We start from the raw sequence: 70,937 nt of genomic DNA, 5'->3' as shown, positions 1-70,937 counted from the left end.
GTTTTTGCCCCGGTGCATTTTACATAAACATAAAGTCTGAATTTTGTTTTAGCTGTGAGTCATGGCATTGCAAAAATTATTGTCCAGCTTTCAGATATGGACAATTACGCTTCCTGTACTTCCAAAGGTCATTTTTCACAATTTCAGGTTGTCATGTTAGATTCTGAAAAAACTGTCAGGAGAGGCATATGATATTTTTAATTTGGTCTGGAGAAATATAGATATGAAGTATATGCTGACCTTTTCGAGCTCGATCGATGCTGATGACAGCTATACTGTATTTTAAATTCAGGCCTTGTTTAGTTTCCAAAATTTTTCTCCAAAAACATCACATCGAATTTTTGAACACCTAAATAAAGCATTAAATATAGATGAATCAAAAAACTAATTGTACAGTTATGAAAGAAATCTTGAAACGAATCTTTTGAGCCTAATTAGCCCATGATTAGTCATAAGTGCTATAGTAACCAACATGTGCTAATGATGGATTAATTAGGCTCAAAAGATTCGTCTCGCGGTTTTCAGGCTAGCTATGAAATTCGTTTTTTCATTCGTGTCCGAAAACCCCTTCCGACATCCGATCAAACATTTGACATGACACTTTTCCTAAAAATTTTCTCAATCTAAACACCACCTCACTTTAGTTGGACATGAGCTCTCTGGTGTCCACATGCATAGTCCGTACTCACTGCTTATGCAATTCTTTGATGGGACATTTGGTTCTGATAAAAGTAGGACATGTTCTGTTGTTCGCCATCTAGAGTTATTTTATATCTTGTTCTAGACCCTGCTTTAATTTATTCTAATATGATACACAAGTCTGGCCAAGTCTCACATGTTCACTGCTAAACTTAATTTGGTTATAATATTAATAAAATTGCTAGTTTCAATGTGAATCTGTACCTTGTGCTTTGCACGCTGCTAAGTCAGGTCTACTTTAAGATTAATATTCAAAGTCATGAAAATTGTGGAACCATCATTGTCTGTTTCATCATCTTACCAGATGTTCTTTTTTCAGTTTCATTTTTCTGTCTCTTGAAAACTATGGAGTGAGGAAATTAGAAGCTGTATTTGCAATTCTAATTGCTACTATGGCTGTTTCCTTTGCATGGATGTTCACTGATACTAAACCCAACATGAAGGGCCTGATAATAGGTAAGGACCCTACTGATCAGCAGTATTTTTGTACTGCAAGTTGCCCCACACTCTGATCCATTTATCACATGCAATTTCATCTACAGGTATTTTGGTCCCAAAATTAAGCTCTAGGACAATAAGACAAGCAGTTGGAGTTGTTGGATGTGTTATCATGCCACACAATGTGTTTCTCCATTCAGCACTTGTGCAGTCGAGAAAAATAGACCCAAACAAAGAACACCAAGTCCGTGAAGCGTTGAGATACTATTCAATAGAGTCAACCATGGCCTTGGCTGTGTCCTTCATGATAAATCTCTTTGTAACAACTGTTTTTGCAAAAGGATTTTATGGCACAAAAGAAGCTGGCAGTATTGGCCTTGAAAATGCTGGACAGTATCTACAAGAGAAGTTTGGTGGAGGGTTTTTCCCTATCCTCTACATTTGGGGGATCGGGCTATTAGCTGCTGGCCAGAGCAGTACAATAACAGGAACATATGCTGGACAGTTTATAATGGGTGGGTTTCTGAATTTGAAGCTGAAAAAATGGATCAGGTCAATGATCACCCGAAGCTTTGCAATTGTGCCAACGATAATTGTTGCACTGTTCTTTGATGCGTCAGACTCTGCACTGGATGTTCTAAACGAGTGGCTAAATGTGCTTCAATCAATTCAGATCCCTTTTGCACTGATTCCATTGATAACTCTGGTTTCCAAGGAGGAAGTTATGGGAGTTTTCAAAATAGGTAGAAACACTCAAGTAAGTCATTGTCCTCAGGCGCAATTCCTGTCCTGCTTTTTAGTAACTATCATGCACCTTTTGTTTCATGTAATGACCATATTTTCCATCGACAACATCATCCAGCCATAAATGCGGTAGTCAATTAAGCTGGTTTTCTGTTACGGAAATTACAGATTGTAGATGTGTTTCTGCCTGTTCATGATTGCACAGTTTGCTGCTAGATGCCACTGCATGCCTTGAGGAAAAAGCCATCCACTCTATTAGGATTGAATTAAACACCTGTAGTGAATCATGAATGCTGCATAGGACATATCCCAAATTCCCACCTGTTTTTATCTGCATGTTTATGAAATAGTTAACTACTTAGTTATAAGCAGTGGTTGTATTCTTGTATTGATGCTGTAGACTGTTGTGACATTCTTGGACTTGACTTTCCTGAAAGCTTAGGGGGTGATTGTTCCAAACAATATAATTTGTGAATAAAACTTTTATATACGTATTCTTAGCGATCTAAAAGTCAAGCCTGAAAAACAAACTTCGGTTAAAGTATCCCAAAATCAACTTCAAATTTAAGGTTGAAAATTCAAATTTTGACTTATAAACATAACCGAAAAGATGAGGGTGTTAAAGTCGATGGTGTTCTCACTTGGTTCTGTCAAATTTATGCAGGCTGTGACCTGGACAGTGGCGACACTATTGATCACAATCAATGGCTATCTCCTGCTGGATTTCTTCTCCTCAGAAATAAGAGGCCTGTTGTCTGGTTCAATTCTCTGCCTGGCAGTACTTGCTTATGCTTCCTTTGTACTGTATCTCATCCTGCGAGGTACTGAGCTGTCCAACCAGATTATCACGACTATACGCAAGAGTTTTTCATGACAAAGAAATACCAAATTTTGCTCTTTTACACAACATCATAACGTCTCAAACGTATAGAGAATATGATCTCTGGAGGATTGGAAGATCTCATATCCCTCACTGTACAGTGACTTTGAAAGGGTTTAGCTGTTGAGAAGAAGTGCAGCTGATGTAGCCTTCATTTCATTTGTTGTAACACCCTGACCTCGTCGTCCTGAAGCAAAGAAAATACAAGAGAATATAATGAGCTGCTGATCAATGCCGTCGATGGCAAATTTGTTCTCTGTTCTTTTTTTCATTGTTTTTTTTTGGTTACATTCTTTTTTGTCAATGAACCAAAGCACAGTACCATGAGTAGAACAAAACACATTTTCTTGGATTTGCACATCAAAATTGGAATTAACCAACTCTACCTGCACACGGTGAATTCGCGATCATCCAAAACCTTGCTAATTTCGTTGTACTACTTTCTTTCCGAATCCGTCTGTCGTGGCCTGAGAAGTCTATTGGCCTGGCCTACCATATAACTTGTGCAGATGGGCCTAAACCAAGTACTCCCTCACTTCATATTAACCCTATTAGAAACCACTTAGATTTGTTCTAAGTCAAACATCTTTAAATTTAACCATTTTTTTATAAAAATAAGTACTAATATTCATACCATGAAACTAGTTTTAATTAAATCCAGTATTAAATATGTTTTTATAATATAATTATTTTGGGTTGAGAAATTAATATATTGATTGAATTACAATACCGATGCACGAACTTGCATGGTGTATGCAATTTAGAGCATGAACTTGTAAATCGCTTATTTAGGCGTACAAATTCATCTACTAGATGCAAATCAAAAACAAAATAACATGCCACGACTGATTTCACTAAATTGAACACTGATTAGGATCTCAGATAGGCTCGTATGTTAAGATAATGCTATATACATGTATACCTATCCAATCAAATATAGAGTAGGACATTTTATGTATAGTAAAGAATATATAAAATACAGAGCGATTAACAAATAGATAAAAAACAACGAAAAATAAAATAACTATAAAACTTATATAATTAAGAATGCTTACACATATGACCTTTCAGATAATATGCTTACACATACGATCTCTTCTTTTGGGCCACTCGCACCATTCGTAGACGGGATCGTCGAATTCCTCCACGGATCGCGGCCCAATACTTTGGAATCCGGCCCGTTTTAGTTCATGTCGCGGATCAAAATGAGCCCAGCCCAAACAACTGAGGTGGGAATGCACGCGGCCCAGTTTAATAGATCGCTGAGATTCTGATTCCGATTCCGATTCCGATTCCGATTCCGATTCCGCTTCCGCTTCCGGCATCGATTGGCTTGCGTTGGCGCTTAATTACGTTGACTCGTTGACAGGCTACTTGGAATTCTATCGTACGTTACGTTACGGCTTGCCAGTTTATTATTATTATTTTTGTATGAGCAGGGACGAAGCTAGAGCGAAATAGAGGGGAGTGCCACTGATTTATTCTGCAGTGCTAACGGTGTCTGAATTTGGATCGGAGTTATTAATATATGGTGAAAATTAATAAACTTTGGCTAATTTTTTTTTCAAGGGGTCCCAGGAACCCCTTTGTACATGCAGCTTCGCCGATGTGAATGAGAACACACTACAGGCGCTCACAACGAACGCACATACTTTCCTAAGAATGCACACACGTAAACCCTCCTATGAGCATCTCCGAAGACTGGCTGCACATTCCCATAAGAACGCATGCACGCAAACCCCTCATGGGCACCTCCGAAGACTGACTGGCAAATCCTAGAGAACCACGAAGTCGCAACGGACGTCTCGATGTCGACGAGCATGTCGTTTTTCACTAAAAGCACAAAGCCGTTAGAGTACTCAGGTGTTACTAAGTTCCATCCCTGAGTGCAGATGATCAATCGAGTGAAGCTCATATTACCTGCGTCCTATAATAACCGTACACGTCAGTAGTTAAATTTAAACTTAGTATGTACGTCGACGTTATCATCGATCGACCAAAGCCTATTAAAGCTATGTCATGTCACCATGCGAATGCATATCATGAGTTCATGCTCGACGATCGACGACATCGATATCCTTTCAGCGACTTTCAGGGACATGATCGATCAAGATCCAGTTGGAGAGATGTACATGCTAGCTGCTTAGGGCGCGTACAAATTAAGGCGTTTATTAGTTAACTGTCTTGATCACGTTGTAAGTAAATCTGGTGACGTGGCGAAAAGAGAGGAGGAGAAAGAAAATATGTCGTCATATATAGCAACGACTTAGAGTCGATTTTTAAAATTTATTAAAGAAAACTTTGTTACATGTGGATATATAAAAAGAAAACTAACGTAATAAAAATATTTTATTGTATTAATGAAGAAATCCACCTGACTCTATCTTTACACGTGTCATTATGAAATAGACTCTTTTTACTGATATATTTAAGAACATGCCCTTATAATATACAGTACGATGTAGTACAATCTGATAGTACAATCACTGCACTGTTAGAGATCTCTCTCTCACTCTCTTTTCTTTTTCTTCTCTTTCTGAAACTTAAGCTTGCTTCCACTCCAAGCGTGTGTTCCATGCAACGTAGTAACATGCATGCATCCAAAGTCACTACTTCTTGATCCATCATCGAGAGGATCGAAAAGCCAGCGATTGAGATTTGTACCACATGTGTTTTTTACTTTTTTTTCTTTGAAAAAGTTCGAGTTATATGCATAAACTTTACCAACAATAATTAATTAGCTGAGCCTCAATATGTTTATCTATAGCTACCATATAGCGTTTCTCCATTTGCGTTCTGCTTTTTTTTTAACAAAAAGTTAAACGTGTAAAAATAAAGTTATGGTTGCTATAGAGTAAATTTCATAAAACTACGTATACTTTAATTACCACAAAACCATATATTTAAGATGATGTATCACTAAACTGGAAATTTAGTACTGAACTTAATTATCATACAACTACACATTTAGTATTGAAATTATCTCGAAACTATATATTTTAGAGTTTAAACCCCTATCTGTTGGAGCTGTAAAGATTATAGTTTTGTGATAGACTTAACACTAAATATGTAATTCTATGATAATTTTGATATTAAATCTGTAGTTTTGTGATACTCAATACAAAATATGTAGTTTTATAATAAAATTGGTACTAAATATGTATTTTGTGATCTAACGGCTTAAATCAACCCATAGTTTTATGATAGTTTGGCGATAATATCCGTAGTTTTGTGAAATTTACTTGTTGATATACGGTCTACTTCATATATTGAAATTAATTATAGTTAAGATTTACAAAATATATGCGTTATCAAGCTGCCATATATATCGTCGATTTGCAAGCATATATAGCTTACTATAAATATATATCCCTTGTTAAATATACTGAAATATAGAATAATAAACCATAAATTAATTGCAAACACCAAACAAGATAGCTGCAATAGCTATGTATGTATATATATATATTGTACTTGGCCATACACGCGAACACCCATACGTACGTTCACGCACGCATGATATAAATTAATGGCCAACAGTACCCAAGTAGATACCGTAGGTGATTAAGGTACGATCCACATGGATATATACCTGCATATTATATGTACGCAGGCACTACGTACGTACAGCTCAGCTACCTTTCACACATTAGTGCTAATTACTTTCTCCGTCCCATAATAGCTAGCAGGCACAACTACGAGACTGACATAAGGATCAAGAAAAAAAAGTTATGATCAACTTCTCTCGTTTAGATTGGCTACGTGCATATATAAATATATATATATATATATGCATGTAATGTGATTGGATACTTTTTATGGTGGAGAATTTAAAATAAATCAAATTTAGAGAAAAGATCGATATATATGGACTAGTTAATGCATGCTTACATGTATATCTTATATTATGTAACAGAGAAAATAATAATCATACCTTATATTATAGGATGAAGGAAGTAATTAATAAAGCTCACATATATGGTCATCAACTTAGCTACACAACCCTAACATATTTTTTGATTATGCTTATAAGATAAAATTTTAAATTTTAACTTTAATTTTGTAGTAGATTTTGAGTCTTTATTATAGTTCATTTTTCAGTCGTAATTTTTATATCACTAAAGAATATGTATATAAAAGTTTTATTTGTAAATTATCTTTTATTTATAAACATGTTGTTTGTTTTTATCCAAATAAATAGTCGTCGATCATAGCTAGTAACTAATAAAAAAGAGAGAGATCAATTAAACTAGCCCTACATCTTGTTTGTTGACACATATAGCAGCACATGATCTACTAGTGGTACGTACACCAGCACTGTTGATCGATCTAAATATGCATGCGTCATATTAATTGGTTTGATTGATTGATTCACGCACTTTTAAGTTGGAGGTGCTATATGTACGAACTTTCTCGTCTCCATTCCAAAAGAAATTCATTTATTCCTCTTCTTATTTAGGCCCCGCCCGCTTAGTTCCTAAAATTTTTTTCCAAAAAATCATATCGAACTTTTGGACATCTAAATAAAGCATTAAATATATATAAACATTAAAACTAATTACACAGTTATGGAGAAAATAGTAAGACGAATCTTTTGAGTCTAATTAGGACATGATTAGCCATAAATGCTACAGTAACCAACATATGCTAATGACGGATTAATTAGACTCAAAAGATCCGTCTTGCGGTTTCCAAGCGGAATCTGAAATTTGTTTTATAATTAGACTAAGTTTAATACTTTAAATGTGTGTTTAAAGTTTTGATGTGATGTTTTTGCAAAATTTTTTTTGCAAACTAAACAACCCCTTACCTAGAAACTTTATATTTAGACAATTATTGCAGTGAATTTTAGTAAACCGAAGACAAAATCCATTAATTTATAAAAAGGTACTACCTCCGTCTCGAAATAAGACCATTTTTCAATTTTTAGATATAATGTTTTGACTCTTCTTCCATTTAAAAAAAATTTGCGATTAATATTTTTATTGTTACTAGATGATAAAACATGAATAGTATTTTATGTGTGACTAATTATTTTAAGTTTTTATGTAAAACTTTCAAATAAAACGAATGATCAAACTCTGAGCATAGAAATCGAAAAATAAAGTTACTATGAAACGGATGTAGATCAGAACATGAGCAATGGGATTTGAAAAGAAAAATATCATTATATTCTTTGTTGATATATATATAAATATATAGGCTTAAAAATAATTTTTTTTAGGCTTAGAGTAGCTAACTAGTCAGTACGTACTGATAATAAATTATATAGTTATATCAATAATCTACAACAGCAACAGAGAGCCGGCAGGCTCCAGGTACTGAGCACATGCTTGCTTTTGTTGCATTTTGTACGGCAAAAATGGCCAATAGATCGAAAAAGCTGGCCTAGGAGCCCAGTAGCTGGGCTCTTCAGTCTAATCTGTCGAGGTACACTGATTTTTTTTTGTCAAATATATATGGACATATTATATAAATATATACATGTTACTCCTTCCTTTTTTTTTAATGTAATAGACTTTTATATTTATGTTTGACCATTCGTTTTATTAAAAATTATATAATTACTAATTATTTTGTTATAATTTGATTTTTTTAAAAAATAACTTTAACTATGACTTATAATTTTATATTACACAAGTTTGAATAAGATAAATAGTTAAACATAGATTAAAAAATTGATAACATCTAATAAAAAACCAGAGGGATTAGTATGCTAGCTTAGACACATCTTTTGTACTTTTTATATGAATAAGTGAAACAACTTATGAACAATTAAAAAGTAATTTATGGGTAAAATGTTCTTAACGATCTAAATGGAAAGGCCGGAACGTAAACTACGATAAAAAAACAACAAATTACCTATATATCTAGGTTTTAAATTTTAAATTTTGACTTACAAGTATAAGCGTAAGCTCAAACGAAAAGACGAAGCCATTAATTTGCATGCGCGTTGCTTGATTGAACATGTACGCGGTTACATACATTTGGTATATATATAACAGATCAGCAAGTGAGCAGAACTATACTTAATTAATACCAGGCAGAGGTACACCTCTAAGGCTGCGTTCGTTACGAAGGTGGATAAGGTAACTTATCCAGCGTAGAAAACGTAGTAATAGATTAGTACATGATTAATTAATTATTAATTATAAAAAATATGAAATAGACTAATATGATTTTTTAAAACAACTTTCCTATAGAGAATTTTTGCAAAAAATATACCGTTTAGCAGTTTGAGAAACGTGCGCACGAAAAACGAGGGAGATAAGATAACTTATCTTACCTGCCGAACGGGGCCTAAATTAATTAACTAGTAGCATACATCGATCGATCGCGTGATTAATTTTCAACCACGGTACTTTGGCATGCCGCTAGCTGGTACTACAGAATGATTAAGCCACCGGTGTTCTCGTTCATCCATAAACGCATGCTAGTTGGGAGACTCTATCAGAAGATAAATCCAAATTAATATCCATAATTTTATGCAAATATAAGTATATCTTAAATTAGTGATATTCGTAATGTACAGTTGCTCTCTGTATAGATGTTTAAACGGATGTATATAATGCTAATCATATATAGATGGTCAGCTTAATCGAACCATCTGCGATGAGTGATGGAGCATCGCAGGTGGTCCACTTAATACGACCGCCCGCGATTAGCCTTTTGTCATAGGCAGGTGTGTACCGCTCATCCAATTCAGTTCATATCAAGCGATGATCGTTACGGTCCGTCTGAGATATTAGTGAGAGTTCGTCTGGAAAAACCGTTTAACATGCTTGCAGCGTCGCTCTTATTCCCTTAAGGGATGGACCAACCCAAGGGATAGAGAGAGAATTCATAACCTAATTACCAATTTTCCGGTGGTAATTATAATTATATGGTAGAGAGAGAAGGGGTAGAAAACAACATTAATTTGTACCCTAGGACCGATCAAGGGATGGACCAACCAAAGCCCACGCATTCTGATGCATGCATGCATTGGTCAATATATATGCAGGTAGAGTGTGGACCGGTCTGCTGGTTAATTCATGGATTGTGTCCCATGCATGCTAGCTAGCTCATTAATTGTCTTCTGAATGTTTTGTAATCATTTTTTCCTGAGTAGAGTAGAATATATGGAATGTTATATAGATAAGTTATTTATGATAATTATTTAAGAGTATAAACAAATAAATTTACTATGCTAAAAGTTAGCATAATGGAATGTTAAATAGATGGATTATTTGTGATAATTATTTTAGAGTATAAACGAGTGAATCTGATATTATAAAGTTAGTAATGGAATGTTAAATAGATGAATTATACGTGATAGTTATTCGAGGGTATAAATAAATGGATTTACTACTATAAAGTTAAAATATATTCATAATAGTATATCATAAAAAAGTGATTCAGAATAGTGTATATATAGCCTAAGATATTCAAATATTGTAAGATTTTTAAAGAAAATTCTTAGCGTTCATCCGTTTGGAAAGCATACTGCACGCTAATGGTAATGAATGGTTTTATTCAAGAAAACAAACGCATAGAAATGGATTGGGACAACAGCAAAAATAAAAAGAGCTAGATTCATTCCCGGGCATACGAATCCCTGAATGAGTAACGCTGGATGGCCAGATTTTGGACATAACCTTTGCTCTGTACTCCTCCCGTTTCATATTATAAGATTTTCTAGATTTGCTTAGATTCATCTATATGTGAATGTATATATTTTGTATGTGTGTCTAGATTCATTAGGACGCAAATGAATCTAGCCAATGTCATAAAGTCTTATAGTATGAAACGGAAGGAATATACATGAAAAATCAGACCCCTTCTGAAAACTCAAGATGAGCCGCGCGAGGTTATGAAATCTAATTTTTCATGTACAATCTCAAGGCAATATTCAACATTACTAAAAATGATCTTTCTGAAACTGCTACCTGCAGATCTCTACTAATTGTTTGCTTGCACACACGTACTCTGCTGCTACTGCACAAACAAAACCCACATATATATTCGATGGTTCGTACGTATATGAGCAAATGACAAATCGAGCATATATATAGGTATAAAATCGCAATCATGCATGCATGCATGCATATATATATATATATATATATATATATATATATATATATATATATATATATATATATATATATATATATATATATATATATATATATATATATATATATATATATATATATATATATATATATATATGTGCAGACATGTACACATGCGTGTAGATGGATACAAAATATATATGCATGAGATGTACGTATCGATCGATCGGTTGGTCGATTAATTTCGTCGGCTACGTTGCAATATGCTTTGTTCCAGGCATGTGATCGAGGGTACGTACGTACGTGTAGCAATCTTATTCATGCGTGCATGTCATGCAATCCGATACAACACATTTTCGATCCAGCCATACATGCATGTATAGATCGACGTAGTACGTAGCCGGTTGGTAGACACTGATCAATTATACTTATATAAATGCATGTATATATATGGATGTATATATATGCATGCATGTATAAATAATACTTATATAAATTTTTGAATAAGATAAATGGTTAAATATGTGTCAAAAAGTCAACAATGCCATATATTAAAATACTGAGAGTAGTTAACATGCATGGAGAACGACATAATTATTATTTATGACATATACATGTAGCATATAATTATCCACACCTGTGAATTAGTGTATTTTTATGTGTGTATACTATGTATTAATCATTTATCTGTAATACCCCAGCCTGTTGGTAGTGTTTCGCTCATGTGTGTTCTCGTTTCGGTTAGGCCCGTTAGAACCAATTGTTCGGTTGGTAAGATTAGTCCCATATGAAAAGTTTATATAAATCTAGGCTGATCGACTTATATACCCAATACACCTTAAGCATAGTAACTCTGAGTTAACTCTTTTACATATAGCGAGAACGAAAGTGTAAGTGGAGTGCTATATGAACATACGTAAGCCCGCCCACTCACTGTATAGAGTGAGCTATACCGATTTGGGACCTAGGGCTCTTTGCTTATGGAGCTAGGACATTGACTCACATCTTCTCTACGTTTTGAAATTTATTGTGATATATTGTATATATATAAACTCTGGCTAAAACAAAGGATACATATTAGGTATATATAGTCCTCTATGCTTGGGCTTAGTTATGATCCGTTGTATTCTAAGTCAAAATGTCGATCTTAGGCTAAACAAACAAAAAAATAACTTTTTAGTTGGACTTTTTAAAGCCGCGTAAGCAACTCTACACTCTTAAAACAAAAGTGAGGATCGAGTGTTTTTTTTTTTTTGCATTGGCTTATTTGAAGTATAGATATGACTCCATCATTGAACTAATTGTGACTTAAAAGCCACCGTTCACTTTTATAAAATGGCTTTGATTTCAGAAAGTCGAATTAAGTTGAAAGGTTGTGATCAATAAGTACTTAACATGCTAACAAGTACATTTAGTTCATAAAATTGTACCATCAAATTGTACATTTAGCTTGTAAAACTTATGGCATCAATTTTAAAATTCAGTTTTAATTACACAATGTAGGTTCTATAGCTATTAGAGATATATTTATGAAGCGAGCCAAGCATAGCTAAAATAGTTAGGCTTAGAACCAACCCATCCTTGTGGTGTTTGCTCTCAACTATATATTCATTATTCATTGAGTGGTAGCTAGGTGGCATACTCATCGACAGCGAGACGTCTATGACTTTCTCAACCTTAACATAAGTTGATTCAGTTTTTACGGGTGCTCATATAGGGTAAGATTTATTTACAAGGACGAGTGTATAGGCGTTATGCATGAATGTTTTTTTTTAGCTGTGTTTTGCAAAAAGAAAAGATATATTTTAGAAAAATTGATGGTTAAAATTTTTTTAGCTGTGTTTTTTAGCTGTGTATAGGCGTTTATAGAAATGAACCGAGGAAGTGTGTGTATAAAACTTTGATATGATCAACAGCAAAATAACTGAACCTATAATTATTAATTATTTACGTAGTACTATAATAAGTAGCCTCCCTCCAATAAACATGATCGTGATAGTGGAGCTCTGGACCATATTTGATCAGAAATCTCAATTAATAACAGGAAAAAGAACACATTTTGGTTGGACCGAAAACAAGCGAATGTTGCTGTTAAAATTATTTTTTTTCAGGTCTCTGTGCCACCCTAAATTGCACGTACATGTACTCACACTTGCCTCGCTGTTTCTCTGACTAATGCTCAGAGAGAGATGATTAATTAATCAATTAATTAACTGTGCAAATTGATTGACTATAAGAGCATTAAAATAACAGACTATAAGTCAGCTATAAGCATATTTTAAAGAGATAAAATAAGAGTGAGAAGAGAGGTGGACTACTAATTTATAGTCAGCTGCATATGGGTTCCAAGACAAAATATATGTATGACATGTGAGGCTATGTATTGATGTTTTGTAGATAACTATTGTATAAATTGACTATTAAATTGACTATAGATGAATTGGAGCCAGTAACTTATTTGCTCTAAACCAGATTTTACTACCTTTTCTGCACCGACCACTGCTGCAGAGGGACACTCTTTGACCAACCCCTGCATGGGAGCAACCGCATTTAATCCAATCAAACTACACGCAGGCATTGATTGATTAACTGAATTAATCTAAAGAAATACCATACCACACTGCTCAACTGCATGTGTAAGATCTGAAGTTTGTTTAATATTCTGCGGTGTAATTTTAAACGTGGCACGTTTAGTTAATCATTTAGGTGAAATGATATCGACCAAAAGATGTAGTGCCCACAAAATTTTGCAGTTAACTTTTACAGCCTTATTAATATACAACTGATTATTAAAGGATCTCATGTAATTTAACGTTAATTTTATAAATATCTTATACTTATTCTATTCTAAAATATAATCATTTCTATACCGTGCAGTAGAAATTGAAGTTAGAAAAAAAACTTTAGTGCCATGAATAAATGTTCAAGGTTATGTGAGGGTAAGATGGAAAAAATGGTCGCTAGAGTGGTCAACGGGGCAAATAATATCATAAGTAGTGTTATGTATCCTTATAAAATGGAACAATCTTTTACTCCTATAAATATTTATATTTTGAATGGAGTCATAAGGAGTTATCGTTTGGCTTTTTATATAAACATATAAAAAACTAAACGGTATATTTGTGAACGAAAAATGATTTATAAATAAAACTTTTATGTATGTGTTCTTAATGATCTAAAAGCAAATGCTGAAAAATAAACTAATAAAAAAAACCTAAAACCAACTCTAATTCAACTCTAATTTAAGATTGATAATTTATATTTTGACTATAATTATAAGTAAAAACAACGAGGCCGATGTTCTTTTTAATTACTAGCTAATAAAGAATCCAAGAGCTAGCATGCATTGATGGTGAAATCAATTAAGCACAGTAGTATAACCTGAAGAGCATGCGTGCCTAGTGAAAACCTTAACTGCTTCATAAAAATGAGCAGAAATATTAATTAAAGCTGTAGCTAGCTAGCTAGGACCTGGCCACCTTTTGCATTAGGTAGATGGGCCCCTTTGTAAGTTGTAAAGCTGTAAATTAACCCTATGTTGTGCAGGCAGTACAATATAGTATATTATTATGCAAATTACTGAAATTAGTTAACAGTACAGGTAGGCACCTTAAAACCTAAGCGTCCGTAACCCGTACCAGGCCGATAATGTTGGTTAGGTTTTTGTAAAACAATTAATTAGGGTACACTTGTTCCTTTCCTGAACAGTGACATATGCATGCTGTCATCTTATTGTCAGGGCCGGCCATAGAGAGGCATTCAATTTTATTGTCATTGCTATCGTGTTACGTTTATATGTTTATATATTTGTCACTCAACATGTCTACAACATACGAGCTATTAACTTATATGTTATAGACACATCTATTAAATATTAAATCTAAAAATGAAAAATAGTTAAACATCCCGGCCCTATGGGGCGAGAGGTGCGGCCGCTCTAGGGCTTTCGCCTTTAAATTTTTAGGTAACATGTACAATGTTTTCTATATAAATATTATATCTGTATGTAATTTAAATATTATAATAATAACTTTTATATATATATAGTACATATCTATTGGTTACTATTATTATATAATATGATAATGATCTATATATACGTTTAGTTGGACTGAAAAGTCACGAACGGCCTGCTTATTGTACGTGCCCCACCTGCAAAGTTACATTAATAATTCGCTATTAAATCCTGCACCCCGTACATATAATATGCTCTACATAGCTACCTCCCGGTGTACATATATATGTATTTTAATTCCGTAATATATACGTGTATTAAATTTGTATATATCTATATGTAGATGTGTATACATGCTTTTCAACAACCTGATTAAATTTGTAGCAGTGATGCAGCTCGTGAGATGCACAACATATATAGCTCAAATTAATTAGTAAATATGTTTATACAAATAGTCTACAATTCTGACAGGATATCTATATTTTGGAACAACATGTGAGTATGTATATATGATTAGGCCCTCGAGCAAGACCAATCAATATTCCCTCAAGAAGGTATATATATACTTGAAATTAAGGGAAATCATTAATGTCCATGGTAAGATGAAGATAAAAGCCAGCGTATATATATAAGTATAATATTAGGCTGGCTAAATAAATACATGTCGCAATTATAAACTTATAAATGTATGGTGTCTAGCTTGCTAGAACACATGCCCACAAATTAATGGAGCTATATATATAGCTAGGAATTTATACATTATCTAACAATGACATGCAGACCAACCATGCATGGTCCAATCAGCATTCATGAAAGCATATATGGCTCTGTATATAAACTTTTTGTTGGTATTAATATACTAACTCAGAGGTCACACATTTTATTTTTATTTATTGTGGTATTCATGGAGCTATAGCTGTCATGGTAAGAGATTAATCATTGTCAGTTGCTTAGCTCCATTGTGCCAATGTGCATGCGCCTGCCAGACGGCCCCTCCAACTGCAATCAAGCTTACCTAGCTGCAAGTACCCTCCCTTCGAAAACACAAAGGGGGTGATTGTCTGGCTTTTTCAGGCATATTTGTAAAAAAATAATTTATAAATAAAAAAATTATATATTTGTTTTTAGCGATCTAAAAGTAAAGATTGCAAAATAAACTAAGATGAAAAAATCTCAAAATTAACTTTAAATTTAAGGCTGAAAAATCAAATTTTAGTTTATGAGTATAAGCATAAGCGAAAAGACGAGAGAGTAACACTAGATCATTACTACTGCTACTGCTAAAAGATATGGCCGGTGTCATTGTTGGTAAACAATGGTGTTAGAGCAACCCAAATCTATACAGTTGGGACTGAAGAAACCTAGCTATAAGCTAGCTCAGATTATATATATATAAAATACTGCCTCCGTCCTTAAATGTTTGACGTCGTTAACTTTTTTAACACGTATTTGACCATTCGTTTTATTATTATTTTTTAAAATATATAAAGTGATATATGCATAAAAGTATATTTAACAATAAATAAAATGATATAAAAATAATTAATAATTATGTAAATTTTTTGAACAAAACGAATAGTTAAACTTCTATTAAAAAAAGTCAACGGTATTAAGTATTTAGTTATGGAGGAAGTATATCACAGGTACTATATGCACTGTGTGCCAAATGGATGGTCATTAATTGTTTATCATGTGTCACTGTTGACGGCAATTTTCCGTGTGTTGATGTCAAATATGGTGCTAGATATGGGTGAACCTTGATGGGTGGTTTTCGTGAGGCTTAACCCATAATCTATGGATTTATGGGCGAATTAGGTGTCTAGTCAATTTTATCCCACTAAGCACAAAAGGTAAAATCTGTATGTTTATGGGCTATATATAGGACACATATTCAATGTCACTCTAGAATCCAAATTTTTTTTTGAAGAAGCCATAGAGAAAAACTAATGCATTAGAATAAACATTATTGACATATTCCCCCATTAATTTTTAAGCATATTTATTTATTAATATGAATATTAACTATATGACACAATGCAAATATATACTCGAATTCTTGCACGCACGCGGTTTTTAATTAGGAGTAAAGTACATGGCCGATCCGACGCGGTATCACTTAGGTCCATAAACTTAGAAAATGCACGTTTAGGCCTATGAACTCGTTTTAATGTCTAAAATCATGGACCTGGATGGTACATTAAAACAAGTTTATAAATCTAAACGTGCATTTTCTAAGTTTATGTTTATGGACCTAACTGGTACCGCGCCACAGGAACCGGACATGTACTTTACTCTTTAATTAGTCAATAACACCTATAGAATCAAAATTTTGATTTAGCCAACATTTTAATTTAATTAGCTGATAGCAACTCGTGATTTAGCGTGTGGCACCTCTCGTATTCTTGGTACAGTAATACATATCTATCACCAATTAATCCATCATCGTTTTCAGCAATAATGATCAAGCACGAGACTTCGCTAAGGTATATCATAGACATACATATATCCTGCACATATATGGCACGACTTGGCTAATTAATTAATTTAATTAATTTCTTAAGTAGGAGTAAGTAGAATTAATCGTATAGTAGCATTACTTGTCTTCAGCTCCACAAGTAAACACACGAGGAAAAAACTGCGCAATACTTTAATTGTTTCGCAGCCAGCATCGAACTCAATTTTTCCGAAGGGTCAAACTACTGCATTAAATTAATTAATTTATTAACCAATCATACTTGGAGATCGTGTACAGTGCTGCTTGTCTCTTTCTAGTCGAAGTCCACCACGAAAATTTGGCCAACAAATATATATGAGTCATGCTACATGTCTGATGGACTGCTCCATGAGTCACGATAAAAAAAAAAAATCAAATCACTACTAAATTTTGTTATATGACTCGATAAATTCTTTATATATCTTATAGCATGAAAAAATCTTACATTTTAAATATTTGTTTGAGATTTTTTAAGTGACTATATAATACTAGTAAAATAATCAATGTTTTATTTAAAAAAAATCTAGAACAAATACTTAAAATCTCCAAACATGAATTTTTTTTCATGCTATAGAATTTTGATACAAAGGCTTTAAATCAAAATTTAGAGTTGGTTTGATATGTTTTTGAATCGTAACCCAAGGAGCAGCCGGTGAGTTATATGTATATATATATACTCTATCTCACTCTACATGAAAAATGACAAAGTTGATTTTTTACTCATATTTAATCATTTATTTTATTTAAAATTTTTATGTAATTATCATTTATTTTGCTGTGGGTTGGATCTATTTCTAAATATATTTTAATTATAACTTATATTTTTTCACAATTTTATAAAATTTTAATAATAAAATTGATCAAATGTGTGTCAGATATTAATGACGTCATGTATTAAAATATAAAAGGGATGTATCATGCGGCTAATTAATACTATTAACTTACTACTAACCAACTATACCTATATGACTAATAATTAACAGATTAATAAACTAGCTAGCTAGAGATAAAAACTGAGCTCGTGCATGCTGCTTAATTAGCTAGGTGACCCTACTAACAACACACTGTCTTATGATCATGCCCCTTGAGCGTGCAGTGTGACCAATTAGCATCACCAACAAAACTAAGCAATAATTAATTAACCACCTTGCACGCACGCCAAGCCCCCCTCCCTCCTTGATGGAGATCATTTCATTGGCTAAGTGATGACCCCCTAAACAATTAACCAGATAATACAGTACATAATTAACCCAGGTAGCTAGGCATCACTAAGCAGCATCAAATACACTAAACCATGTACAATATCTTCTGCCTTAGTGGGTACGGACAATATCCTACAGAATTACTATTGTTTATATATAGTTGGCGAGTTAATTTATCAGGTGAGTTACATATTACTTACAGCGTACCTACTTGTCCGTCTCACAACATCGATAAAATTTACTCGTATCTATGCATACTGTCAAGAAAATAAAATAGTGTTAGTGTTCTCCAACGGTCGGGAGAAGCCCTTACTTCTAAGAAGCACACCCGTGCGGTTTTCTATACTTATGTCCTATATACTAACCCCATCTTGCGAGTGTTAGGTAAGTTAGATTCTTGTTTAATTTGACTTTGCATCCTCATTAACTGCCTATGATAACTTGGCGATTTCTTTCCTTGTGTATTTACGAGAAACCGAATCGCGTCTTCGTACCATAAATCCGTGTTCTCGTGAAACACCATAATTGATGGAAGAGGAAAAGAGCAGCCCAGGATGTGGCTTCTTTTTATCTTTGAGTGATCAAAGCCAAGCAAAGATAATTAGAGGCACTCATGAAAGCTAATTAAAGTGCTTTGAATCTAATCTAATCTAAGTAGGATTATACAAGTGGGGAAGAAGCAGCTGGAGACAGGGAGCAAAAGATCCTGTCCGTCCAGGTGAGAGAGAGGAGGGGGTGAGTGAGCACTGCGTGCGTGCCACGTGCTGCTAGCTAACGGCGTCAGTGGCTTTTCCGTCCCCGGCATCCGAAGCTTCGCTAACGGCGCCGTCTTGGGACGGCGTGCCAGGCGTGGGGCCCACGCCGGCAGCGCTGCCCAGTGGGCTACGCTCACCTCACTAGGGTGATGGGTGGCATAGGCTCCTCCGCCTTGTCATTTTCTTTTTTTTTACTTTTTTTTTCGATTTGCAAGTCATTTTCTTTTTTCTTCTTTTTTTTTGAGATCGACAATTCATATGTTGGAAAATTCTAAGCCGCCCTTGCATCACTATCTACAGTGGTAGGTGGTAAAAAATAATTAAATGTTTTTGTTTTCCTGGGAGGAATTGATTATAGAAAAAATGTATCTCAGCAAAAGGTTAGTGGGTTTAGTTTTGCTTTTGGGAGTAGGTTAGGTTCCATTTTGATAGCTATAGTAACATCGTCTACATGACTAGGTGTAGTCACCATTTTTGGTTTTATCCAAAATATAATTTAGATATCATAACACAATGTCTTGAGATTAGTTGCCTTGCATATGATAAGATATTATCATGCTACGTGCTCTATCTATCACTAGTATCAAATAGGAGAGCTTGAGCAAACCATTTCATACAGTAGATTTATGGTTACTTGTCTAAAATCCTCCTCATTGAATATTAAAAGCTCATGATTCATGAATATATTAGACTGGAGTTAAACCAAAAACACACCATCATTTAAACACCTCTTACCAAAAACACAACAAGAAAACTATATACAATGTAAAATATACATACATAATACAAATAGATCTCTTATAAAATCAGAAAAGCCCCAATGGCAAAGAATAAAACAAAAAAAACTCAATCCCTCCCCACCGGTTTATAATAGGCGACGCTATTAATTTCTAAACATAGGTTTGACCATTTCTATTATTTAAAAAAGTCACGTAATTATCATTTAATTTGTTGTAACCGATTCAATATTAAATATATTTCAATTACAACTCATACTTTTATACACATACACAAATATCTTAAATTAAACAAATAGTCATATATATATATATAATTATATATAAAAGAAATCACCAACCCAGCAACCAAATGAAGCCACCGAATAGGACCATGGGAAGAATACAACAAAGGAGGGGAGGAAAGGGAGGTGAGCTCACCGAGGGCGGTGACCGGAATCAGTGAACCGCACTGGTGAGCGTATAAGCCCCCCGCGGCCTCGGTCACCCACGCACTCCGCGCCTCCATTCTGCTCCCCCGCCACTTTCCCGCGCAGCCCCCTCGCCTTCCCGCGTATTTACAAACAGGTCCCTCCGCGACTCTCCGGAATTTACAAACAGGTCCCTCCTCCGCCATGGACGGCGCCACCACCGCCACCACCACCAGGAAGCAGGGCTTCTTCTCGGCGCTGCGGGAGGAGGTGGCCCGCGGGCTCTCCCCCGCCCGCGCGCGGCGGAGGTCGGCGGCCGCCGAGGTGGCGGCGGCGCTGCGGTACGCCGGCGCGGGGGAGATGCTGGCGCCGCTCATGGAGGGCCCGGATCCGGAGTCCGGCGAGGGTGGGAGGGCGGGGTCGGCGGCGGCGGCGGCGAGGAGGGAGGGGTGGGGGAGGTGGGTGAGGGGGCAGCTCGCGCGCGCGCCGTCGACGGCCGGCGCGGCGGTGGCGGCGGCGACCGGCGGGGGAGGCGCGGCGAGGAGGAACGACCTGAGGCTGCTCCTCGGCGTGATGGGCGCGCCGCTCGCGCCGGTGCACGTCTCCGCCGCCGAGCCGCTGCCGCACCTCAGCATCAAGGACACCCCCATTGTAAGTGGAAGCGACCCGTCGTCTAGTTCTTGCTCACCTCCGAGCTGAGTGTTCAGTCCGAGTGCTAGCTAGCAGCTGCTGCTTCGGTGAAATTCTCGAGTGGAAAAATTTCGTGCCTTTTTTTCTTCCTCTCTTGGATTGTTACTGTGTAGTGGAGTACTAGATTTGAGTGTGTTCTTCGATTAATTTATCTCTAAAGGTGCCACCTTTTTAGCTGGTGGTGTTGGATAATGGGTAATTTCTTTGTTTTCCCAGTATAAAACCTGCTGGTTCGTTAGGGAGAAACAATACCAAAAAATGGGTTCTTGATGTGATGTTTGGAAGACATGCATTTTCTCTGCGCATGATAGGATTAGGATATGACCATGGTAAAGATGGATTTCCTCATGTAGGGTTCTAATTTTACAGTTAGTGGCTATTTACTTAAGGAAAAAAAAAGAGGAACAGTTTGGTGTAGTTTTAAATGGGGTTGTTTTGATGTGAAAATAAGATTAACCTTGCACCTTTTGGGTGTCAAATGAGCTGGCCATTATGGAGTAGTAGCTGTTTAGCAGTGAGGTTCTTGATGTGTGTTGTACCTTTTGTTTTTGCAGGAGACCTCGTCGGCGCAGTACATTCTGCAGCAATACCTGGCTGCCTCCGGCGGGCAGAAGCTCCTCTCGTCTGTGCGCAACTCCTACGGCATGGGCAAGGTGCGCATGGTGGCGACCGAGTTTGAGACCGGCGGCCGTGTCGTTAGGAACCGCATGGCGGCACGCACCGCTGAGTCCGGCCGGTTCGTGCTGTGGCAGATGGCCCCTGAGATGTGGTACATCGAGCTGGCCGTTGGTGGGAGCAAGGTGCACGCCGGCTGCAATGGCAAGCTTGTGTGGCGCCACACTCCATGGCTCGGCGCGCACTCTGCCAAGGGTCCTGTCCGCCCTCTCCGCCGTGCACTTCAGGTACAAGGAGGAATTAAGAACAGGTTTCACCACCATGTCTGTAGGTGGCGCTGTCCAAATGTCCCTTCTATGGTGCAATAGTCTTTACCAACAACTTGTTCTTTGTCCCTGCAGGGCTTGGATCCTTTGACCGCGGCAAGCATGTTTGCTGGTGCACGGTGCATAGGCGAGAGGAAGGTGAATGGGGAGGATTGCTTCATTCTGAAGCTGTGTGCAGATCCAGAGACGCTAAGAGCGCGCAGCGAGGGGCTTGCGGAAATCATCCGGCATGTTCTCTTTGGGTATTTCAGCCAGAAGACCGGCCTCCTTGTCCATCTTGAGGACTCACACCTTACCAGGATCCAGTCCACAACCGGAGGGGACGCGGTTTACTGGGAGACCACCATCAATTCGTTCATTGAGGACTACCGCCCGGTGGAGGGTATAATGGTTGCGCATGCTGGGCGCTCGGCTGTGACCCTTTTCCGTTTCGGAGAGGTTGCCATGAGCCACACCAAGACTCGCATGGAGGAGGCATGGAGCATCGAGGAGGTTGCGTTCAATGTGCCTGGCCTATCCATGGATTGCTTCATCCCACCCACTGATATCAAGTCTGGATCCATCAGTGAGACCGTTGAGCTCCCTCATGGCGAGAAGAGCAAGGCCGGTCTTCTCCCATGCCATAGTGCTAAGGTCGCTGCTCTGGAGAAGGCAGACGATAATGTTGCATGGAGTGGAGCCCTGCAGCGAGATTTCAAGTGATTTGTGGTCTGTTCATAGTTGCTTCTTGCAGTGCTACTGACTCGTTTTGATGGTTGTAGGGGTAGCAAGAAAGAGCTAAGGGAGGATTTGGAGCTTTGCAATTCCAATTGTCCTCTGTAAATAGGAAGCTTAAGGCATTCACATGGTCTTCCATATCCCTGAGGAGGCCTTGTGTGAAGAATCCTTACCTATCTTATTCAGATATATGGTAGTAGGTAGTCGTTAGTAACTTCTGGCGTTTTTTTTGTCGGTGCCTCATGGAAGAACCAGGGGTGTTTCTCCTCCTGCATCCAACCACGTGGTAAGGGTCATGGTGGTGGTGCTGTTCTTTCACTTACAGCAAATACTAATTATCAGAGCCCAGCAAGGAAGAAGGATTTCTTTGTTGGCAATCAAGAGTGATTTCATTCTGATTAGCGTCCAGTGTGCTTTGAGTTGGTGATAGTCTCTGGTCAAAACTAACTTTAGGTGAAAGGTTAAGAATTCTGAATTGTTGTTGCTCTTTGTTTAGGGTATCATCATGGGTCTGGTTGTTTTTCCCTGTCCTTCCTTCACATCTCTCTTTATTTAGTATGAGATGGTGGTTGTATTCTACAGAAGTTGATGTAAGCCAGAACTTCTATGAATATCATGGAATGAATTGCTTCTTTTTTGGTTATGGAGCTCATTTCTCCCCCACTCCTGCATGCTAAAGCAATGATGTTAGCTTTTGAATGTTACATTTGTTAGTTGTATAATGCAACATCAATGTGGCTTTTGCCCCTCTCTGCTTGCATTCAGCTTTAGTATGCTGTATATGCTGGGGAGTATGATTCATTAATATGATGGCATGGTCCCCATGTGCTTCACCTCAGGTGCTGTGATGAATACATGTATTTCTTTTCTTTCTTATGAGGTGTAATTAGCTTTGCCACTATGCTATCCTTTTTGTGCTCCATTCCCTGAGAAGCTTTCAGTGTTCATCAGCACCATGGGTGCCACCACCCCTCTCATGCCATTAGCATTCAATCCATTGATGGGTCTTGCAACACTCTCTTTCCTCCTGTGAGATGGAGTAGTTTTATTCTTAGGGCTGTGTGTTCTTCTTGGGGAGAAGAGATCAATGTCTCTAGTTAAAAATTGTCACTGCCCTGCCTCAAGTCTGAACCTTCTCAGACCCTTCTGACCTGTCCTCTCTGGTCAAATTCTTGTAGATTGGAGCCTTGCATAAGTCTGTACTACTTGTTGGAGTTTTGAATCAATCAATTTGACTCTAACTTTCCCCAAAATTCATATAACTCACATCCTCCTGCTCAAAGGCCTCCTCACGAACACAGAATTTTTTTTGGCCTAAAAAGGTTCATACTTGGAATGGAACAAAGTAAACTGAACATCCCCTCAAGCATCACAGCTTAGCCTAGTTTGACAATGAAGCCGCCTCCTAAACGAAAAAAGGCTATATAAAAGAATACCATTCAAGAACAAGCTTACTCAGCTAGCCAGCAACAGCAAAAAGATAGCACACCAAATTATTGCATGCCGTTTAATTGATTCTTCATTTCCACACGGTTTCAACCGGACCCTACATCTCCAAACCAAAGAAAAATGGGCAAAAGATGCATCGCTGAAATCAATCAAACTCACATGAATCCAGCGAGTTTTTGCAGCTTATTTTCCTTCTCTGAAAACCGTTTGCTGCATTTGTGTTTTTAAAAGTGCAGGAGGACCACGCTCCATCCACACTGCTGTCACAGGAGCACTCCAAGGTTGTTAAGATCAGAGGGAGCACTTTTAGACTTGGACTTTGAACAGCAAAAACACACAATCAATTATGGAGAGGTAGGGCACTGCATTGCTCTCTCTTTTGACTTGGTGAGCTTAAAGGTGAAGTCTTGATCAAAAAGTTCAGTAGAAAAAGTTGCCCAAGACCTCACACACACACACACACACACACACAAAGTTGCCACCTTTACTCCTCTAGTGCAATTGCAAGGTACTTTGTTCAGTAACAACACATAGTCCATTCCATGTCATGGCAATTGGCAATGGCATCTCCATCTCAAAGGCTGAGTGTCCCAGCTGAGTGGCTGACAAGAGAAAGAAAATTACTTGTTCAGAAATGATCTGAGATTACTGTACCGAGAACAGTCGGTCAGAGATTCATCAGATCAAGAAATGCTGCAGGGTAAGAAGGAATAAAGATGGTAACTGAGTGTGAGTGCAGCTGAGTTTCTGCAGTCACTTGGTGTAAAACTGTAAAGTGCAGACCAGTTTTTATGCAGAAAGGTTGGCGATACAGATTGCAGGAATGTCTCAGAAGGTGTTATTAGGACGTGCAAGAAGATGCAGAAGAGTATCATGGCGTCCTGCAGTCTCAACTTCACCAGACTTAGCTAGGGAAGAAGCTTAAAAATCTCTCAGTTTTTTTCTTTAAAGAGAATTGATACCTCATCATATTAAGCTTTCGGATAACGAGTTCATCGACACATATAGCCTAACATGGTATCTGAACCGATTATCGTAGTTCTAACCTATAGTCGAGTCTCCACATGAGGAGGAGTGTTGACAAGTGGAAAGACCTGAAAATGGAAGACACTACTTTTGACAAAATAATTGGTGGTGCTGGGAACTGAACAAAACGGATCAAATACAGAAGAAATGGTGGTAGGAGAGCAAGAACAGATTCTTGTGCAACTGGATAGCACTAGGGTTGTAGCAGTATCAAGTGCTACTACTACTATAGTATACCATGGAAAAAAAAGATGGCTCTACCTACTGTTCTTGCAGATGACGCCATGCACTGATAGCTAGCTAGCTGGAGGCCATCTTGAACAAATGTTTGGGAATTGGATCCTATGACATTCCTATCTGGTCCAATGTTTTTGTGATGAGCTGTGCTGTGCTTCAGACTCCACTGAAGGAATCATCACTGTGAAGGTCTGAAGGAAGATGGTGAAAATGCAGTTTCTTCAGAAAAAAAATAATGGCTGACAAAAGTTTACTTCGGAAAAAGAATGTCAGACTTGTGCAAGTTCATCTTCAGCTTAGAAACACCTTGTTCCTTTGTGTCTTCAGCATCTCCCAATCCATTGAGCTTCCAGCACAGTGGACCAAATTGCCAAAGTATCTCTGTATCCAGTTCCTATATACAATTCCATAAAGTCTTCACTTGCAAGTTAACTGCAACAGAATGCTGGGTGTTTTAATCATGTGAAGCGATAAAAATAACATGACAAAACATGAACGAAATCAAAATACAGAGGAAATTAAATTGAATACTATTTTGCAACTGGATAACACACAGAGTACAGTGATGGACTAGCAAAGAGGGAAGCTCAGTAACATTGGTCTGCTCTTGAAGCTAGAAGTGCAGTATTGGGCTTCCAAAGGCCTATCGTACATGGGCCAAAATAGGACAACTTACTTTGTACTTTGGGCCTTAGAAAAAGACACACCTAATCAGCTAATCTTACCTTTTTCTCCTTTTCACCGACTTCACCGTCCCTACATGAGACCTCTCCAAAGGCTCCAACATTCCTTGCCTCCTTGGCACTTAAGTGTTGGCAACTTAAGGGCTGTTTGTTTGGATGGACTAATCCATAAGTTCATTTACTTTAGTCCTTTTTAGTCTCTAAAATACTAAACAGGAGGGATTAAAAGAGACTAAAACTATCAGGTCCATAAGTCCCTAGGGGAGGTGCTAAAAGAGACTAAAGGCCTATAGTACACCTACTCTACTACTCTAGATCTATAGCTATCTGTGTCGTGTGTGATGTATACTATTGTGTAGGTCATTTAATGATGTTTTAGTCTCTTTTAGTCCCTCCAAACAAACATGGTAGGACTAAAAGAGACTTATGTTTTAGTCCTAAGACTAATTTTTAGTCCTATGACTTATGAAAACAAACAATCCCTTAAGATAAACAAAGTGATGAACTAGCAAAGGAGAAAGGTTAAAGCCAAAGCAAGACATTAACTGTTAATAACATCATCATCTCCCCTCTTTTGTGAGTGAGAAAATCACTGTGCTGTCTTGTGCGAATCTACCTACACAAACTACCTCCCCTGAATTATTTTTCCTAGTAAGAAGAAGTAAAGGAGTAAATTTTAGATAGCTGTAGCTATTTTGTCGAAAAATTATCTGACCTTATGTAGACATTTCAAATAATAGCAACAATAGTATGTGATAATTTTAGAAAACTACAGATTTCTTTGTCCAGCAGGTTTTGGGCACACCTGTCATTACCATATAGGGGTAAAGTTACAGTTAGTAATAAAACTGCTTGCTATTATTGCACTTTGTGGAACATCTAAATTTATACTACCTTCGTATCAAAATATACACATTTGTAAGTTGTTTAGCAAAGACTAAGTAAATGTTAAAAAAATATCTTTCAGTAATCATTTTTTGAATTTTGAATTAATTATATTCCTTTTCTAAACATTTCGTAATCATTGAACGATTGAACTCATGAGTATCAGTAAAGAAATAATTATATTATAATATAAAATTTAAATAATGAAATACTTATATCTCAGAACGGAGCAGTAATATAATACTTTAATAAGATAATTGTAGTTATGTGATTTTCACTCCCTCCAGCAGACAATAAACTGCAACACACAGGAATACTACTACCTTCATATTTTTTTTATATGATGCCGTTAATTTTTAGGTCCACGTTTAACCTTTTGTCTTATTCAAAAAATTATATAATTATTAATTATTTTGTTATAATATGATTTATTATTATAGTAACTTCAAGTATGCTTTATAATTTTGCATATTTAGATATAAATTTTGAATAAAACGAATGATTAAACGTAGAATCAAAAGTCAATAGTATCATATAAAAAAATATGAAGGGAGTACTACTATGTAAGCGCAAGTTCAATAGTATAGCCAACTACTGGATCCAATTCTTCTGTAGCCAATATAATAGCCAATTCATACGATAGTTACCTATAAACCATATACTAACATGTCTCACCTATCATACACACACTGCGTATTGGAGTCCGTGCTGCAGCTGGCTATAGATCTGTAGCTCACTGCTCTTCTCTCTCGTCTCTTATCTTATTAAAATATATTTATAACCAGCTTATAGCCTGCTATTGTACCTGCTCTAAGGCCCTGTTTAGTTCCAAAAACTTTCTCAAAAACATCATATCGAATCTTTGGACATTTAAATAAAGCATTAAATATACATGAACACTAAAACTAATTACACAATTATGGGGAAAATCACGAGACGAATCTTTTGAGCCTAATTAGTACTCCCTCGGTCCAAAAAAAACGAATTCTCCGGTTTCCGTGTCTAACGTTTGACCATCCGTCTTATTTGAAAAATTTTTAGAAAATTAGAAAAAAATTAGTCACACGGAAAGTACTATTCACGATTTATCATCTAATAAAAACAAAAATATCAATCGAAAAAATTTGAATAAGACGAAGAGTCAAAAATTAAAGGTAAAAAGTGAAAAATTGGTTTATTTTGAAACGGAGGGAGTATATGATTAGCCATAAGCGCTACCGTAACCATTATGTACTAATGATGGATTAATTAGACTCAAAAGATTCGTCTCGTGGTTTTCAGACGGAATCTGAAATTCGTTTTTTATTTGTGTCCAAAAAACCTACCAACATCTGGTCAAACATTCGACGTGACTTTTTTAAAAAAAAATTGACAACTAAACCAGGCCTAACAGTGACGAAGAAAAGAGAGAGAGCATTTGGTGTGGCCCACACACGGTGAGCCAGTGAGAGTGAGCAACACACAGAGGGTAGTGCCTGTGGGCCCCACTGCTCAGTGCTTCTCCCAGTTCTCACCACTCCTCAGTGGCCACTGCATCACTGGTTTTTATTTCCTCTCCTTGTGGAGTGAGAGTGAGAGACTGAGAGTGAGAGTGACCAGGACCAGCTTCAGCTTGCACTTCTCCTAGGCTCTCGCTCACTGCCATGGCTCGCCTCCTCCCTGCGCTCCTCCTGCTGCTCGCCGCCGCCTCCGCCTCCACGGTGACCTCCCAGTCCCCGGCGGCGGCGCCGTCCTTCTCTAGCTCCGGCGCCGCGCACTCACCCGCTGCCTCCGCCTCCGGCCCTTCGTCGTCGTCTTCTTCTTCCAAGAAACACCGCCACATCTCCACCTCCCCCGCGGCGTCTCCGTCCCACTCCGGCACCAAGCTCACCTCCCCGGCGGCCTCCCCCGCCACCCACTCCCCTTCTCCCACCCCCTCCGCCTCCCCCGCCGCTGCCACCTCCCCGTCGCCCACATTGCCGCCTCCAGCCACCGCGCCGACGGTGTCACCCCCCGCCCCGGCCCCGCTCAGCTCCCCGCCTCCCGCGCTGCCCCCGCCGGCGCCCGCCCCGGTGCTGTCCCCTCCGTCGCTCGCCCCCGCCCCGGCATTGTCGTCGCCGCCTCCGGCGGCCCTCGCGCCGGCGCCAGTCCTCGCCGCGGCCCCCGCGCCGTCCGCAGCCGTCGACGTTCCGTCCCCGGCGCCGGCCAAGGAGCCGAGGAAGAAGCGCGTCTCCCCGGCAGGCTCCCCCCTCGCCGCCGCCACCACCTCCGCCGGCGGCGGCCTCGCCCCCGGCCCCGGCCCCTCCGCCGCCGACATGTCGGTACGTATCCCCGCACCATTACTACTACGCATGCACGTACGTACGCACGCACGGTGCATCGGGACCGTTGATGAGACGAAGCGAGTCGATCTGGGCCGTCGGATTCCAAACGCGGCGCGGTCAACCAGATTGCATGGCCTCCACCTCGCGTCCGCCCCGCGCGCGGCGCGGGGATATCGAAGCGCGGGTGGTGGGTCCCGCGTGTCAGCGAGTGCGCGTCGGGTCAAAAAAGAATCGATGCTACGTGGGCCCCGGCCCGCATCGGCAGCCCCGTTCCGATGACACGTGGGACCCATGGAGTGGCCCAATAATAACTCCGGTTAAATTCATTTATTCCTTTTACAGTACATATTATTATTACTAGTACTCTTTTATGCCGTTTAACTATTATTAGTACTGCCTCTATGTGTGACTGAGCCGTGGGGCCCACCTGCAGAGCGACGCGGGCGCGCGAGGGTACAGCTACAAGGCGGTGGGGGTCGCGGCGGTGCTGATGCTGCTGTCACTGACGGCGGGCCCGGCCTTGGTCTGAGGGGGGCGGTGGGGCCACCTTGTCAGAGGGCCACTGCCACTGTTACTGTTTGTCATTGCAGCTGTAGAGAGAGAGAGAGAGAGAGAGGTGTAGAGCTTGAGATGGCTACTTGACAGTGTCAGTACTCGATCAGTGTGGCGTTTTGTAGTGTTATTACTTGCTACAGTATGGTGTTTTGTAGTATTATTGTCTGCATTGATCTGCAGCACATTGTTACTGGAGTACTGCTCCCCTACCTATATGATGATGATTAGTACCATATTACTGTGCTTCTCAATAATCCCATCTGCAGTTCTGCATTTGATGGAATGGAAAATCTGTTTCAGGCAGCTGAGATCGAAGGATCCAAGAATTATTAGATTTTATAATAGCTATTTAATGATATAAATAAATAGTTTAACTAATGAGAAACTTTTATACAGTTGTGTATTTTTCAGCTTGGAAAGTGTGTTCATAAAAATCTAAAATCCCATCATTGACAGCAGGTTCCCACTCAAATCAACAGTAATTGTCGGTGACCTCTGCTTGACTTCTTGATGTGAATGTTCAGGATAGGCTCTTTGCTTGGTGCAGCTTCACATTTTGTTATGTGTGGAGTGAACAACTGAACACTGCCCAAGGCCTTAATTTAAGCAGAGATTAGGTACAGTTAGTAGTCCCAATGAAGAACAATGTGAGTACTCCATACAGTAGTGACCAGTGTTTGTGTTTACCAAACCAGCCTGTGGATTTGCACTTGCAGACAGGTGTATTCAATTTCTCTTGTCCCCTCTGCACACTGGAAGATGCAATGGTGTTAATGTGATTACAGTTGGCAATTTTGTTTTCTTGCAGATGTGCTAGGCTGCTGCTGCGGCTGCTGCTGCTGTAGAATCTCTGGAGGACTGGACCATGAAAGGATGAAAACCACTACACCCATAGGAGGAGTAGTAGTAATACACATGCCTTCTCAGATTTCTTCTTGGAATGTTTGGAAGGAATTTCTACATGCACAATTGTACAAGGATCTCTAGGATGCTGACAATACTGGAACCAGATAATGACACTCCCCATGTCTCAATCACCTCTGCTTGGCTCCTGATGGTGGTGAGTGGTGACCACCACTGACCTGTCCTATTATATGGAAATTAGAAAAATGTAAACACCATGATAAAAGTTGTTATTCTGGTATTTTGATATATAGTGTACTGTGTATATATAGATGGAACCTGAGTAACTGACTAGTAGTGATGATCTTCAGAAAATATATTGCTCTTGATCATCTCTACCCCCTCGGTCCAAAAAAGACCAATTTACAAAGATAAATCTGACCATAGTGTTGTTAGTGCTGTTCAAATTCATGCTCATAAATTTATTTTCTTTTGAGACAGAGAGAGTAGATATAACCGTTGGGCTCACAGGAGATTACAATATCATCTGACTATACAGATGCAGGAGTAGCTGCCTAGCAAGCAGTGAAACAAGAAGAAAACACCAAGCCTGCTAAAGAGAAAGTCACAAAAGCTGGAAAGCACTTCTTTTGGTGACAGCTGACAGCCAGCCCATGCAGCCATGCTACTGCATCTGCATGCACACAACACACACAAAGCCAAGCAATCTCAGGTTTTCTTTCTTTCTTTCTTTCCTTCCTTTTTTTTTGGGAATCTTGAACCCACTTCTGAGTTCAGACCCATTCACAGTGTTCAACACATCTTCAGGATCAATGAAAAACAATTCTCGGCTTGCTAGACAGGCAAAGGAACAATCTTTAGATTTCCCTTTTCTGTTTGGAGGATCAGTCTTTGATGATTATTCCCCCCCCCCCCCCTTCCCTCCCTCTCCAGAAACATCACCTTGCTTGGATATGAGACATTCGCTGGGAGTCTAGACAGTTTATACAAATCCAATATGTACAGAAAAAGAAAAGTAAAACTTCAAACCTCTAAGTACATCTCATGTTTATGTATCTTGGGTGAAAGGTATGTTTGGCTCAATGTATGGGACAGAAAAGAGAAATTCACAATTTTCTGTTACTTCTCTTTTGACTACGTTTACTCTTTTTTACTTCTCTGAAGACACAATCCTAACCCACAGCGGCACAGTGCCATCCATTGCAAGATTCAGCTTGAGAGGGTGGTGTGATCCACCTCATCTGCGCTGCCGGAGAAGATGTCCACCGGTGCATTGGTGAACCTAAAACTATTTCTGTTACCCAACATAGGCTGCACACCATGCTTGTGACGGTCAAGATAGAGCACAACAACTGTGATATCGTCGTGGAAATGCCGCCTCGTCCCTCTGTCTATATGTTTGATGTCAGTGTATCTCATCTCTCTTTTCCTTGCAGCCTCAGTCAGTGCTGCTCTCACCAATCGCTTCGCTATCCCCTATTGAACACAATTTCACACAAATGCATCAGGATTTGCATGACAGTGTTATGTAGTTTAGTTTTTCACCATGAAGATTTAAGCAAAGCATAGCTTACTGCTCTGGGATTCTTGAAGACAATATCCACCGCTGCTTTATCAGTTAGCTGCTCCCACAGACCATCCGATGCAAATATCAAGAATAAGTCTTGCTGCCTCAACTGGTGTTCTTTGATTGATGGTTCAGCCGTCATGACAGGCCGCTTCAATGGGATAGGACAAACAGATTGCCGGAATTTAGGATCTCTGGCGAATTCAGGCTTCTTCAGGTAGACGTCTCCAATTGATCTGGAAACCTGAAACGATGAAACAGATAATGTTGATATGTTAAAATAACTCAAATGCAAGAAAGCAGATAGGGCGAGTAACTGAAAAAGTTTTAGGAAACGTGGCAAAGCATATACTGATGATCATGGATGCAATCAACCGGAGTCATTCTTTTAAGGCAATCTAATATTCCACTAGATCGATTACCGTGAGGCTCAAGAAAATAAAAAAGGAGATACTTTGCACGAGCATGTCTTTACCATAAGGATTAGCCACACTACACAAGTTATACTACTTAGTGGCTTTTCAGAACAGGATATATTCCTATGGTCGTATCAGATACAAGAAATGCTTTACAAAAGAAGACTGAAATCTATGTCATGATTTCGAGAACTGATGCATCAATGTACATTGAACATGACGCGAAAGCGGCATCAGAATTTTATCTAGCAAACAGGAATATTGACTTTATCAGAGTAACAAATTCAGGATATCACATGAGACCTAAGGACACAATAAATATGTAACTTCGCTAGAACTTTGGATTGCCTATAAGTTTCAGGGTGAATTTAAAGCTTCTATTATGAGTTGCCATGATAAACAGTTGAATCATATTTCATCGGGGCTGGTCAGGTGCGAACACTCCCTTAAAATTAGAATCAGGCCTAAAAAAACATTTATCATGACGTCTGAAATAACAAGAGGCAAATTTGAATTACTATGTTGCTGAAACTAAGCATCAGAAACCTGCAATATGCTTGTTGCACCACCTTAGCTTTTGCATGAACCTTTATAGTACAAGCCACTAGCCGGATTACTTGACTGTGCTACAGAAGACTGGGAATAGTATGCCACATATATACTACAAAGATGCCGATTAACAGGGTACATACCTGAATGATGCCCTTAATCCTCCAAACTCCTCGGGTATAGACGACTATACGCGAATCATCAGGATGCTGATCGGTGAGCTCCTTTCTGACCTCCTCCTCTGCAACATTGTGATCATTGGATAGCCTCTCGGCCACTACCTGCCTGCCGTCAGGTCCCCGACGGCCAAGAACGGCTCTTGAGTCCCCTAAATTGGCGACATAGAGAACATTATCGGCAATTGCTCCGACGAGGCAGCATGAACCAACTGAGGCAATCTGTGGCTGCTTGATCCAGGATCCCTTGACCAGTTGCAAGAACTCCTCCTCGGTGGCATGGAATGCCCTCTTGATTGCGTCAGTGGACATGCCACCTTGCTCAGATGCAAACCCTGCTCCGATTCAGTGGACATGCATCGTTAATGCACCTTGATGGTGAGCATATAACTTGACTGAATTATGATCACGTCTTTGGTCAAAATAAGTCAACCACAAAATTCATCTCATCATTAATAGATAGCACAGTCTAGCAAGTATTACCTTCGTTCCATGCTGTAAGATTTTTTGGCTCTCTTTTTGTTCGTATAAATGCTAATAAATATAGACGCAGGACCAAAACATCTTATAACATATAATGGAGGGAGTACCATAATTGAACACTATACAGGTATCAACAGAACTGGACCAAACAAAGCTTAATTCACAAACTCTAAGCTAAACCTTCTTTTAAGTAAACGCTAAACCTAATTGAAGGGACACAAAAAAATAACTGACATGGTTAAGTTAAGCAAACTCATTTAAGAAGATTAATCAAAAGGGAAAAAGAAAAAAAAAAAGAGAAAACAATGTTCTTCTGAACATTATCGGTCAGAATTCAGAAATGAAAAAAACTTAAACCTACCAAGACATTATTACTCACTGATTGGCACTATGCCGAATTCACACATTAACATGCTAGCAAATAATCCTCTTATTGAAGCGAGAAGGAAAAGGAAAAAAAAAAAGAGGGTGGAATTCATTCAGGCGAGCGAGCAGCAGCACTGACTCTGGAGGTGCGGGAAGAGGCGGGAGGAGAGGAACCGCGACGCCTCCGGGCCGCCGTGGCCGTCGTAGACGCCGACAAAGGTGGCCGCCGGCGAGGTCACCACCTGCCCCTGGTCCTCCAGCTTCGCGTTCGCCTGCGCCACCGCGATGGAGTACTCCCCGGACGCGTGCGGCTTCAGCTCCGCGTGCCACATCAGCCCATCCCCCCCTCCCCCTCCTCCTCCTCCTCCTCGCCCCAGGCACCTCTCCGCCGGCCGCGCCAGCCACCGCAGCATCGCGCCACCACCGCCACCACCTCGAAAGAATTCCCCTTTCCTCGCAAAGATCGCCGCTTCCTCCTCCTCCTCCTCCTCCCCCAAAACTTCCACCGAATTTTTCCCCCGCCAACGCGAGATCGAATCCTTCAACCTCCCCTGCGCCCCAAACAGCGCGGACTCGCTAATCTTCGATCAGCTCGCTGTCTTCCTCCTATTGTTAGGCTAGGCGCTTCCAAAGTCCAAAGCTTCCACCTTTTTTTTGTTCTCTCCTCTTCTTCAGATGCTTCTCCTGGCCCGGCAGTTGGCAGTTGGGTGAGGTCCCACTGAAATGCAGGGAACGACGACCGACCGGCCGTCCGATCGGCTCTCGCGCGGACACGTGGACGGCCCATGTCATCGTATCTCGACCGCGGGAATGGTGGGCCCGGGGAGACTGACCAGTCAACGCGGTGGCGGGGCCCAGGTGGAGACGAGTCGCCGTGGCGGGCGGGTTTGACCGGCCACGTCGCCGACGGTCAAGCGAGCCAAGAATGCTGTTCGATATGCACGCCCAGCCCTCTACGATTTTTTTAATTTTTTTAAAAAATAAAAAATAATTTCATTACTAAAGCTCAAAGAAAAATATTTTCGACATACGAACTCTTTAGCCATGCTAAAATTGGTGCCGTGGCAAGACCACGCTTCCACGTAAGCTGCTTGGCGTGACAAGACAACACAAGTCTTTCACAAATACTCAGCGTAACGTTGTTTAGTCATGCCAATGTTAGTGGTGTGCTAAAAGGTTTATACAGTAAAAAATATTTTTTTTCGAGATTTAGTAATAAAATTATTTATTAAAAATATTTAAAAAACAAAAAAATTGCGCTCTACCTAGGCCCGTATAAAATACCGTACTTCATTACGTGTACACGTCCTGTACCTACGTATGCGTGTATTTATACTTATCTACACAACAGAATCCGTAGACAGGTATAGGTGATAGAGATGTGGAGGAAGTTACACGGAGTCTGTTGAGAAGGCGACTCTTCTGTGAGCATGACAAGAGATCTTTGCTCACTGAATTTCGTCAGGTATATCGATGCTCATGCTACCTCTGAATGTCTGAATTCCAGTTTTTCTCAGGTGAGTGCTTGTAGAAGGAACAGAAAAAAGATAACAATTGTATCCACCAAAATTAGCACCAGAAAATTGTAGAGCAACCACACAATGAGCAAATCACAAAAAGGTTCCATGAAAAACAGGCTACATCTCTCTCATTATATCCACTTGCAAAACAACAAGTCAGGTAAGACACAGGATACAGTAAGATGCTAATTTCTGCAGCCTCACACAGTGACAAAGGATCACAGCCTCATCAGCAAAGGGGAAAACCTTGGTACTGGGAGAACAGGTGAGCAGTGACAAAGTTAAGGGCTTAAGAGAGGTTCTATAGAGCTGGGGGTTTAGTTCTGAATTCTCAAATTCTCATCATTCTGCTGTTAGGAGAACCCTGGCCCTGCAGTAGGGGCAGTCGCTGCGAGACCGCAGCCATTGCTCCAGGCATGCCGAGTGAAAGATGTGCTTGCATCGGAGCTCGATGAGCCCGTCTGCATCTCCGCATCTCTCCAGGCATATAGAGCACTCCACTGAAGGTCCTGCGAGTTCGTCGCCATCTGTTCCTTTGCAGCTTGCTACTTCTTCTTGAGTAGCTGCTGGTTCAGAACAATGCGTGATCAGCGTATGCTCATCTTCAATGTTGAAGGATTCAGCAGTGCTCGCTTGGAGTTTGCAGGGAGCGATCGTTACGTCAGCGTGAAAGCAGCTGGTTAGACTACCGAATATGCTATCTGAAGTGGTGGAGACGCCCGGAGCTACTCCAGCCCGAATGGTTTCTGATGATGATGTGTTTTGCCTGCAACAATGGGATATCATTCTTGTAAATGCAGATTCTGTGTAGCTTAAGTTCTAAACTGGAGGATGGAGCGTGGAAAAGATGATGCAGACCTTCTTCCCGACAAGTCCACACTGTTAAGCCTCTGAAGTAGCCTTTCCCTAGCTTGCTGAACAGAATCAGGAAGCCGGCCATGATCTGATACGCTGCGGTTTAGTCTTGAGTTGGAACCTGTGCTTCCTGCTTGTTCTATTATGTTTCCAGCAGATGTGACACGCTTTGCGGTATCTCTTTTATTTCCTGGAACATGTTCCTGACCATAGTTTTATAATAACAAATGTTACAAACAGCGTATAGTTACTGAGGAAGGTTTCACAACAGTTAACACTCATGAAGAAACATAGGAAACCATACTTAATTCTGCAATGAAGATGATATCGTTGCATACTGAGAAAGATTGCAGTCAAGCAAAGGGTATTGAAAGCAATGATCTTCAGTAACAAGGGATTGTATCCATGTGATTGTTTGGTGATTCAGCACACTTTCTAGTTGCTTGCTCACCACAAAACTAGCACATGATACATGATGGATATCCTACGGAAATCTACTGGTTCAATAGAGACAAGACTATTAGAGACGCTGAAACTTAACATGATTAAACACTACAGACATGTTCACACCTGTGTTTAGTAATGGAAAATCCAGTCAATAATTTAGGGGAAATGGAACAAGACAAGTATTAGCCAGAAATGATTGCCACTAAACAAATGGGAACTTCCATAAAAAGGTTTTTGCATAGCAGTTTCCAGCAATTAGCATTTAATTAGTATGAACGAAAAGTACTATGGGCTGAATTATGCTACTACCACATTTGAGCTACAAGCACAAAGAACTGTCTTGTCATGCAACCATAAATATACCTTCGAAACAATTGAACCTCCTTTCTGGAAAAAAAACTCTGGTATGTTACCTTCTTAATCATAGTATGGCTATAGTAAATACCATTCACAAGTTACAGCATATTCTCTAACCTAGTTTGAAAAGGACAGTGAATCTAACTTTGTAGCATCACCTGAATTATCCATAACACCAGCAAACTCTTTAATGTTTCTTGAAGAACAAAAGACCACCAGCCCCATCGTGACACTCAAATATCATAAATCTCATCAGCAACAGAATTTTCTAACACACAACTTAGATTTTGTAGGAATAGTTTTTGGAGAGCCGGACATTTGGTCGCCAGAGATCTGACAAAGGGCATGCATATGAAATAGCAGATGGTACACTGATGAACACCTCGGTTCATTACACCATCTCAACTAACTACAACTAATCCAACTGCAAGCTTCAACACAAATCTTCACCGGTGAACCCTAAAATACAAAGATGAAATTCTCCACTTCCTACAAACTGCATGCTGGTTCAATTCAAGTACCAAATTGGAATCGACAGGGCCCTGCTGCTGCCCACTTCCAAGATAAATCGTTACACAATCTATTTCCCCTGCCAAATCTGCAATCAACTCGCTGTCTAAACCCTCCCTCCTCCCAGTCAAAATCGTTTCTTTGGGACTCACCCCAAATCGCTAGCTACTGGAGAAAACGATTCTCACTACTCGTAAGCTAAAAAAACACAACAAAAAACACTGGAGAAATCCTCCCCCGTTTCGCCCCACTCGAGAAGACGCTATAAAAAAGATGAGCCAAGAAACGGCAGAAGCTCACCTGCTTGGAGAGGGAGCTGCGTCGGCGGCGAGGGGCCGCGGGGTCTCCACGGCAGAGCCTACGGCGCGGGTCGGGAGGCTCCGGCTCCAGCTCCGGCGGCGGCGGCGTCGGGCGGCGGCGCTGGAAGTAGACGATCTTGGAGGCGATCGGCATGCAGCACTAGCAGAGCAGCGAAGAAGAAGAAGAGGGAAGATGTGGCGAACTATTGCAGCTTCACTTTCTCTTCCTCCTCCCACCTTTTTATACCGGCTTTCTTCCTCTGCATTTCGTCAGTTATCACCTCCTGAAAGTTGAAACCATTTTCCCTTTTCTTTTTCGTTCTCTCTCTCTCTCTGAAAGTTTCTGAATTTTTTCTCGTCTTGCTCACGTCAAACTCTTGCCTTTTGTTCCGATTCTTGCGAATCCTCGAAAAAGATGGTTTCTTGCGTTGTGTTGTGCTTGTGTCGTCGCGCTGAGAATTTGGACGGCTTAAATGAAGATAGAAGCGTGATGGAAAGTCGATGGACTGTTTGATGACAAGGACATAATATCAACGAACAGCGAAAGAAAGAAAAAGATGCAATCTTTCGCGCTACCGATGTGGTGAAAAAAAGGGTTTTGGGAGACATAATGTCGACATATCTCTATATTTAGCCGAGGTAAATGTTAATTATGTGATTTAAATTTTTATTAGAATTATACTCTAAACCGTTTCCTTTTAAGGGTAGTATTAGATTTCTCATAGGATTCTTTCGGACTTTTTCTATTAAGACTCTTTGTTTTTCTTTATATATATACTATTGTAATAAGAGTCGCGACGACTATTATAATCATCACTTACAGTGTTTTTGTTGGTTGACGCTCGTGATTTTTTCCTGCAAGAGTTTTTACGTTAAATTTGTGACTCAATTGTGCCTCTATTTTCATAACAGTAAATGTACTTAAAACACTATACATTTTAATCAAATTGACTATACTATACCAGTTTATTCCTTTGTTTTCTTGGAGAATTACATCAAATTATTCTGAGCGGACTACATAGATATGTGGGGCTCATTGATTTTTTTTCTTTTTGAAAGAAAGTGGGGCGTAATGATGGCCATCTCCCTTCATCATGTTGATCACTTTGGACTTGGAGTTTTGAAATGTGAAATTAGTGCGCCTTTTGGTGACATGGAAGGTCATTAATCTGGAACCAACTCTGGATGTGACCAAATTAAATGGTGCCAAATGTATTAGCTAAGCATATCTCCCACACAATTGAGTAAGTATCAAGTGAGATTACAACATCATGGCATGCTTTGAGCAGTATAAAGAAACTAATTAAGCATTCAACCCTAAACCAAAAATTAAATTTTCAACTTTAAATTTTTGGAGTTCTTTTCACCGAAATTTATTTTTCAGTCTTAGCTTCTAGATAGCTAATAATATATATAAAAAATTTTATTCAAAAATTACTTTTCATTTATAAATATACCGTTTTAAAAAAAATCAAACAATTACCTCCTAATTCGCATATGTGAAACTAACGTTCAGTTTCTTTCCCAGATTACCGCACAGTTGGTTAAGTGTAGCTCACAAAGCCAAATGAACTAGCTTGAGCTAAACAACGAGTCGAGCTGAGCTAGGTTACTGACTCATTAGGTAGGATAATTATAGGATCGAAATAGAGTTAACCACACCTATCAAAGAGGGGTGAATGGTAGGTAGAACTAAAACCCAAAAATCTTTTAGCAGAAATAAAAGATTATCTCTGATTACGCCGCTCCTATGCCGCCAATCTGGTTACGCCACTCCTATGCCGCCAATCTGGTTATGTCGCTTCTGAGATTAACTTAATCGCGCCGCTCCTGTGCCGCCGATCAGATCGTCGGAATTCAGAAAATCATCAGTAAATGAAAAGCAAAAGACATAGATTGAATGCTCTCAACTTTATTGCTTCAACTGGTATTTACAAAGTGCATCAACAACACTTCTATCAAAATCGTCGATCTAGAATCACAACTAAATCTCATAAAACACACACTTGGAACATATCCCTCGGTCTCTATTTATATCGAAAAGTCCATGATCAAATAGAAGTAGGACTCCGGACTCATCACTTAGTTTCCTAATCAAATTCAAGGTATCCAAACCAAACAATCTTATTTTATCCAAACATAACTGCAATAGCCACGACAACGTACGAACCAGAAATCCATGCGTGCTGCTACAGTAGTCTAAACGCGCTACAGTGATCCGACTGGTACATTACCGTGACGTGTACTGTAGCACAACTCCCTTTCCTTTTTCTCATCCAATTTTCTTCACGAACATGGACGCTTGCACATGTAACTTATGAAGCCCGTTACGATTTTAGGTCACACGGTGTTTCTTCATCGTGTGCCACATCGTATTCAACATCGTCACCTGACATTCTCGATCATCTAGACCTTAGCTCCTCCCTAAACCTAGTCACGATCCTAACACCGTTGACCGATATTGACCTACGTGGATCACGACTCTAGTCCAATCATGTCACATGACATCTCGACCATCCAGATCTCAGTTCCTCCGTAAACTTAGTCATGGTCCTCACCATTAACCACAGTTAACCTCAAGTCACCTACATACATAGAGACAAACCAACTGTTTCCAGACATAGATATCGCAACCTGATCCACCTTAGTTACACACCGACATCAACACCATAACTATTTTCAAACCAAATTCTATCAATTTACAAGTCAGTTGTTCATCACAAAATATTGATCATGACTATCACGAAATATTGATCATGACTATGATCTTACAACAATTTGCTAGACCAAACCGAGTTGAGCTTGCTCGACATCCAGTCATATCTTGCCTAAAGCTTTGGCTCTGGAGTTTAAAAAGAAAAAAGAAAAATCAACACGAGGTGCGTGAAGGTGACCATTCAAGAATTTGATTCGGTCAATTTCACCAAAAGTGTCATTAACGAGGAGTTAATTAATACAGCTAAGCAAGTGTCAAAGCGACCGGATCGGTGCGGCACTAAGGAAAGGTGGAGATGGACTAGTGTCTAAGTGTCACACACTATCACCGCGGCTGGGCCCAGCTGTCAGTGACACGTCCACACCCCATAGTTTTACACGTGGCATTTGTTGCAACTGATTGATTATATATGTCCGGATCATCTGGGACAAACCACACGTCGCACAGATGTGAACCTTTTATTTTTCATTTATTAATTTTTGCTGCTAAGCTGCTTCTATCAAGTCACTAATGACAACAAAAACAATGCTGATGGCGTGACCCTTAAAAGTATGTTAAGAGCATCCACTGACTGTGTTTTCGTCTACTATTGACTATCCGTTTCGTCCATAAATATAAGCATTGCTCAGTTTTTTTTATTTAATGTCGTTACTTAAAAATCTAAATCTACGTTTAATCATTCATCATAATAAAATATACATAATTATTATTTATTTTATCATATCACTAAAGGAAATTTAAAACAGTGGCCAAACATTAGAAATCGATGAGAATTTCTTTTAAGAATTTGTTAATAAAATATATCTGTTTAAAGATTGCTCATATTATTTACCATCCTATTCCTCGTTAATTATGGATAAATTCTTTCTACTATTCAACTTTCTAAGACATATTAAATCCGTTCCAAAATATGAAATTTTGTATCTTAATAGAAGCATTTATGTATTGATTTTTACGATTCAAACCATTTTGATGATTGCAATCAGGTGCTTCTAAAGGGGATCTAGTCCATTCAATTTTTTTTTTAAAATGACTAAAAATATTTTATCGATCCTTAGTATTTGCCAATTAACTTAGAAATGCACATGTGTTTATAATGGTTTGGAGTGTTTAAGTTAGGAGAGGCATTTTTATATGCCAAACTAAAGTTGCTTTGGTTTCTTCTCACCTTAATCTCTGTTGAAAAGGGATGGGGGAGTTAGTAGTCAAAGTTGCTTGAGTTTGCAGAAATATATTCATGTTGATTACTTTGGAAGTGAATTAGGTGCGCCCTTTGATGACTTCTAAGGTCATTAATAACAACAGAGATGGCCATTGGGCCAAATGCATTAGCTGAGCATATCCCCACACTTTGAGTTACCGTCAAGTTAATTTACAGCATGTCAGCATCGATCGTGGCGTATTTTGTATTTCTTTTGCGTAGCAAAATGCAACAACGACATAATTAATTAAGAGCTAATTAATTAAGCATTGCACATGTGAAACCCGACGCTCCATTTCTTCCATGCTTCGCTGTCATCCTAGGTTGTAGTAAAAAAATGCGTGAAGGTGAAGTACTCCATAAGGACCATAACAGCCTAAGAAATTTGGCATGATGTATATATAACCAAAAACGCCAAGAGGACATACTCCAACTTACAGTGGACAAACAGATGTCTATACCCATTCGTCCTAAAACATGAATATTTTACGATTCAAATTTATACCACAACATAACTATTTCTATGTTGATTATATTGATTTCAACCATTTAACTTAGAGCCAATTAGGTACTTAGAAAAGAAATCTAACTAATTTAAAATTTAAAAATTAATCATTAAGTAACTAACAATATTTTTTTTATATCTTTTTAGTCTATATTAAATAAAATATCTTCTTAGTCTATATTAAATAACTTAGAGATGCATTTAAGAATGTAGTTAGTTAGCTACGTGCCGCCGAGTGGTTTTACACGTGTCATTTGTTGCAACTGACTTTGTCCATGTCCAGATCATCCAGGACACTGTCACACGTGGCACAGACGTACGGAAAGTTAACATCATCTTGACCTATCTCGAGTCAACGGTGATAACAGCATTGCTGATAGCCTGATCCTTTGATGGTTGCAGTGTCTACTTGAAAGACTCCAAGCTACAACGGCTTCGTGTTCTATTTATTTATGGTCAAACGGATTGTTAAGATATGTTAGTTAATAGGTTTATTAGTCAAAGTGATTTGTGTTTGAATGAACCATGCAGATAAAAAAAATGGTAGGCAAGCTTGCAAGGTCGAATACTTCATTATTATTTTAATAAAACAATGGTCTTGAAATGATGGATTCCAAGGATGATATTCACCTTGGTGGTCATTGCATCATGCTCAAACGGAAAATATATATGTCAATTGGGAGGCTTTTGATCGGTGCGAGTTTATAAAAACTTTATTCATACAATTTTTCTAAAAATATGTTTCAAACATAATTTTCATTTTATACTATTCATTTATTCATTCATATCCTTGATATCTATCCCAAAATCATTCAACCATCAAGGTACTAACTCAGCGCATAAATTACACCCATGGACTTTCGTTTTGATCATGTCACGTGGTTATCCTTTGGTTGTTTGATGAAAAAAACAAAATGACTTATTTACAATACTAATGTATTCTTAACGATAAAAACAAATATCTAAAGAAAAACCTTAAAATTAACTTTAAATTTAAGATTAAAAATTAAGTTTTTAATTTATAAGTCTAATTAGAAATGAAAAGATAAGCTCGCCGATCTTCTTACCATAGTAGCCTGGTAGCAAGTAACTATTTTACCTTTTGCCATTATTTTTCTTTTGAAAAGTAAATTAATAAAAGGTCAGGTAAAAAGCATGATCTAGAATTTCCACGAGAATATTCACCTTTTTACCTTCTCCCACTTACTTCGCTAGTCAGTGGAGCTTGTGTCGTTCGTGCACACTTTCGAACAGTTGTTGTGAGTTGTGACGCTCCCCAGATCAAATGAGGTGTTACAAGAAGGCCCGAAGGAAAAAAAAAAAAAAAGAGGTGAGTGAGACGTGACGTCACGCTCACGTACGCCATCTCACAAACTTGAACTGCCTTGGGCTTTTCCTGCTTGCCTCTGTCATGGGCTGGGCTCACGTACCCTTGAGTATGATGTAGTTGGGCTGGGCTGGGCCCTTTCTAAATCTGAATATCTATACATGATGAAATTAAAGCACTTCCTGTGTTTTTTTGGCAAAAGAATCTTTTTGATTTTTTTAGAACACAGTGAAACGCAGACGATCACTAAGGCCTTGTTTAGTTTCCAAATTTTTTTTTCAAAAACATCACATCAAATTTTTGAACATTTAAATAAAGCATTAAACATAGATGAACCAAAAAACTAATTGCACAGTTATGGAAGAAATCTTGAGACGAATTTTTTAAGCCTAATTAGCCCATGATTAGCTATAAGTGCTACAGTAACCAACATGTGCTAACGACGGATTAATTAGGCTCAAAAGATTCGTCTCGCGGTTTCTAGGCTAGCCGTGAAATTCGTTTTTCATTCGTGTCCGAAAACCTCTTCCGGCATCCGGTCAAACATTTGGCGTGACACTTCTTTTAAAAATTTTCTGCATCTAAACACCACCTAAATCACAAACTCACAAATGATTGTCTTTTGACTCTATGAGGTATCTGCACTGAGTGGAGACTGCAAACGAAGTCATGAACAGAACAGTGCCAGCACAGTTCCTGGCTTCCTGGTTGTGCTTTGGTTCATCAAATAATCATTCCAAGAGTATATATATGTCATACATCGGATGAATCAGGATATGTCTGTGTCAAAATGTCAACGACATCAAAAATTTAGGGACATAGATAGATTTTAGGTTCTTGAATTTTATCTGAAAAAAATACAGCTTCTTGATTGTTCCATCTGGTTGGTTTCAAAGTGTGCTTCACACATCACAGTCCATAATTCACACACGAAATCTCCTCGCTCCTCTCTTTTGTCTTTGACTCTTTGAGGTCGCATGTTCTTCCATCTGCAGGTATCTGCAGTTCTGCACTGCATAGCAACAGATAACGGCGATACTGTATATACAGCTACATGGCGTACATGTCATTCATTAGATAAATCAAGCATCCCCGTCCTATCGTTTCTGTTTACAACTTAAAAATTTACTTTTTCAACTTTAAATTTAAGGGTTTTTTTACCATCCTTGAAAAGTACCTCAAGGTACTAAGAATTTTAGTATAAAATTTTGTACTTTGTATCTTAAGATACCACACATTTTACACTAAAAAGTGTGGTACCTTGAGGTGTTTTTTCGAGGACGGTAAAAAAGATCTAAATTTAAAGTTGATTTTGGAGTTTTTTTCATCAAAGTTTATTTTTTAGCCTTGTCTTTTGGATCGCTAAAAATACATATATAAAAATTTTATTTATAAATTGTTTTTCGTTTGTAAATATATCGTTTGGTTTTTTTTTCACGGTCACCCGTAAGATATGCTCTTCCAACTGCCCTAAATAATTTCTGCTTACTTTTTTTAATGCATCAAACTGAGAACAGATTGGGAGAGAGAGGTGTACTGGCAAGCAGCTACTGATGCTTGCAGAGTTGCAGTACGAAATGCTGCTCCATCCCACGGTCATTTTCATTATTTTTCATTGAGATGTATCGCTCTCGATCGGTAACTGCTGCTGTCACACGAGTTTTTTCTTATTGGCATGCAGCCGGGAATCATGCCGGGGATTTTTCACATACGCACTGCACAACAATTTGTCTTCTGGTGCCCCTCTGTCAGGTTCAGGATTTGGGTGCAAGGCATCGTTGAATATATTACATGTTTTTGTTTCAGTTTGGTTTCAGTTCGATTCAAGATAACGATGGATCACCTGCTGCATAATTTATATGTATTGCTCGAGATTTCTTCAGGTAGTGGTTGCCTTCTCCTTACTGCTACCCTCTTCTGAAACTTCTTTGCCACTTCTCTTTCTGAACATGCGTGCAATTTCCTTTTAGTTTTTTTTTAACATTTTTTGTTTCTTGTGTGCTTCTGGCTTGGATTGCAAAAGACACCTGAATCTAGATATCAAATACAGGTCAACTATTTTATTCTCTTCTCAACAGCTTCCAGAGATATCTTGGTCTTGAATAATTGAATTACTAAACCCAAAGCAACATTTATCCTGATGTAGTGATATCCACTTGCATTTTTTGGTGTCATTAATGTAATTGCAATCATCTCCTTTTCTTGGCTGAAGCTCTATACATTTGGCAAAGCATTGCTTCTGCTTACAATGTTCCCTTGAAGAGTCAATCATCATAGTCATTAGAGAGAAAAGGCAACTTCATTCTCTTAATTTCCTGATGGGCCATTTTCTCAACTGAATCTTAATTCATTTTTTTAAAAAAAATATTAAGATATAAATTTCAAACTGATCTCAGCTTCAGAAGACAGCATGCCTAGTGGCCATCAGCTGCAACTTTTTGCACTGCAAAGAAAAAAATTCAACCTCTTTTCACTTTAATTTCCATGCACCCCGCTAGCTATGCTTTCTACTCCTCTTCCTCAGTTTCACTGCCTGATTATTACCTTTTTCACTGCAACACCCTTTTTTCCAGGTTACCTTTGCATCCATGCAACCATGCATGCAACTGTGCAATCAATAATGTTCCAATGTGTCACTGCAAATCATGAACAGCATCAGAACATGCCATGAGGCTATCTAATTAGTAGACACAAATCAATCAGCATCCACTCATTAGCCAAGATCAAATGATGGTGATGATGATCATAAGGACAATTTGGGATCAGGATTAGGAGGAATTAAGTTTAACCTCCTGCCCAAATTGCACCTGGTCACCAAGATAGCTAGGACAAATTAATTAACAGTAGGAGGAGTGAAATGATTAAGCTAGTGGCTAGCTTCTTCTTCTTCTTGCTCTTCTTCTACAAGCACAAGCAGCTAAGCTAGTAGCAGCAGCAGCAGTAGTAGTACAGTGTGATCATGGACATGGACAGCTTAAGCTTGAGCTTGAGCTTCTTGGAGTTCATGTCATCCTGAGGCTGAGGTACTGGCACTGCACCAGCCATGGCGACTGCTGCTGCTTCATGGCCTCTCCCATCCCGAGGTCGAACGCCATCGCTCGCTGGCACGGCGGCGGCGGCATGGGCGGCGCGTGGAGGAACGTGGCGCCCTCGGAGTACTCGGCCGAGGAAGGCGACGAGAGGCCGCCCGTGCTGCTGCCGGAGCAGTCGGAGGCGAAGGGGGAGGAGGCAGCCGCCGCCGCCGCTGCGGCGGCGTTGTGGCACTTGCGGGAGCTTCCGCCGCCGCCGACGGCCAGCGTCAGGTCCAGCAGCTCGGCCGTGTCGCTGTCGCCGGCGTCGTCGACGTCGGCGCTGACGATGTACTCGTCGGCGGGAAGCTGCAGGTTCAGCGCGCGGCGCGGCTGCTTGCTCCGGCGAGGCTGCCGGCGACGGCCGGAGCTCAGCTCGGCCATGGTCAGGTCGCTCATCAGCTGCCTCTGGATGCGGTACAGGCGATGCAGCTCGTGAACCTGATTAAATTAGATTTAAATTCGATCTAATCAGATTCAGCTCATGTGTAGGATGCAAGAATTTGCAATGGGCAGTGATTAATTAACTAGAAGTTGATAAGATTAAATCACAGTGAGCTAATTAAGCTGCATATATGTACCTGCTGTCTGAAGGTCTCCTCATGCTTGAGCATGGCCATCTTCATCACCTCCATGTCACATTGCCTCACAAGCTTATCCATCCTCATCATCTGCTTCAGCTAATCCTCTTGGATCGATTGATCCTAGTAACTTTCCTCAGCTTGATTCAGGATTCAGATCACCAAGCTGAAATGTGGAGCAACGATATATTAAGCACTTGGGGGAAGAACAAAAAAAACTCTCTTTTTTCGTTGATCCTAATGTTTCAGACTTCAGAGATGATAATTTGCAGCAACCATCTAGCAACCACCAAAGCAAGACAGGTAGTGAAGTATATAATGAATCCACATATTGACAACAAAAAGGATGGAAAATGAAAAACAACAAGTGAACTCTGGTCAAGAAGCATGATGATGTCACCAGAACAATCTCTGAATGACACAAACAAACATTTCAGGGCTTCGAGCCAAGAAACTAACCTTTGTATATGTATCCAAAAAACACAAGATGCCTGTGGTGTTGTCTGTTCCTCCTATCTTCCTCTACCCTTGTTCAGTCAGTAGTTGCATGCACACCCAACCACTTTGCAGAGGACAAAACAAGATAGCTGTTTGTGTGTGTGTGTGACTGAATGTGTGATGCTGGAAATGGGAGTGACATGGGGTGGTGGTGATTTATAAGCACTGGCCATGGTGGCTCCATTCCAAGTTTCCAACCCAAATGCAAAGCTGTGCCTCTCTCTCTCTCTCTCTCTCTCTCAAACTTCACTAGACACTAGGAGGAGGGGCATTTTTTTTTTTTACCTTGGACCCCCACTCCTTTTTGGCATGCCAAGCAAGAGGCCCAGAGGCCTGGGGCAATGGCACTAGCCAGTTTGCATGAGGTGCCCCTCCCAGAGCAGACAACCCTGCAGGAGTCTAGTTTAGTCTTCCTCTTCTCTACTATCTGTGGACCCCCACAGGGAGGAGTACATTTTCAAAGTTGAAGAAGGGCACTTTGTGTGTGATGCAATGTTAGCACACTTAACAAGTTAGCATGCTCATTGCACAGATGCAGGCATTGCACTTGCACACATGTTAGTGCCATCTACCAATGCTTGTGCAATTCTTTACTGAATGAATCAGTTTAGTTCTCTGAATGTACTATGTGCAAGTAAGGTTGCAGCAACTAACAACTGCCTAGTAAGATGGAGCTGTCAGTTTTGTCACTGAAAACAAGCAAAGGGGAGGCATTTCCATGTGTGAAATGTAGCTGATGATGATGAGGGGGGATGAGATGAGGCTCCTGTGCAATGAATTATTGCCACAGCATTACACATATGATAATTTCCCTTTGCAACGCCTGCAATGCAGGGATCTTATCTATCCAAATGGATGCATCCAAAGACCCATATCTTGAGGAGGAGATAATGGCAGGTTCTTGTCTCACTGTTGGTCCACCCTGACAAATCAGGGAAAGACTTGTTGTGGGAAGAACAGTTGCTGTGTTATGTACATATGTCTGCATTGCAGGAAAACCAAGCAAGCAGAAAAAAGAGAAGCAAAGGCTGATGCAGACACATCCCTTTGAGAGGAAGCATGAGTTACACTAACACATATGCATGTCTGATTTCTGACACAAACACAAACTGAGGTCTCCATAGTTTTAATCACAGTGCTTAATTTTTGCTTCACTGACCAAATCACTCAACACTGCTAGCACTATTGTGCTAATTGCAGCAAGCAACAGAGTCTGCAGAGATTGAGAGGTTGAACTGAAATGTGCAGGGAGGAATTTGTTTACAATAATGGAGACTGAGAAAAGCTCAAATTTTTAAGTGATTAGCACACTAACAGGAAAGCCTAAGCAAGGGTGATGGATAGTCCAAGGGACAAGACAATGGCGCACGCCTTGCCGGCGCAGGGAGGCGCAGCCGTACGATGAGGTGGGCCCCCCTCATCTAGAGAGAGAAAGAGAAAGAACTAGAGAGAAGCACTCCTGCTTTCTCGGCTTTCTTTTACTACTCTTCTTCCTACTGCAATGGCTTTTTGCAAGGATTATTACTATTTTTTATTATCAGTGGTTACCTTTCATGTCTCTTACTAATGCATTTTCACCATTAACAAGTGCTACTCTACTCACTATTGTTATGATTGTTACTGCCTTTGCAATTAACAAGTACACTCACTGATAAGTAGCTCAATGCAGCCTAAAATTTATCACTAGCAGCAGTAGTAGCAATAGTAATATGAGTAGTATGCATTTTTTGTGGATAAAAGATCAAAAAGGTGAGGAATTGGAACAGTGGAAGCTTTGTAGGTAGAGGAGAAAGTGCTAAAGAGAGAGAGAAGGAGCAAGCTCTCATCCATGGTGAGAAAAGATACTTTGTCAGGAGGTTTGCATCTGTTTTCATCCAATTACTCCATGATTTTCAGGACAGGAAAGGGGAGGTCGGCCAGCTCATTCATCGGTTGTTTCTTCAGGAAAAGCAAATTTGATCGGTGGTGACACACACATACACAATGCGGCAGTCAGTGTGCAGCAGAGCGTGTTCATTTGCATCTCGAAAGCATACACATTTGTTGCTAGCACAGCATTTCTGTACTGGAATAAAGAGGAGAGGGACATGTTCTATTCTGTTTCTAGCTTCATGGTTAGAAACTAGATTTCAATCTGAAAGGTTCCAACCTAGTTTGATCCATTTTAAGGTCTCATCAGAATTTTTTTTTTCTGTTAAGTGTTAACAGACAGCAATGGTCACACTCTGATGGCTGCTTCCTGACAAAACCTGTTCTTGCTGTTACTCTAAAGTTGAGGCCATTTTGGCCTGAATTATTTGTCAGTGTTCAAGCTTAACCAAACAGCAGCATGCATGCAGGAGCAGCCAGTGATCACTGATCAGTAAAGTAAAGTAAACTAAAAAAAGGGAGAGCACCAAACACTGGGCAGATAAACAAACACAAGAATTTAACCTGGTGGCAATGATAAAGTAATCAGGGAGGTGAGGAAGGAAGGAAGCAAAGCATGCAAATGAACTCGCACGGGCTAAGGGCGTTAGCTAAAATTCAGTGCTGAACTTTTCAGAGGGGAGAAAAGTACATCGATGTCTGTAAAAATTCAGGCTGCAGTCTCCATTCTGTCTCCCCACACATACTGCCTCCTCAAAGTTGCAGCCTTGCTCATCATTTCAGCTCCCTGGAACCCTGTGCAAGTGCAGCTCTAACAGCTAGTTTTAGGGTTGTAAAAGAAATGGAGAAAGAGAGGAATGTCTCCACTAACCTGAAAGAAAAAAGAATCAGAGAAGCTTTGCTGATGCCACCACCACCATCATCATGATCACATAAGGGTCAGTGTGAGTGTGAGTGAGCCCTCACCTATTTTGTCAACACCTAAAAGAAGATGACCGATACAATGATCTAGCCTAGTCCCAGTACAAAGTGAAGTAATTTTGTGAATGGTGATGATGAGTGTTGTGTGAGCTTTTTTTTCACTCTGAACAAGATGGTGTGGGCATGAGTCTGATCTGCTTAAAATGGTTTTGTTATGCCTGTTTGACCTTCTCTGCAAGTATATTACATCACCAATTGAAAGCTGCAGATCATACATTCAAACTGCATATATATAACTGATGTCTGAACAAAATGGTGAGCCCATGAGTTTTGTTCAGCTTAAAATATTTCCAATATGCCTGCTGTTGACCTCAGCTTATACAATCTTACTAATTAGCATCATACTAATCCATAAACTAACTGCATACTTAATCAGCTGCAAATCAAGCTGCATTATGTCAGATGAGCAACATCACTCTGAAACCATGACGAACTTATGCTTTGTTTGATGAACCAAACTGCAGAACAGAATTAGATATTCAGACTAGGACCTGAACCTTTTTGTGCTCACCTCCTCCTCGAGGCCGGAGCCGACAGCGCCCCGCCATGCACGCTCGCCTCCTGCGCCGGCCGGCCGGCCGGCCGGCGAGCCGAGACGAGCACCGAAAGGAGGAGGGGGAGCAGCAGTGGGGCAGTGTTGTGGCTTTGCATTGCATGGTGGAAATCTTCTTCCTCTTCTTCTTCCTCGCCGTGTGGTTCATCTTTTCCGCTGCAAAAGGGAGGATTGGTCTCCTCAAAAGGCGAGGCCGTGGTATTGATGATGACCTCACATTAACACGAGCTTAGCTTCTGAACAAAAAAAAAAAAATCTTGCCTCTGAATCTGAGTTTAAAGAAAAGCATTGCCTCTGAATCTGAGTTTTTCTTTTGTAAAAAAAAATGCCACTGGAATTTTATTGATTCATCAGAGGCAATGAATCCTATTTTTTTTGGCTGAAAAAGAAATGCATATGAATCTGAGTTTTTGTTTTAAGAAAAACAGGTGCCTTTGAAAACAAAAGGCAGGTGCCCCTGAATCTGATTCTTGTAATTTGTAACTAAAAGTATTGCCCCTGAATCTGAGTTTTTTCTCAGAGCAAAAATAATTTTTAAAGCTCAGCTGAACTTGAGTTTTTGGATGTGCATGGAAACATGAACAGGTCTTTCATCTTTGCGTGCGAGATGAACGTACGTGTGATAAAGTGCTTTGTTTGTTTCAGTGTTATTTTTGCAACAAGTACACTACGCAGCTTTGATGTTCTTGTTTTTTCAGGGCCTATTATTTATCATGTCTTTTCATGGGCTGAATAAAAGCTCTTTACTGAAAAAAAAGTTAACTGCCCTGCTCATTGTTGATGAAAGAAATGCGTGTGAGAAACAAAAAAAAAAAAGGACCGATGCTCCTGTTTGTGGTACTACAAGTCGTTTGGACATGATTGCCTCTGAACAAACAGCTCAGCTTAGGTCAAATTCCTATAGAGAATAGCTGATGAATTGTTGAGCGAAAAAGGGGTTTATATTAGGTTGTTTCTTGCAAATCTTTCCTCAGAGTTCTGTTCCACATCACAATCTTCAGGGTTTTGATTTTGCATTTCAATTATGCATACAACCAACCCAACATGGATATGATCTTGTGATTGACAGGAAGAAAAGGCAGCAAGTGAGACTGGAAACAAAATTCATTCCAACTTCAGAGATATCATCAGATAAGATGCATGTGAGACCATATCATCCTCCCAACTCTGGAGTCTGGAGAGGTTTCTGAAATTCTGTAGTCTGTGCAGAACTACAAATCAGTGAACCTCTTCAGCTATTGTTCTTTGTCCTGAAGGAGGCCAACATCTGGCTCGAAAAAAGAACATGCTTCAATTCCGATGATCTACCCGATTCTAGATAATGCATATATGTGCTGTGGCACTAAATCAGGTAGCATCAGAATGCACATACACACAGAAGGAACTGCATAAAAAAAATTGAACCGCCATAGCTGCATAGATGCATTTAGAGATGTCAGATACTGAAGATGCCGAACAGCAAATCTTGTTGCAGATATGCGGGTTTGCTGGATCAACAAAGCAAACGGGGAACAAACTCTGAAGAAGGATCAACACCGCAAATGGGGAACAACAACAATGCTTTCCAAGCAGATAGGACTGAGAAATCAAAGATTATGGCAACACATGAAAAAATAGGGGACAATTTGCCTCGGTAGAGGAAAGAAAACATGAATGGTAACAATCCAAGCAACAAAACCGGATTCTCTGGACAGGAGTAGGTAAACTGTATCCTCCTCTAATTCTGCAGAGGTTTCTGAATAATTGTAGCATGTACAGACCCTATTAGAGAAAATTCAGGAATTCTTGTCCTCAAGAGAAGGCAAAAAAGAAAAAAAATGGGTTTTTAATGCTTCAATTCTGATGATCTGCCCCATTCTAGATAAGAGGGACAATCGATTGTATCAAGTAATAATATGTTCTGTGGTACTAAAGGGCAAAGGCAGCGCCAGAGTGCATATGGATGTCAGACACTGAAAATGCAGAGCATCAAATCTTGTCCGCCGATGTCTGATCTATTATGTAAAGTTCAGATACTAGGCGAAACTCTGAAGAACGATCGACATAGCAAATAGGGAACAAGAGCAACACTTTGCAAGCAGATCAGTGAGAAATAAAAAACTTATGGCAACGGCACATGAAAATATTCAGGGAGAAGAACATTCATCAGTATAGGAAAGATATCAAATCCACATTGTCAAACGGTAACAAATCCATGCAACAAAACCGAATTCTCTGTATAGATAACTGTAGCATGACCTGCAAGCGACGACAGGATCAAAGATATTGGTAGAATTTTTCTTTATTGTTGTGATTAATCACAAGTAATGGAAGTCCACTATAATGTACCCTAAGGTGTACCATCTTGACCAAGCCATGGGTGTACCAAACAGCCTATGACACTAACTCTCCCTCCCCTCCACCTGAACCTAACTAACTGTAGCTTTCTACAGCACAATAAATGGTAATGCAACTCTGCAATGGGTTGCCTACACTGGTCAACACAAGATTCACTAAAAGAATCTGACAAAACTAGCCGCTCACATTCATCTATTCAACAGATGATAAGCAATCTCCTCACCTAGCCGAGAGAAGTCCCCTCTCAGTAACTGAGGATTACACCGTACTGCTGTCTGAAGATCTAGCAATGAGGCTTGGTAGTAATAGCCAGGTAAACCTGAAGAAAAAACTTGGCCCTGCCCTCCATTTACAGCAGCAACAGTACTCCTGTTTGCTTGGCTCATCCTTGTCTTTCCCCTTGATTTCGCCACACCCAAACAAGATTTCAGCATCTGATTTATGAATACATTCAGCCCAGAATTCAGCACATCAGCACACTCTCGAGTCACACTAAGACCTTCAGCTTTCAGCTTATTCTCAAGTAGCTTCAGCAAGCACTGAGCTTCTGGCAATTCACCATTATTGTAGCATATCTCCGAAGGATGAGGCACCAAAGGCCGAGAATTCTGAGCCATCGGAACTCCCAACGGAGCCCTAATCGGGCTTCTGCTCTGTGCATAAACTGGACTGCCTCCAGCTTGGTTAACCTCCTCACCATCCTCCACAGACACAACCTCCAACGGCGCCTTGCTCCCAGCCGACACAAACTCGCTGGTGCCCTGATGACCAAGAGGCGACTTTCCCAACGGGCTCGGCCTATCAAACCTCCTTTCCCGGCTAGCCATCATCAATCCTCTCCTCGCACCCGCCATCATGCCGTGATTGATCACCGGCCCATTGGACACAGCGCTAGTCTGCGAGTTTCCGGTGGCCGCCTGCCTGATCGGCGGCGGCCCGGCCGACGAGAAGGCATTGCCGAGGATCGACCGGATGAGGAAGTTGTGATGCTTGATGTTCTCCCTCCCCAATGCAGCCACACAGATCCTGTCAAACTCCTCCTTGCCGAGCTGGCCTCCCAGGAACTTCTTGAGGCTATGGAAGTAGAGCTCGGAGCGCTGGGGCCCCAGCTTCTTCACCATCTGCGACTTGAGCTCAAGCGTGTCGACGCGAGCAACCTTCTTCGATGGCTGCATCTTGGAAAATCCCCCAAACCAAATGCAGCAGCAGCAGCAGCAGCAGCAGCTCCCCCTCCCCGGCGAGCAAACCCTAGACGCCGCCGGCTGCGCACCCACGGCGGCGCAGGAAGTGGCCTCCAAGCGAGATTCCAATCACCAACCTGCGGAAGCGGAAGCCAGATCAAAGGGCAATCTTTAGCATGGACACATCCTTATGACACCCCAAAAGAATTTCACCATCCAGCACGAGAACCACCACCCCCCATGCTGATCCAGGAGCTCAGCAAAACTTCCCAACAAATCTACTCCAAATCCAAGGTCAGAAGCATACCGGAACAGTAACAAATCGGAAATCGGAAGCAAACCCAGCTCGAATTTTGGACAAACTCGACCCCAAATCAGAAGGGGGGAGACAGCAATAAAAAAAAAAGCACCAAATTTTACGGGGGAAAGAAAGAACTTGGGGAACATGGAATGGATTTGGGGGAAGAACTGCAGGAGACTTACCTCGATTGCATCCCCGAGTCAAAAAAACTCAAAATTTAGGGTAAAGCAGTAAAAAAAATTGGATCTTTTTTTTTCGGATTGCGGCCGCCGCAATCGGAGCTTATATATATTTTTTTTCTCCCCAATTATGCAGCTGGGCCGGGACGGACGAACTCGGCAGTGTCTCTCTCGTGCGAAATTAGACCAAACAGGACACTGCCTGCCATGCTAATGTCTCGCTGACAGGCCGGGCCCACGCACACGCGTCAGGAGTGTGAGGGACGGGTAAGTGCCTGCCCTGACACGCACGTGCCAAAATGCAAATGGTCTTTGCCTATACATTTACTCTTTGAAACTACACATATTGGATACGAATTTTGACAAGTTATGTATAAGTTCTAAAGGTAACTATGTTTTTAAACGAATAGAGTAGAAGTACTACGCTGGTCTACAACTATAATCTTTATCTTGAATAAAAGATAAAAGATAAGTACTGAAATATAAGAAATAAGATTAAAGATTAATTTGGTCCTAAACTCATGAGGAGTGGAGAGACGCAAAGAGGTAATATGTGACTCAATAGTATGGAAAAAATATTATATAGAAAGAATATTTTATAACATAGTAATTAGTGATAGTAATTAGTGATAGTAATTAGTGAGACGACATGATTGTATAATAATATTACACAATGTAATTCTAAAATAAAAGGATGATTTCTATAAGTTTATATTATATTATAGTATTAGTTTTACATTAAAAATGTGATTTATTACTAGGTACCTTCACAAGCTAAACTAAAGTTAATAATAGCATGCAAGTTCCCACGTAAAAATAAGTTAACACGTAGCTTTCCGCATAAAAATAAATCAGCATATGGCTTGAAATAGGCAAGTTTTTAAGTTGTTCACGTGTTTCAAACGTTATATGTTATATATGGAAAAACAAAGTGTTATACACTTATATGAGTGCAAATAGCGTTGTATGCGATCACGTTAAGAGATCTTGCTTGCAATAGACTTTGCTTCATATAGGATAAAGTGCGCGTCAGGAGGAGGGTTTCATCCATCTCTTTCTCGTAGCCAATAACCGTCTTGCTTAGAAAATATTGTCTATACCATTAAATTTATCTTGGTTTAATAATTTGTCATTTGCACCGTCACTTTTCATAACACATGCTAAAAAATGATCAAAATATCCTCATAGACATACGAGGTTAACATTCCAATATAAGTTTTTTAAAAAAATGAATATTTTTGTGTAGACTTAGACAACATATAGGTGTGCGTACATGTTTCAATATTTTTTAAAAAATGTACTTTTTTGAAAAGCTATTTTCTTGTGGTATATGACAGAATCACCTAAAAAAGATAATAACGCAAAACATTTTGTGTAACATGATATAAAAACAGCACAATAAATATTCTATATAATGTAAACAATCTTATACATGAACTTTCCTCTCACATAAGGAGGCTAAAATATTTCATCTATTTTGAAACTTATAATCGGGTAAATCAAGTGTTGATCTTATATGTCTTTAAGGGCATTTTGGCTAATCTTTTTCTAAAAAGTATTACTCGACCCAATAGCATAATGTCGAACAATTGATTAAATTAGTAGTATATCCTTGAACCAAAACAAAATCAGTGGTAACTAGCGGTTGAAGGAATTTTTTGTTGGGTGATTCTACTCCATGCTCTAAAATTTTACAACGTCGTAAACTTAAGGTTCATATGCAAAATTTCCTAAAGTATGGTATGAATATAGCAATAATCTCTTGTAACATCACAAATTCAGTAGAGCCAGCATTTTGAGTGCACTTTTTTTCTAAAAAAGAATGCTACACAAATATTACAACAATGGGTCATACCTATAGAGTGGATTGGGACTTCGATTTAGGGTGCAAGCCCTTCTAGACCAGAACTAGGAGTGGCCTGCCCAGGGACCATTTGGAGCACCTACTAGAACCACCGCTACCACCGTTTGTTTGTGGTATAGAGTTGTACCCATCAACCAAAAGGTAAAATATGAAACTTTATCGATATTAAGATGTAATCGATATAGTCTTTAGATGTGCTGATATGGATAGGGTGTTGGCGTATGCGTTCATAGGAATTGTCAGTCTGCACATTTTGAGTGATTGCGTTTGTACCATCTTTGATAAAAACGATATTGTCTTAGGAAAACAATCACTCCCTCCGTCATAAAATAACTTTATTTTTTACAATCTGACATATACCAATAAAAAACAAAAAGACTTGAATACCCTTCACCTTATCAAATTCCAATATTCTTCACATTATCTAACTCCAATATATTTATTCCCTACTTCACAAACTCTCATGTAACGATTGCTCTAAAATAAATTTATTTTGGGACAAAGAGACAGAGCAAAAGTAAACTTATTTTGAGATAAATAAAAAAGTTAGTAGGAACCAAGTCTAGTTCACTTGGTTAGAGACGTAGACAATGTCCACTACCTAACTCCAAATTTTTGCCTTACTTACATATTCCAAACACTCGTACATTCACAAGACTAGCAAGGTAGTACAATTGTTGATTGCTGGGGAGGGACCGAGTTAAAACAAAAACAAAATTATGAAAATCAAGGGACCAACCAAACAAGCTGATATGAACATACTATATTTGGTGCATATTTTTCATCCTTCTTTGACCACTCCGACAAAACTAGTATTTAAACCGGCACACAATTTGGTTACAATAGCAATAACTGAGACCGAGTTGGATGCTCCATCTTTAGACATGTCCGGCGTTTGCTTCCCAAATCCGAAAGCGTTTTTGTCGGTGTCCCAGCAACATCGTTTTCAGAATTCAGATGGAACCTAAAAGTCGCAGCTTACACTTTCCTTGTATCCCATCTTTACACAATCATCTTTCTTGTCTAATCGATCTCCAGATGCATTTCGCATCATTCAGAGCTGAAAACCTTTGTGGTATCCTATTCTCTCCATTTACGAATACTTGTTGGTTTTTACCCGGAATGTATTTGATGAACTCTGACCGTTATTTTGTAGGCAAAAATATAATCACCCTTGTCTTTGTTTGTGTTTATAAGCCAAAATTTGAATTTTCAGCCTTAAATTTGAGTTAATTTTGAGGATTTTTTCGCTGAAGTTTTTTTCGAGATTTGACTTTTACATCGCTAAGAATACGTATAGCAATTTTGTTTATAAATTATTTTTCGCTTGCAAATATATCATTTGGTTCCTTACATGAAAAAAACCAAACAATCCCCCCAATATGAGTAAAGCACATTGAATAACAAATCAAATGGTATAACTTTGGTGCTACAAAATTCAACGGTATAAAAATTATTGCTGGTTAGAGCTTAATTAGCACATTAAAGTCAAAAGTACAATTAATTTTGAACCGTGGGAGTATTTCTTTAAGTAGCTCAGTTTCACCCTTGAAACATCACTAAACATCTAGGGAGAAAAACACTGTGAATTTGGTTGCAATTAGACAATTAGCAAAACAACCTGATGAAATAGTAGAGTGGTATTGCTATTCAGCCGTTATGTTTGGCTTTACTGAAAGTCGAAGTTGGCTGCAACTGCAAAATCTGCAGCAAGGTCCATTTCTTATTGCTTCAGGAGGAATGTTGAATTTCAGGGTTCAGATAATCCGATCACAATGATGTGATGAAAATAAATGGGGAGTTCAGAACTGACAGTATAATTACTGATGAACTGCAATTGCAGACTTGCAGTAGAATCAGTATCTCAACTCTGAAAGCTGAAGCTGTTATGCTTTACTGAAACATGAAGCTAGATGAAACTCTGCAACAGAATTGCTGTTATCTGCTGAAAGTGCCACAAGTTGTTCTCAACTCATTTCTGAGTTTCTGACTGCTCTGCTATAATATGCATCACACAAAGAAAGATATATCTACTTAATTAACTAAATTGTATTTCACTCTGAGGCAAATTAATCTTTGACATGTGCAAGGTGTGCTCCCATGTTTTAGGATTCACAGATCACAACAATCTCCTGACGAAAACACAATGATCACTGTACTCTGCTGCAATTCTGTAGATATATATGTAGTATTTACTGAAGAGAAATCACTGTACACTAGTTGTCCTTGTTGACACTGATCGCACCTTCCCCGGCGTGCTCCTCGTCGGCGGCGGCGAGGAGGACGGCGCGGACGTCCTCGACGTCGTTGCCGTCGTCGGACCCCGCGGAGGACGATGATCCGTGGAGGCTGTCAGGCGGCGCCGGCGCGAGGAACTGGACGCAGCCGGCGGTCTTCATGCGCTCGATGCCGTAGTACATGGCGACTCCGGCGACGGCCACGGCGGCGCTGACGACGAGCGTCCTGGCGGAGGCGAGGCACATGACGGTGGTGATGAGCGCGACGGGCGGGATGCACATGACGGCGGCGCCCGCGGCGCCTACGGGGATGCGGTACGGGCGCGGGAGGTCGGGGTCCTTGACGCGGAGCTTGACGAAGGCGGCGAACACGGCGAGCATCCCGAGGCCGTAGAGGAAGTTGAGGAACTCGATGATCTCCTGGAAGCTCATGAAGGAGAGGATCACCACCCCCATCGCCGAGCAAAGGATGCTGTACGTCGGCGTCCCGTGCCGCGACCTGCGCGCGAAGATGGCCGGGATCATGCCCATCTCGGCCATCCCGAGGAGCTGGAACGAGTCGCTGCTCATCTCGGCCTCGAAGAGCCCCATGTTGGACATCGCCGCGGCGCCCTGGATCCACACGCGCAGCCACGGCCCGCCGATCCGGCCCCCAACCTCCGAGAAGAACCCGTCCGTCCACTCGGCCGCCGTCTCCGACGGCAGCGCGCCGGTGCCGGCGAGGAGCGGGATGAGGTACGCGCCGACGACGAGGCCCACGGCGCCGAACACCGCCTTGGGGAACGTCTTCCTCGGCTCGTCCACCTCGCCGGCGAGCGTGCTGGCCTTGTCCCAGTAGTTGAGATTCCAGAACATGGAGTTGAAGTAGGCGCGAGGCTCGATGGCGCGCGCGTCGACGGCGAGCCACCGGGACGGGCGGATCTTGGGGAGCGCGAGCACGGTGAGGGCCACGAACGGGGAGAGCGAGAACGCGGTGAGCGCGAGCGCGGAGAGGCCGACGAGGTGGAGCCCCCGGAAGTTGAGGTAGGTGAGCGCCGCGGTGAGCGCGAGCACGGCGAGCGACCGGGCCGGCGGCGAGAGGGCGACCCCCCCGCCGGAGCGGAGGTAGTCGAGGAAGAGCACCGGGTAGAGCGCGTTGTCGAGCGTCCCCGACGCCCACTTGGAGAAGCCGACGAGGAAGGCCGCGACGGGGCCGAACGCGGCGGAGACCCAGGCGACGTAGCCGGCGTTGGTGGGGAACGCGGAGGCCAGCTCCGCGGTGACCAGCGCCTCCGGGAGCGACCAGAGCACGGGGAGGACGAGGAACCCCAGGATCGGGAGCAGCGCGCCGCCGCCGGCGCGGACCGAGTCCTCGATGCCGAAGGGGCCCCCCGACACGTCGTAGAAGATGAGCGCGATGAGGGGGAGCACCGTGAGACGCCGCCGCATCGGCGCCGCCTCGCCGGCTCCGGTCATGCGCCGCCTCGCCCGCCCGCGCGGCCGGGGTTGGGGTTGGTGGCCGCCGGCGAAGCAGACGGCGACGGCGACGGCGACGACTAGGTGCTCGGCGGGGTGGCGTGTGGGTGGGGGAAGATATGGTGGGGGGTGGGTGAGTGGATGACAGGTGGGGCCCCGGGGAGTTCCGACGCGCGGGGGAATCGCATCGGGTCGGTGGGCCCACGTCGCAGTGTCGGATGCTTACGCATTAAATTAATTAATTTATATTGATTTGCCAGTAGGCCTCCAAATTGGAATAGTTTTTTAAATGTTTGACAAATTAAACTTTCATGGTTGACAAAAGGCAGCACATGGCAGCTCTGTCGCTGGTTGCAGTACAATTGGAATTTTTATATTAAATGCATCCTTCTGATATTTATTTTTCAAAAAAATATTCTAAAACTTTTTTTTTCAAATTTTGCACCATTTCTCATCCCATCTAGCATGGCAACATAACATCGTTACAGCATATTATGTTGACGTGGCACTCTTTTTTGCCAAGCCGGTCTTGCCGACCAAACAGTGCATGTTTTTTCAAACTCTGTTACGCCATTGATTTTTTTAATAAGTTTGATCATTTATCTTATTTAAAAATTACATAATTATTAATTATTTTTATATTATTTTATTTATTGTTAAATATATTTTTATACATATATACAGCTTCACATATTTTAAAAAATAAATAAAACAAATGGTCAAACATGTGTTAAAAAGACAATGGCGTCAAACATTTAAGGACGGAGATAACATGTTGTAAGGGGGTTTATTCTAAAAAATAAATATTAAAAATGTGTATTAACATTTCTTTGGACTGTAACTCAAAAAAATAGGCAAAATTTGTTACAGGGCATCGAAAAAACGCGTAATTAGCCGGTGGACAATCTAAGAACACGAATTTGCTACACGGCACCACAAAAGTGTGGTAATTAACTATAGGGCACTTCGGCCAATTTTTATTATTTTTGGAGTCAAAAATTCTAAAAATGACGAGATTGCCTTCGGCGGTAAACCCGTTACGTTGACCGGGTCCAATCGAACCAGAGCCAGTTGGTCTCAGCGTCGCACCACACCCGAACCCTAGCCTACTGGGCGAGTGAGCAGACGGTGACAGTGGCAACTTAGCGGCGATAAGGGCGTATAACGGGTTGGCCACCAAGGGCAATCTCATTGTTTTTAGAATTTTTGACTCCGAAAATAATAAAAAATTAGCCAGAGTGCCCTATAGCTAATTACTACATTTTTGTAATGTCCTGCAGCAAATTCGTGATCTTACAGTGTCCACCGGCTAATTACGCGTTTTTTCGATGCGCCGTAGCAAATTTTGCCAAAAAAATATGAGTAAAAGTTGGTCAATTATAATCCCACATATACTCTAGTGTAATGCATAACTATACCTCACGTTTATCACGTGTTGATCGGAAGAACGCACAAGACAATAAATTTTTAAAATCCAACAGTTTTGCCGCTGAAATCTACGGATAATGTGACGTTTGGGATTCAGCATCAATGGCGAAACTATGACCCCCTCAACGGTAATTATATAAATTTCTCAAATATGTCGAAACCTGCATACAACATATTGATAATACAGGCAATCTATGATTTTCACTTTGTTTTCTAGTTTAACAAAATGGCAGAACCGACACACACTTCTCTTGGAGGGACTGGGGGTGTTAACTGTTAAAGCATGAATATATATAACAAGAGATTTACTCCGGTCCAACAAAAAGTACCTCGAGTTACTAAATTGTTTCCCATCATTAAATCTAGCTGAATAGAATGTGCATTGTTAGATCCAACGATCAGAAACAATTTAATACCATGAGATATCGGTACCTCGAGATATTTTTTGTATTTTTTGTTGGACTGAAACAAACTTCATATAACAAAATCATAACAATGAGCTGCAAGAATGCAATACCTTAGCACCAGTAACAGAAGAATGTGGAGAATCATTAGCATTTGACGCATCTTCCATGATGCATGGGATCTCAGAAAATCCTCCTGCGTCAGAAAGAGCTGCAGTATTGACAAATTTCTTAGCAATCTCGACAGGAGATTCTCTCCGTTTTATATTATAAGACTTTCTAGATTTAATTAGATTTATCCATGTATCAATGCAGACCCGTACTTTCTCTCCCTATGTTATTAAATCTCATTTGGCCTGGTTGGCCAAACGAGATTTTCCACAAAATCTCGTTTGACCAACCAGAAAAAAAAAAGATGATTGAAACTCCCAAAACCTGCACAAATCAACGTCCATGCTAGGAACTAAATGATTTGCTTCATTTGGAGCCCGTTTCCTTGTCGATGTATGTTGTTCATCTAAAAGTGGATGAAAGAAAGGTTCAGGTTTTGGGCAGCGCTCGACATAATCCGCAAATACAAGTTTGTTGAAGTTCATTCGTATTTCCTCTCTTGCTGGTGTGATACTGCCTGAAACATGTAGTGACCCATCGTTGGGACAAAATAACTATAATAACAATGACCAGTTGTGGCCACTGAAAAAGAAAAGATTAGAAGAATAAAAGGAACACTAATAAAATACTATCTTCGTCCTAAATGTTTGACGCCGTTGACTTTTTTATAATCGTTTGACTATTCATCTATTCAATTTTTTTCTCAAATATGTAAAGTTATATATATGCATAAAAGTATATGTAACAATAAATGAAATGATATAAAAATAAATAATAATTATATAAATTTTTGAATAAGAAGAGTAGTCAAATGTGTATAAAAAAGTCAACGACATCAAACATTTAGGGATGGAAGCAGTAGGATCCAAGGGCGATGGAATAACACCATCAATAATAGTTCTCACCTTCTGGTACTTTAGAAATTGTCTGCTCCATAAGTTGGCCAAACTTTAGCCTACCATTCTGAAGCAATCCTTCAAGCAGAGGTTCTGAGTGAAAGATATACAGGAGGCAAGCATAAGGTCATCAAACTGCACATTGCTATGACAGCCAAAAGACTGAGTCACAAAATCACAAACATAAAGAACATTCTTCAGGTTTGAGAATAAACTGAAGAAATTTCGTGGGAAAGCTAGCATAACTATCAGAAAATAAGTTAACATTAGGTATGTTATTGGGAATAAGTTATCAAAAAACAATAATTGCTGACGTCCTTACAAACTACTCCCTCCGTCCCTAAATATTTGACGCCGTTGACTTTTTTATATACATTTGACCATTCATCTTATTCATTTTTTTAAAAAAAATGTAAAGTTATATATATGTATAAAAGTATACTTAACAATAAATAAAATAATATAAAAATAATTAGCAATTATGTAAATTTTTTAAATAAGACGAATAGTCAAACATGCATTAAAAAGTCAACGACGTCAAATATCTAGGGACAGAGGTAGTATGAAATAGGACCGAACGACATGCAGGATGGGTATCATAATTTTGTTTGTTTGTTTTTACAACCAACACAGTAACTTAATAAGGGCTTTCATTAATCAAGTTAAACATTTAGGATTGATACAGCAACTATTACACTATTTAGTAGCAACTCATAATGCTTTCTATCAGCTGTCAACTTTTGACAATGATGTAATGACGGTGCAAATAAAACATTACGTCAAATTTTACATCTACAAACGCTGAACAAGTGAGAAGGCTTTAGCAGTGAAAAGCAGGTATGATCCTTAATGGAGTAAGGAAAAGAAAAAAAAAGGGAGAATCTGAATCTGTTCAGCAGTACAATAGCTTGACAGTGTTGAATAACAAACTCCAGATGTAAAGTATTAGCTACCCTGTTACCAAACAATGTTATGAATGCATCACTGTCACTTGTAGTGCTATTAGTGGTAAAAATTACGACAAGGACTCCTCGCGGTACCAACAGGTACCCATTAATCATAGCCATCCGATCGAACACTCTCTTGATATCACTGCCTCAAGTACTATAAAATAACTCAAAGTAAAACCAAAAGCAAGGACATCTGGAATGTCTGCACGGGATGACTTTGAGAAACGCTGCCGGTGCAGGAGGATGTTCATGTTCTTGACCTGGCGGTGCAGGGAGAGGTCGAGGCGGCGCGCGGACGATCTCCTGCAGCGGCAGCGCGCCACCTTCTACGAGAGGGAGAGGTGTGGGATCGAGCGGTTGATCATTGACTGCTTAGATTCAATTGAATTGCTTGCATAGGTTGATTGAATTTAATTTGATTGAGTTGATGAATTGCTAATTTGATTATCATGGCTTGCATACTGTTGATATTATGCGCTAATTTTTCACTGATTACTTGGGAATTGGGATAGAGTCATACAATGGAAGAATATCATATCATATCGATCTATTCTATTCTATTCTATTCATTATACTCAGCCGCTCCAACATTTTCTCAAGTTTTTAAGTTTTCTGCTTGGCTGTCATCTGAATTCAGATGGTTTTCTCAGTGTCACTGTTTAAACGATAATCCTTTTATGTTTTGCATGTATAAAGGAAGCTTTGGGGCAAATTTAGAAATAGGGAGCTTCAAAGAGACTCTCAGGCATTGAGATTTTGAGGCAACGTTATAAGAGGAGAGGCCTAGATCATTTAGTAAATCTCTGAAGAAGAGCATTAGCAAATAGAAAGGGTAACTGATCACTGAATACATACTTCCCTCCTGCACCCATGGCAGCCGAGGGGTCTCCCAGATGAATGTATGCTGTGCTTTACCCTGTTGTCTTATTTACTTTATTGTGTTCATAATGCTACTTCTGATCCTTGACTGCTTAAAATTGATTGGATTGTTAATTTGTGTGTTATGGTTTTAAAAGCTCACAATTTGTTAGTACAATCGTGTAGTCATCATATAATGGGCTTAAATTTATTGAATCGAATTTCTAATCTGATGGATCATGGCTTTCATAAGTTCACAATTTACTAGTGCAATCATGTACTAGTCGTATATGGGTTAAATTGATTGAATTGAATTGCTAATTTGATGGATCATGGCTTGCGTACTATTGACATCATGCTTATTTTTGTGCTGTTTATTTGGGACAGTCATATAATGGAAGAAGTGACTCCTGAGATGAGAGATTATTGAGAGTATCATATCAATCAATTCTATTTGTTACTCTCAGCAGAGCAGATGCAACAAGTTCTAAAGTTATTTAAGTTTTATGCTTGGCCATCATCTGAATTCATATGGTTTCCTCCTTTTATGTGGTGCAGGTAAAAAGGAAGTTTGAGAAAGAGGGAACTTCAAAGAGACTCTCAGACATTGAGATTCTGAGGCGACTCTATAAGAGGAGAGAGGTAGAGAATTTGGTAGTTCTCTGAAGAAGATAATAAGCAAGAAGGTGATATATATGAACTGGATAATGCCATCCTGGCATAATGAATGCCTTGTTGGTTAGAAGAACATACATGTGAATCAGATTAACCACTCTGTCAGTGCAGGTAACCATTACTGATATGATCTGTGTCAGACAATGCACCACTAGAAAGCGGAACATAGCTAGGAAAGCAATTGAATTGGGCATTTTTGTTTACAGCCAACATACACTCTCTTGGTTTAGGTTTTTCTTTTCTTTTATTGCCTTAAACTCCAGATTGTTCACCAGCTTTTCCCACACCATATGCTTGTTTCGAAAGGATATGCGATCACAAGTTTACAACATTCAGCTTCTTGTCACATAAAACCAATTGGATATACTCTGGACAAATATTTACACAAAAAATTCTGAAACCTTCCTGAGGTTTTTAATCTATGCTCAATTCATACCAAAACAGCAAGTCAAGAGATCCTTTTCTGCTGAAACCTTCTTGACGTTTTGAGTCTATGCTCGATTGGAAGTCAAGAGATCTTTTTTCTTCAGAAGTTTCTTGTGTGTTTTATTTTCTCAGGCTTGAGCTGACATCCATCTGTTCTCCAGAGGCTCACAGCTTCTGTTAAGCAGAGTGTTCAGGATTGTCACATTGCTGATTCTGAGCCCATTTCCTTCCCCAACAAACCTATGAAGCCATGAACGAACACAGGTTTTGGGAAGGAGCTCAGGCGCTCAGCTCGTATAAAATACTTTTGGTTTCTCAAAACTTCACACCACTTGCTGTTGCTGTTGATGATGAAGCCATGCCAGCAATCAACATCCTCAGGATGTTCTCTAGATTTTTTTAGTTGGAATTTTTTATGGTACACCAAGTTATTATGAGCCAAGCAAACGACTGTAGATAAAAGTAATAATAATTGTACTGTGCTGCACTGTAGCTAGGCACTGTAGCAGAGAGATCTGGCCGTCCATCTTGAAATGGACGGCTCAAATTCTTTTCATGGCACCCTACTGTTCATTCTCTACCATTATACTACAATGTTAGAGAATGTTAGAGGATCCAATTCCTTATCTTTTGGTCCAATGGCTAGTGTTGCTCTCACCTAATAGGTGGTAACACATCCTTTATCGTGCAGTTATATATTGTTTTTTATAGAAAAAATATATTAATTTATTTTCCAAGTTTGCAATAGCTAATGTTTAGTTTATGGCAAATTTTGTTATAAAACACTCAAAGTCTATGTAATTTACTGATGGATATCATAAAAAAGTGTCACGTCTGATGAACATCCAAATATTGTAATTTACCAGATGACATCATATACATCATTTTATTATTCTATCCCTCTAACAAAAAATAATACATGTTGAATCCATTGAACCAACTACCATAAGCTAGGACTATCCCATCAAAAAAACATGGATAAAATTAATTTAACCTATCACGGGATGTGTTTTTTTACAAAGGATAAAAGATGATATATTATCTATTTTTTTAATACCTACTTAATGATATAAATAATAAAATCAAGGATTTTTTTAAGATACCCTCTGCAGTACGTGAGCTGTTCATTAAGGTTAATCCAATGGCTGAGATAGACTAATAGTGTGATGATTAAATTACATAGTAGTATAGTATAGTAGAAGGGTAATATGGGTAAAAAAATATTATAGCATTATTGCAATTTGTAAGTGTTTGAAGGTTATAGCCCTAAGCGGGGATTAGGGTAGTCACAGGATCCCGCCACCGACGCCCGCCGGTCCCGTCCCCGACTCCGGCCGACTCACCCGCCGCCGCCGGCCACCCACCCATTGGCCCCAACTTCGGTGACGGCCATGCCCCCGTCGCAATCCACCTCTACACCCTCATCTTCATGCTCCTCGTCCGGTCCATCGCTGCCTTTCCACCGCCGCCTCTGCCCCCGCGTCCTCCTCCTTCGGCGTTTCCTCCCGCCCAGCCGCCGAGCACCACCCTTCCGGTGCTGGTGAGTGAGGGTGTACGGGGAGGGCGTGGAGGTCTTCTTCGACAGGGAGACTGAGGTGCGCACGTTCGAGTGCATGTCGCAGCACGGCCACGGCCCCCGCCTCCTCGGCCGCTTCCCCAACGGTCGCGTCGAGGAGTTCATCCACACCAGGGCGAGCCTTCTCGTGCTCTGCCTTCTTGTCTCCCTGTGCTTGCGGCAAGTAGTATTTCTCGTTGCTCTTGAAATCTGAAAATTGGATGCATAATTTCGTTTCCTAATTCAGACACTGATTTGATTCCATTTCTTCCTCGATCGAATCGCAGGCTATAGCTGATGCCAAGTGTTATGGTCACTGGGGAGGTCTACAATCTTCTCAAAGCTCGTGGTGCAAAGATCCCGGCAGCTTCCTGCATGAACTAACTAAACAATTGCTGAAACAAAGTTTATAAAATTGAAATGAATTAATCGACAACCTTTGTATTGTATGTTACAGTACACAGCTATTAGATGCTTGTTCACGGCTGCATTTAGTACGAGGAAAAACCATAAGATGCTAGAAGCAATGAGCTCAGCGATGTCCCTAACACTCACCAGACGGTGACCGCATTAGTCCATTCCTATGTTCAAGTTAATTTGTTGTGGGAGCAACTCCCCCCCCCCCTCCCCATCAACTACTAGTATATGATTTGAGTATAACAAGGAGTATATGATTTCAGATATTCACAATGCAAGAAGCAAGTACTGATTTCGGTGCTAACAAGGAAGCAAAGTTGACAGTGGAACAGAAACAATACAACGAGTATATGATTCCAGTATGAGTTCATGAATCATAACAAATCAACTAGTGTATAATAGCGTGCTTGTTGGACAGAATAAATATTGGCACATTTATCACTTTAATATGTAGATGGATGTGTGAAACCAAGGGTGCTTTGAATCGTGTTGTGATGGAAAAATTGGCTGACTCGTGTAAGTGTATTGGACTAACGAGGGTCAGGTCGTAAAAATCTGTGCCCGCAAAACGATGGTTTGGATTATTTGTGTGCAGGTGTTTGGGGGTCAACCTTGATCAACGACAGACCGGGATCAAACTCAGGAGGAGTTGTGGTATAGCACGGTCAAGGGCGTTGGGTGACAAGGCGAGATATAGGCGTGTACATAAAATCGGACGTCGTGTGCGAAAGCGTCGGATTTTGTGGAGAAAAATTAAAGAAAGAGGAATACGAGCATGGCTGCATGCATACAGTATGTCACATGCATGGTCAATCAAGCTAGCTAGCTAGCGTACGTGTTGTGCTCATGCATGCAGTGCATGCTGCGCGGAGCTAGTGACGACAAACTGAAGGCCGACGCGTGGTCAGGGCGACTCGGTCGCTGGTGTTCGCATCGGCGAAGTTCGGTCACTGGCGTGCGGGCCCGGAGAGGCTGGATCGCGCGCGGCTGTTTCGGCGCATGCAAGCTGAGGTGTGGGAGCTCGCTGGCGAATGGGCCCCGGGGGAATCGCGGACCAATCGGCGACGGACGCATGGCCGAGCTGGCTGTCTCGTGCACGCACCGAAGACAGTCGTAGGGTGGATCTTCTGTGGCTCGTGGGATCAGTTGAGAAAATCCTGAAAGTGAAGACGTGGCTCATTCTGAGCCCTTGATCTTGCATCCAAAGGCTGTGAGGACTTGGCGTAGCCGCCAATTTCAGGGGTATTGTGGTCATTTTGCAATGGAGGATTAGCCCTATAAATAGGGGAGGGATGGTTGCTTGAGTTAGCAACTTTGTGATGGAATGAAAAATATTTTTCGAGAGTGGTTTGTTACTCTTGTGTTGGCTAGATGTGACAATAACTCTTATGAATTGTTATTGTTAAGCTTGTGAACCAAGCTTTGTAAACTTCAAAAATGAAATTTGAATTTTACTTGTGAAATAAAATTTTATTTATCGCATTTAAATTTTACGCTTTCCGCATTTAAATTCCTGTCGATATTTCCTGCTCTATTTTATATCTCCATTCCTGTTCTCCTATTTTCACGGAAATATTTTTTTTCGGAGTTTTGTGATCGAATTGAAAATTGTTCTTTTCGGGAATAGTTTAACTATAGCTATATTCACCCCTCCTCTATAGCTTAATCCGATCTCACAGGATATACCGCATATTACTATGTAATAATCTGGCTCTAGCTTCTAAGAAAGCGAAGGCCGGGATTTTCTCAATATCTAAAAACCAAGTGCAAACTTAACAAGCAAATTGAACATGTCAAGCTAATATCAACGCGCATGGAGTCAAAGAGGTTGCATGAAATTGTTGGCTCGTCATCATCGAATACGAGGGAGCAATCGCCGAAGAGCTCCATAACCACCTTGTTGTTCTTGCATGGAGCTGATCCCACAGCTACGTGCGCTCTCTGTTGCGTCAGTTCTTCTCTGTCGATCCCACCAGCTGCATTCTGTAGACGGATGGGCCTGGTACGTCGGCCCAGTTAGCAAATAAAAGAAAAAGACCAATTTATCTCTCTCTTTAGTTAAGCAAATGACAAAAATACCCATTAAAATCAACGGTGG

General features: G+C 40.2%; 8 protein-coding genes across 9 annotated transcripts in view; 3 read left to right on the top strand and 5 right to left on the bottom strand.

The window, feature by feature from the left end:
- LOC102718890 (metal transporter Nramp6) overlaps positions 1-3,009 on the top strand; it is a 4,583-nt gene extending 1,574 nt beyond the window's left edge. The window contains exons 2-4 of the mRNA XM_015842951.2: positions 1,019-1,155; positions 1,242-1,894; positions 2,546-3,009. Of these exons, the coding sequence (XP_015698437.2) occupies positions 1,019-1,155; positions 1,242-1,894; positions 2,546-2,755 (1,000 nt within the window). The 3' untranslated portion in view covers positions 2,756-3,009. The remainder of the gene's footprint in view (positions 1-1,018; positions 1,156-1,241; positions 1,895-2,545) is intronic.
- Positions 3,010-20,474: 17,465 nt separating this feature from the next.
- Positions 20,475-23,326, top strand: LOC102709514. Its single transcript, XM_006664084.2, has 3 exons — positions 20,475-21,022; positions 21,616-21,963; positions 22,078-23,326. The coding sequence occupies exons 1-3, from the start codon at positions 20,576-20,578 to the stop codon at positions 22,702-22,704; spliced, it is 1,422 nt and encodes a 473-aa protein (XP_006664147.2). The 5' UTR covers positions 20,475-20,575; the 3' UTR covers positions 22,705-23,326.
- Positions 23,327-28,552: 5,226 nt separating this feature from the next.
- LOC121056032 (classical arabinogalactan protein 9-like) lies at positions 28,553-30,151 on the top strand. The gene is made up of 2 exons (XM_040529736.1): positions 28,553-29,299; positions 29,736-30,151. Exons 1-2 carry the CDS (start codon positions 28,643-28,645, stop codon positions 29,829-29,831), a joined length of 753 nt encoding a protein of 250 aa, XP_040385670.1. The 5' UTR covers positions 28,553-28,642; the 3' UTR covers positions 29,832-30,151.
- Positions 30,152-31,154: 1,003 nt separating this feature from the next.
- On the bottom strand, positions 31,155-34,957 carry LOC102709229 (probable protein phosphatase 2C 78). Its single transcript, XM_006664083.3, has 4 exons — positions 34,418-34,957; positions 33,397-33,764; positions 32,296-32,532; positions 31,155-32,197 (listed from the first exon to the last, which is right to left on the bottom strand). Exons 1-4 carry the CDS (start codon positions 34,689-34,691, stop codon positions 31,931-31,933), a joined length of 1,146 nt encoding a protein of 381 aa, XP_006664146.3. The 5' UTR covers positions 34,692-34,957; the 3' UTR covers positions 31,155-31,930.
- Positions 34,958-35,846: 889 nt separating this feature from the next.
- LOC102708947 (probable E3 ubiquitin-protein ligase RHY1A) lies at positions 35,847-38,693 on the bottom strand. The gene is made up of 3 exons (XM_040529237.1): positions 38,268-38,693; positions 36,657-36,856; positions 35,847-36,564 (listed from the first exon to the last, which is right to left on the bottom strand). The coding sequence occupies exons 1-3, from the start codon at positions 38,418-38,420 to the stop codon at positions 36,141-36,143; spliced, it is 777 nt and encodes a 258-aa protein (XP_040385171.1). The 5' UTR covers positions 38,421-38,693; the 3' UTR covers positions 35,847-36,140.
- Positions 38,694-46,590: 7,897 nt separating this feature from the next.
- LOC102718610 lies at positions 46,591-48,293 on the bottom strand. The gene is made up of 3 exons (XM_040529668.1): positions 48,124-48,293; positions 47,665-47,830; positions 46,591-47,524 (listed from the first exon to the last, which is right to left on the bottom strand). Exons 2-3 carry the CDS (start codon positions 47,752-47,754, stop codon positions 47,018-47,020), a joined length of 597 nt encoding a protein of 198 aa, XP_040385602.1. The 5' UTR covers positions 47,755-47,830; positions 48,124-48,293; the 3' UTR covers positions 46,591-47,017.
- A 5,471-nt stretch (positions 48,294-53,764) lies between these two features.
- LOC102708669 lies at positions 53,765-55,705 on the bottom strand. Of its 2 annotated transcripts, none has more exons than XM_040529550.1 (2): positions 55,567-55,705; positions 53,765-55,220 (listed from the first exon to the last, which is right to left on the bottom strand). In XM_040529550.1, exon 2 carries the CDS (start codon positions 55,075-55,077, stop codon positions 54,091-54,093), a length of 987 nt encoding a protein of 328 aa, XP_040385484.1. In that variant the 5' UTR covers positions 55,078-55,220; positions 55,567-55,705; the 3' UTR covers positions 53,765-54,090. The 2 variants fall into 2 exon arrangements, with proteins under 2 accessions (XP_040385484.1, XP_040385485.1); XM_040529551.1 differs by lacking the exon at positions 55,567-55,705 and adding an exon at positions 55,391-55,557.
- Positions 55,706-59,136: 3,431 nt separating this feature from the next.
- On the bottom strand, positions 59,137-61,263 carry LOC102718326 (probable polyamine transporter At3g19553). The gene has a single exon (XM_040529230.1). The coding sequence runs from the start codon at positions 61,117-61,119 to the stop codon at positions 59,644-59,646; it is 1,476 nt and encodes a 491-aa protein (XP_040385164.1). The 5' UTR covers positions 61,120-61,263; the 3' UTR covers positions 59,137-59,643.
- Positions 61,264-70,937: the final 9,674 nt, after the last annotated feature.

This window comes from Oryza brachyantha, chromosome 12, assembly GCF_000231095.2.
Source record: "Oryza brachyantha chromosome 12, ObraRS2, whole genome shotgun sequence".
Taxonomy (NCBI): domain Eukaryota; kingdom Viridiplantae; phylum Streptophyta; class Magnoliopsida; order Poales; family Poaceae; genus Oryza; species Oryza brachyantha.
This window is presented reverse-complemented; position numbering and strand designations above follow the sequence as displayed.

Coding starts and splice junctions, on each gene's coding strand:
- LOC102718326 (XM_040529230.1), bottom strand. CDS start 61,119: ATGACCGGAGCCGGCGAGGCGGCGCCGATGCGGCGGCGTCTCACGGTG.
- LOC102718610 (XM_040529668.1), bottom strand. CDS start 47,754: ATGATGAGGATGGATAAGCTTGTGAGGCAATGTGACATGGAGGTGATG. Junction 47,525..47,664: donor AGGAGACCTTCAGACAGCAG/GTACATATATGC, acceptor TAATTTAATCAG/GTTCACGAGCTGCATCGCCT.
- LOC102709229 (XM_006664083.3), bottom strand. CDS start 34,691: ATGCTGCGGTGGCTGGCGCGGCCGGCGGAGAGGTGCCTGGGGCGAGGA. Junction 33,765..34,417: donor CCTCTTCCCGCACCTCCAGA/GTCAGTGCTGCT, acceptor GAATCGGAGCAG/GGTTTGCATCTGAGCAAGGT. Junction 32,533..33,396: donor GGATTAAGGGCATCATTCAG/GTATGTACCCTG, acceptor TCATCGTTTCAG/GTTTCCAGATCAATTGGAGA.
- LOC102708669 (XM_040529550.1), bottom strand. CDS start 55,077: ATGCAGCCATCGAAGAAGGTTGCTCGCGTCGACACGCTTGAGCTCAAG.
- LOC121056032 (XM_040529736.1), top strand. CDS start 28,643: ATGGCTCGCCTCCTCCCTGCGCTCCTCCTGCTGCTCGCCGCCGCCTCC. Junction 29,300..29,735: donor CCTCCGCCGCCGACATGTCG/GTACGTATCCCC, acceptor GCCCACCTGCAG/AGCGACGCGGGCGCGCGAGG.
- LOC102709514 (XM_006664084.2), top strand. CDS start 20,576: ATGGACGGCGCCACCACCGCCACCACCACCAGGAAGCAGGGCTTCTTC. Junction 21,023..21,615: donor GCATCAAGGACACCCCCATT/GTAAGTGGAAGC, acceptor TTGTTTTTGCAG/GAGACCTCGTCGGCGCAGTA. Junction 21,964..22,077: donor CTCTCCGCCGTGCACTTCAG/GTACAAGGAGGA, acceptor TTGTCCCTGCAG/GGCTTGGATCCTTTGACCGC.
- LOC102708947 (XM_040529237.1), bottom strand. CDS start 38,420: ATGCCGATCGCCTCCAAGATCGTCTACTTCCAGCGCCGCCGCCCGACG. Junction 36,857..38,267: donor GCAGCTCCCTCTCCAAGCAG/GTGAGCTTCTGC, acceptor AACTATGGTCAG/GAACATGTTCCAGGAAATAA. Junction 36,565..36,656: donor GTGGACTTGTCGGGAAGAAG/GTCTGCATCATC, acceptor CCATTGTTGCAG/GCAAAACACATCATCATCAG.